The following is a 53,486-nucleotide window of genomic DNA, read 5'->3' as shown; positions in this document are numbered from 1 at the left end:
AGAAAGCTGAATTATTAAGGAAACAGGATTATTACTGATAAAAATTGCTAGGTATACGGTCTCGACAGAATCAATAGATCCTCGTTAATATATTCCGAAATATAATATACATATGAATTATTATGAAAATTATTCTGAGTGGTTTTTTACTGGGTTTATTAAAGTGTTTTTACATTATTAAGGAAAGTTAAAAATGTTAGAAACCGGTAGTCACTATAGGTTTATATTATATACTTGGTATAAGTACATACTTAAATATTATACTAATAAACCACTAATAAGATAACAAACATAGAATATTTTAATAGATAAATCAATCCATTATGTAGGCTATAATGCTATATATATATATGTGGTATATTTATGGCCATTATATAAGCCAAATTACGAATCCAAATAATATTGTTATTTCTTTTATTATAAAAATATTAGGCGGATCATTGAGAATTTGCGATGATACTATTTTTATGGCGTTTATAAACTATAATATCATATAAAAAAATAAAACCATCATGCAGATTTATGTTTAAAAACAATTTTAAATAATATTATTAAAGTTGCATTACTTTTTTATTGGTATGAGTAAAATATGATTTATAATAATATCGTGGTTGTCTGAATATTTTTTTCCAAACTCATCTGGCTAGTTTTATCTAGATTCTTACAGTATTTTTCATATTCGATTATAAAAATATTATTAAATTATTTAAATATTATAATATTCTTCAAACATTTTTAATTATATACTATATCACGCTTTACAAAATCGATATAGCCGATATAGTAGATTATAACACATTATATTAACGTTTAGAATAAATATATGCCATATCACCCTCCAGTTATAAATCTATCATGAAACAAAAGTAAAATTTATGGCGTAAGTAGGTAGATTATAGGTATAACTATAAGGTCTTTACGTTGGTGGCTTCTATAATTTGTATAACCATAATTTGTTTTCATACACATAATTTATGTATAAATGATAATAATATAATATCGTGATTTATTATTGTTTCATCGTATTATACTAATAATCACTAGGCTGTACAACCCTACAATATATTCATTAAAAGATATGATGCATGAGTAATCGATTGTTCAATAGAAAATGAAAAACTATAAAAATAATAATAGAATAAAAAGTTAGAACTTATATTATTTTTCAGAAAAACCTGTGAATTCTTAAAATAAAAATGTATAATATAAATACATATATAATTAACAGAGAAAAAATTAATTTGAGGAGAAACATTCCCTTAGAATCACTCTTAATGATAATTTATTTTTATTATAATATATGCTATTACTTATGTTATAAGATAATGCAACATAAGTAATGATATAATTTTAAATTATAAAATATTGTTGGTATCCAAACGTTACCAAATTAATTTTATTTTAAAGACAAAAATGAATGGGGTATTTATTTATTCAACGTATAAGTAGAATAATATTAAAGACTCAAAAGAAAAGGAAAATATAAAAAATATCAATTTGAGGTCATATCAGGAATTATACTCGTATATATTATACAGTTATACTCTGTATTATACACTTATTAATATGTCACCAAACCAATGGCATATAAAAATTCTTCAAATATATTTCAAAAATATAATATACTGATTTCTTAGCATAATAATTACATAATAGGTACCATAAATAATAATAATAAATTATATAATTGTATATAATTTCGGATGTAGGTACCATGTTTTTGCACATGCAATGTAGTCATCATTAAAAGCAAACAAACAGAAATGTTTACCTGGCAGCATTATAGAACCATCCATTTTTCATTTTAATTAATATTCGTTGACTTTTTCATTATTATTGATTGCAAAACGTATAATTATGCAAAAAATGCCAAGTATGTAAATTCGTTCTATATATTTTATTCTCTAATTTTTATTTTTATGTCTGAATCTTATATTAACGAGTTTAGTATAAAAATAATATAATATAATTTTTTTTTCACTTTTAGAGTAACATTATAAATTAATAATTACTAATTAAATACTTATACCATTTTGAAGGAAATAAAATGGATTAACAACGTCTATGAATTATGATACACGACAATATTTCCCAACCTATGGGTCACGACTTGCGGTGTTCGTAAACTAAAAAAGCAACTATCTTGATTATTTTTTATGTATAAAATAAATTTAAATAAATATATGAAAATAATTTTAGCCGAAAAAAGACAAATGCTTAAGTTATGTTTTATTTGATACCTCTACGTATAATAAATAATGTAAAGTCTAACTAGTATTGTAGAATGAAGGACCCTGGAGTAATAATTACTTTATGTATAGTTGTAGTGCATATACATTTTACAATGGATATCAATATATTATTAGCAACTTTTATATTATTTATCAGGATTATGGAAAATGTGTTGTCTAATCGGAAAAATGTGCTCTTAATACTGTCAATTTGGTATCGGTCGATAGTACAATTGAGCAATGAGCAGTACCTACTACCTAGAGACTATAAAAGTAGGTATAAATGAATAGTGTTTTAATTTACGATTAGAGAGACTCAATTCTAATTTTCTCAATTTTTAATTTAAAAATTATCTTTATATTAAATAGAATTTTATATTTATTATTAATTATTGTATTAGATTAATTCAATGATAAAATTTCTTATAATACAAATTATTATTAATAAGCGGGGGGGAGTGCGTACCCAATAAACATTAAATTTATGGATCGCCATTAGAAGAAGATTAGAAAATACTGATATATTGTATGAGGCGTCCAAATGTCCAATTTCAGTATTTTTTAAATGTTTAAGATGAAAAACGATTTACATAATATTAATTTCATAAATAGTGTCATTGCATAACTCTGAAATAAAAATAAAACTAATAATAATACATTTTAACTAAAAATTTATTTGATTTTACGAAATGTCTACAGTAATAATTTAATGTCTGTGGATAAATATAAATATGACATAAATATAAGTATGCTATACATCACACAGAAACAGTTGTTTATACATCACATATTCGATGACATTACAGTAGGTGGGTATATAAATATGAACTCGCCGCGTTTATACTTAAGAGATGGCTTGAAGTATATGTATACTCAAAATTGCTACAATTCGAAACATCCGTCATGTTGAGTGTGCTCTTTATACTTGTATGATATGCACAACTGGCCTCTCGCAAAAGAAAAGTGTGTTCTACAGACTGATGTGTGTATTCAGTTGAATGCCGTCAGGCAAAACACAGGCAAGGCTCAAAAACCTGCGTATATATGTAATGAATCAGATGAACCTATTTTGCTAAATGTTCAAGGAAACACTTTCCCCAGTACTTTAAAGTGATCTTATGCACGAGTGTCCACACTCTGAAGAAAGTCCATTTCAATTTCTGTTCAACTAAACACCTCGTTATAACTCAAAATATGCACATATACTATGGGCGCCCACAGGGCCTTTACCATAATGTAAAAATCGTACATAAAGGATCTATTGTATATTTTGTTTAAAAGTAATAATTTAATAAAAACTATTATACATTTCTACGGTGATTAGCGATTTAATAATGTAGAAAGTAATTTTTTGGTGCGGGTCTTTATTATATCATACACACTATATTATTACCTAAAAATAGATACTAATCACAATTATTTTCTTATTTTTTTATTTGATACTTTTAATTTATTACTTACAAAAAAACCAATAGTTAAATATTTTTTTACAACATATATTTGTAAACGTATAAAGATTATAATAACTAAATGTCTTGATGATCACAACACTGGAAATCAAACAGAAACTATTGAAACTTTATAGCGATATGTGAAAGTTGAGTATGGTTAAATATTAAAATAGAATAAAAAAAAAATGATTCTACGAGATAAATTTAAAGATTTTTTTTATATGACATCAAAGTTGTTAACAGCAGAACTTTATTAGCTAACTGACTAAGGATATAATATTCTGTAGACAATCTTTTATAGGTAAATACCTATAAAAATTATCGTTTGCGTATCACTATTGTTCATTTTTACCTTTTTTATAAAACAATTGCACATCGTCAATTTTTGGATCAAACATAATTTGCTTAGATTTCGTTTATCCGCATCAATAAATTTCTATAATTTTCAGGGAGACTGTTATTGACTGTATTTTTATACTCATATGAACCAAAACTGAAACACAATTATTGTCAATTGAAATGGAATTAATTAAAATATTTCACTTAATTCATATTGTGTTAATAACATTTTTTAATTTTTTTTCCTTGTAAATTTATTACTGATCTATTTTTGGCGTATTGTAATAAATAATTTTTTTCATATTTTATTAATTTATTTTTTATTTTACGTCCAATTGTCCTAAAATCCAAACGGTTCTTCTAATGTAGTAGAATTTTGAGGAGCAAAACTTTCAATTTGTCTTGTTTGTATTACTATTATTAGTTTAGTATTAGTAGTATTACTACTATTTTAATAGGTACTATTCTTTTCATTTGATTTATTATTGGAGATAGTATATCTGCAACTACGATAACCTCAATTATAATAATAAAGTAGAATAATAGATGTATCATTGGCGTGCAGAAATGTCACTAATGAGGCCCCACTTGAAAATCCTGGAGTAATAGGTTAGTGGTCGGAAATTTTTAGTATAGGATGGTTAGAACTTAACTATATAATTAAAGATATTTCATAGGTAATAACTATAACTATTAACTTAAATAGCTACAAAAGACAAAAAAAGAAACAGAATTACATTTTTTTTTATATATATATAAAATGTAGGTATATTTTCGACTGGGTGGGTGGGTGGGTGGAAAATTAATTTTGTCCCGCACGAAGAAAAAGTTCTGCACGCCACTGGATGTATATTCAATGGTGTACTAGAACATAGAGCATAATATTTTTATCATACTGTGAAATTAGATTAAATTATTATGAACTTACTTTTGATTATATAAATATAATTGATCCAATACGACAGCATGAATAGGTACTCTATTGAGATGTTTTTGCCATTTCCTACAAATCGTCTATATATTTATATACATTTCAATTTAGATACATATGTCAGATGTTTAGTTATAGTTATGCAGTTATACTCAATATGTTTAATCACAGTGACACAGTGTCATCTTGTTATTTGTTTTTTATTTACTTGGGCAATCATTCCAAATTGTATTTATTTATTTCATTCACTCTGTGATAAATTATAAAATAATTATAAACTGTTAAACTCGACGAATAGGCATGTGTTTTTATAAAATATCAATAATATTAAATATATTTTTAAAAATGTAAGGAAGGAGCGATCACCGCGTTGCACCCCATAAATCCAGCACTAGTATACACATTACATATGATACACTATATTTGTAGATACACTTAATCTCCCATCAATAAATCTTGGTAACACTACTGACAATCATAACTTGTTATAACCCACACAGCAAAATTATATTTTCAAAATATTGTGAAAATATTGTTAGTACAAATTTAAATATTTGATTTAGATTGTTACAATATTTTAAAAAATTGTCAAAATATTTTAGAAACATTTTTTGGCAGGTGATTAAACGTTTTCACAATATTATAGCTATATGTTTTCATAATATTGTAGTGATATATTTTCACAATGTTTAATTTATGCATTTTCAAAATATTAAATTTGGTATCAAATATTTCTAAAATCATCTATCTATATATGGTATAAAATAATATTATATTATATATTATATATATTATTAATGATACTCAATACCTATTATAACAGACAAGTACCACAAATATTGTTTAGTCATCCTAAGTATTTAACCAATAAATTATTACAAACGTATTGTATGTATTTTATTTATTTGATATTCTAGTTTAATCAATCAAATAAACTGCAAACAATTTTATTTGGGATATCCCAAACATATCATATGTTACATATGCATGCTATAAAGTATAAACAGAATATAAAATAGGAAAAATTAAGACTCAATTATAATAATAAGGTTAAAAAAAATCATGATGTATTAATAATTATTAAAATATTTATTTATATCATAAATATATATTATTAATTAGTATTATTCATTTTAAGCTTTTTTATTTTTTCTCTTTGACTTGCTTGAGCCATCCAATTTTTCAATGGTTTTTCGATGTCTATGTTATACTTCAGAATACCTTTTAATTGAACGTATTGCTTCTAAACAAATATATAAATTAAAAATTTTAAAAACATATATATCTACACATTTATAGTGAAATTGTAATAATATGTGTAACATTATATTATATAGTAGGTATGTTTGTAAACATACCAATTAACATAACAATTTTTTAAGTTTTTAGGTACATTTTTATTAATTTTAATATTTATTTTAACTTACCAAATATAACAGAGCAACATTGTAATGAAGAAAATTGGTTTTTACCTTTAAAACCAATAAAAGAATACTTCACTAAAAATGAATCGCTGAATAGTATTTGCATTATTTTTCTCATAGTCGCTGCCAAAGTATTGCATGATAACCGAGGCAAAGTTCTGATCTATAAAATAATAAAATATATGCACACGTATAAAGATTGTATATTTATATTTATTTATTTGAATGACATACCGGTATAAGGTATCATTTGTTAATTTATCTTCTGCCTTTTGCAAATCTTTGTCATTATTAATAATATTAATATCTTCTTTGTCTGAATAAATGATATCTGGTTGTCCTGAAAGTTCACCATCAATTTTCTCAAGTAGAGTTTCTAAAACATCCATGCGTGTATGTATATTTTGTACATCATACTTCAGGGTAATCAAACTTCTTCTTATGTTTTTTTTAAAAGCTGAAATAATAATAAAGTAGTTAGGTTAATTGTGATAGGTACAGCCATACAGAAGACCTACAGGTTCCACAATTATAGTTTCATGCCACCGGTAAAAAAAAATGAACCATAAACTGTGGGCATCACCCATTTGCGCCAAAATAAAAAAGGTATGTTTTTTCCAACAGGCCATTTGTGCCAAATTTTCTTTATTGATTAAAATAAAGTAATATATTTTTTTTTTCAAATAATAATAATAATCAATACAATTTTATTTAAATCATAGTCCATTGTATGAATTATTTTTTAAATAATCAATCAAATTAATTATAATAAAATATAAATAAATACATCATACATAGATATCATCTTAATCTTTATTGTACCTACCTAATTAAATTCAACTATTTGTACATATTCATAACGCGTTAATTTTTCGTTTTTATAATTCTCAGTTATTGCTTTTAAAGTTTTTTTTTATCTTGTTTTAACTTGTGTAATCACTCTACGATCGTTCTTTTGACGAATAACGATCCAATAACGGAATATCTACATTGTACAACATAATAAAACTGATATATAACTTGTTTTCAATCTCTCTACACAAACCCAATAATATACAAAGCAAGTTGCGCAATTACGGGGGTGCTAGGGGGTGCTGAAGCACCCCCAGCTTTACTTTAAGCACCCCAAGTTCCACGTTTTTGTAATTTCAAATATCTATAGATAGTTTTAACAATGTAGTTTTATTTTTTAAGATTTTATTATCATTTATTTTTTTTATCTGATCTTGTTACCTACTGATTAATAAAATACATTGACTTATTAACTTAATAATAAGTGAGTAATAAAATGTAAAATATATTATCACCATTATAGCTTTGTAACAAAGCTTTAAAATCTTAAACTTAAACTTATAGAAATAATTTTATTATACGTTACAAACACGACGTCTTTTAAATAAACGAATTAACCAATTCGTTAATGTAAAATGTTTACGCAGGTAAGTTTAGCGCAAATGGGCTATACCCAAAACAAATTAATATTTTTTGGTGCTAATGGGTAACCCCCATAAACTGCAGTAATACAAATTATCGTGTGTATCAATTGTTATTTTACCATTAAAAATTTCAAATGGTTACTGTAATTAAAACTTTTAATGAATTTAATGTTAATACTGCCCAACTAATACAAACAGCATAAGTTGTTATTTTAACTTTGTTAATTTTAATGTGTTATATGCGATAATTATTCTTTGGTTAGGATAATTAAAGAAATAAAATAAAAACATAACATAATAGGTATACAAAAATAATTTATGTGTAAATAAGGGAGAAAGAAAACAACATTTTGGTGATTAAATCATGATTAATACTCAAAAATGTTTATAAAATTATCTCAATGAAAATATAACGAACACACATATTGGTATTTTGAAAAAAAACTATCACTAACTTCCATTTTCTATACATATACGTAAGTATATACAAGATGGACAATGTTCAGCTTAGGTCAGCGCAGTCGCGTTGAGTGTTTTGATGTTAAGTTTAGAAGTAATGATAAATCAAGGCTTACGAAAAATATGATTCTGAACTGAGCTCGGTTAAAACTTCTATACAGAGGTATCAGTAGGTTTCCAGTTTCTTAGAATAAAATTGTTGAGAAAAATGATCTACCTATACAAATTCCTGGTCAAACCAGGTTTCCTATCGATAAACATAACCATTTTTAAAACTGCTGTTTGGCAGGAGCACATGCGTTTTGTCTGAAAAAGTTATTTACAGAATAATATAAAACCAATCGAGGATATGAAAATAAATCTTATAATATATTATACATTTTAATATGTTATAGAAACATATATTAAGTTTCTCGTCCCTTCAAACAGTTCAAACAAATCTATGTATTTCTATTCGTTTATATCTATACCAAAAAAAAAATTATAACATCTAAAAGTTTTTAACCTACCTATAAACATTTTAATAAAATATTAAATAAGTACCTAGGTAATAATAATCAATACAATTTAAGACGATTCTGATAAATTTGCAAGTAAATACTAAATAATGATTAATGAGAAGCAGCAAGCAGGTGTATCAAACATTCTGTCAGAAGCCCTTCACCCAGACAATATAAGACACATGATCACCTTTATTATTAAGACCAATCTTATCAATCTTTATAATCTGTAAGTTGTAACCTATGTAATATCTAAACAATATTGTATCTGTAAAATTCTTTGTTACCAATGACCTTAGACGCCAAAGCTTAATTTAAATAAAAACATTATAATAATAATTTGTGAAGTATGCACACCAACAAATTTAAAAATGCATCAAATGTTATATAATTAATTATCTTTTGGTCAGATTGACAAAATTTAAAAACCTAATTATTAAATATAATCATTATCTAATACAGTAGATTCTCGTTATGTCAAATATTAAGCGGAACAGGAAAAAACTCGAGATATCAAAAATTTCGATATAGGTAATAGGTATAGAGTATTATTAAAATTCTTAAAAAAAATTGAAAAAATTGGTAAATAATTTAAATGTTTAAAATGCATAATTTGAATATTTAAAGTACCTATTAATACTACATACATACCAACAAACTACAATAATAAATAAATACATTTTTTTTTTTAATCTGTCATTACAGTTTGTTTAATATTACTAATGTTTTTGTAAGAATGTAAAAATTAATTGTAAGTACATATTTTAATCTACGCTTATTTTCCATTTCACTATATTATTGTATACAAATAACTACAAATATTTACAGTTGACACCAACGCATGAAATCACAATCACTATACTGAATGTATTGCTTAATTTTTTGTTTTTCCCGTAATAAAATATTATTTGTGTACTCGAGATGATGAAAAACAATGAATTTTATTTCGATATATCGAGAGCAAAACGCTATTAAGTGTAATGGTAGTTTCAAAGGGATTTCAATGTAGTTCGAGATAACGAAAAATTCGAGATATCGACGTTCGACATAATAAGAATCTACTTTATACCTAATACCTATATAAGTAAATAATATCATCATTCTTTATTTTGTTTAAAATAGTCGTTAAGCTACATATTGTGCTATACTGTTAAAAGTTTAAAAATATTACTTTCTGGTTCAATGTTTATACGCGGGTATAATTTGATACTTTATGGTTTTTACCACGGTTATAGCTATGTTGTACAAATTGTTTATACCCTACACCCGTGATAAGATACCTAATTGATAAGAACAAGTATTCGGCTTCGTTAGTCTTAGTTTATTAGTCGATATTTTTTTTGATTATTTTCGTTCAGTATAATAAAATTATTATACAATAAACCTTAAATAATAATAAATCATTTTTCATTTTAATTACTCTTTAAATAATTATTCACATCACAAATATTTGGATTTTATCTTAGACTTATTCCCGATAATCTGTAATATAATCATGTTTGTTTTATTCGAAATATAAGATTGTTCGTTTATAATAACTTATAATGGCTAATCATTATGATGTTCCCAATTGGTGAGGATTGTTTACATACAACTTTTATTTTTAAGAATGCATCAACATTTGATGTTTAATTGTTGTATTACATGGATGAATATAAAATGTAATTTATTTATTCGTTTTAAGGGCCGGTAAACCTCCTGTAGGTTTACACTTGGATGTATTAAAAGGAGACAAATTAATTCAAGTGAGTTTAATTGTGTTTATAAAACTATGCAATTGATTGAAACTTAATTAAAATTTTGACATTCTGTTGTTTAGAAATTGATGTTGGACCAGAAAAAGTGTTATTTATTTGGACGCAATGCACAAATGAGTGACTTTTGTATTGATCATCAATCATGCTCAAGAGTTCATGCTGCATTTGTCTATCACAAACATTTAAATAGAGCGTTTTTAGTTGATCTTGGATCTAGTAAGTTGGAATTACTATGCAGCTGCCATTCAATAAATTATTTATATTTATTATTACACTGCCGTTTTTAGATATAAATTTACTTTACAGTTTACATGCTACAAAAATCAATTAAATAAAGTAACAATTTACCTACAAAATATATTATTTCTATAATTGTTCAGTAGGAATTCTATTTGATTAATTATCAAATTGATATAACACACGTTTTAATTTATTTATTTTAATACCTTTTAAAGATCATTTATTAATTAATTTAAAATTTATCTTGTACACTTATCTGATATATTTCAGGAATTGTGTATGCCCAGTGTCATTCTTCACAATGTAAAAATATTTGAACTAACTAATATAGAGTTTATTGAATGACAGCCAGTTAACATTAATTTTTATCATAATTTATTTAATTATTTATTTTTAATTTAATTTAGCTCATGGTACATACATTGGTAGCATTAGAATTGAAGCCGATAAACCCACTCAATTACCAATAAATAGTCAATTCCATTTTGGTGCGTCTACTCGAACATACATTATACGAGAACGTCCTCAGTCTACATCAGCTTTTGGACCTCGTCCGATTATGGACCAATTAGAGAGAGAATCTGATCATGCATCTAGTTTATTAGGACTACCAGAAACTGATCTTGAGCTTGATGTATGTTTACATAATTTAAATTTAAATTCCAAAAATATCTTAACATTTGTATTACAGAATTTGACTGAATTTAATACTGCACAAAATCGACGTATATCGATGCTTGGTATATCAGATGATGCATTGAAAACAAAACGAAAACGTACAAGAGGAGTCCATTTTAATGAAGATGAGCAGATAATTAATCCCGAAGATATTGATCCATCAGTTGGTCGTTTTAGAAACCTAATAAGGACTACTGTCATACCTAATAAAGTAAAAATGTTATCAAATATTTTAATTTTACCAAACAGATATTTATATTTTTTATATTTTATAGAAATTCAAAGATGGAATGGGTTTTGCTATTGACCAAAATAGTGCTAATGGTCAAAATAAAAACTACATGAAAAATATGATTCCTGGTGCCCATTTACATAATTCACTTTACAGTGATATTCCTGGTTAGAATTAATTAATTCTTTTTTAATTTAATTTTATGATATATATTATAGTTACTTAATTATAATTTGTTTTATATAACCTTACTTACTAGGTCCAGATGGTGACAATAAGCAACATGGATTTTTATCATCCATTGGTAATCGTCTTGGTATGAATTTACCAAACCCTGCGCCAGACGTTGATATTAACCCTAGTATAGAAGAAATAGCAGTTCCCAATCCAGTCGTGTCTGAAAAAGTTGAACCCGCTTCAACAGAACCTAAAAAGAAAAAATATGCAAAAGAAGCATGGCCTGGGAAAAAAAATGCACCAGCATTGCTTGTTTAAAGTATTTATACGTTTTTTTTTTAAACCTCGTCCGTTTTTCAACATACAGTTTGGAAATTAAATACTTTTTAATTATTTACCAATGACTCTTCTTAAAATTTTTACTTCTGTAAAAATAATTTGGATTACTATCTTACTGAATATTAGCTGTTTATAACTGTATAAGTATATGTTTGGAATTAATAAAATGTGTAATGTTGTATAACTATAATGTGAACTTTCTTGTATTATTTATAATTTATAATAATTATAAAATTGTGGTCCATTGTTAGTCTTATTTTCTGTTAATAATTCTATGTACAACAAATTAGTTTTCCAATGAGATTTTAATATACAATAAAAGACCATAAAGTAACTTAATAAATAGGTCAACACTGTAAAAGTTTAATTTTTTTTTATGATATTTTATCCATTAAATCTTTAATACATTACATTAAATATTTAATGGCATAGTATAACAAATAAGAGCTTTTAAATATGATTAATCATACACGCCCGTCTGAGATAAATTCCTATTATAAATCATAAAATTAATTACTTTTTTATTAAAATTGAAATAATCAAATAAATAAATATTATAAAAGGTTTGAATAAATATGTAGCATATTACCAATATAAAAAAAAGAAAAAACCTTACAGCAAATAAGCAACTTTATCAAATAGTACTACTTTTCTCAATATTTTAAATTATAAACTTTAATTTTCATTGAAAACTGTAATTTTGTTTTTATAAAAAGTTATTCATACTACTGGGTCGTTATTTTATACTTTTTGTTAAATGTGTACATAGAGAAGAAAAAATGGAAAATTATTAAAATTGAAATAACTTTCTTATTTATAAGTAAGTCTTATGTTCTATATGTTTATCACAATTTTATAATTTTAATACATGTGTAATGAGTATCAAACATTGTTACAACTGAACGATTACATAAATTAAATTATCCCTAAATATTATTGTAATTAAAATAATTGTGTTCAACTAAACCGTATAATAAATTATGTGTATACTAACTGCCAGCATAATATATGCACTATGCGGGTACCTGTTATTATTGGATTAAAAAAATAAAAACATCAATTTTTAAGATTAAATGTATTTTGTTAAATATACTGAAAGAGTATACAATAATAATCAATAATTATGGTATAAATTATGGAAGACAATAGCAGTCTTAGATAAAACAAAATAATGCTCGTGTTGTATATAATATTTACTTATACTTAAACATAACAAAGATTATAATAAATTAATTGAATATACTTTAAGTAGGTATTTAAAAGTGAATATATTATTATTACAAATTATCATAATATGATGAAACGGTTTCTCGATAAACAAGCTACTAAAAATATTTTAAAGTGTATGTAATTCACATTTTTCTCTTCGATCGTTATTAATAATTATTATAAACATATGAATATAAAACAATTGTTTTAATTGAAACTACCTACTTGTTCTTAAAAAAAAACTTGGTTAGTTTTGTATAATAATAATAGTAATGTTATAACTCGTCAAAATATTGTATAATGTAAGTAAATGCTTACAAATAATACAAGTATATTAACATGGTTATGAATTATGACAATATAATATAATAATAACGTAGGTATAATTATTTTGACTATTACTATAGATGGTTTGTTTTTTTTTTTCTGGAAGACTTGCAATTGACATTATTTAACAATTAAGCGCTAATATAATATAATATAATAGTATATATGTTTCTTATCCTCTGTATAAAGATGTCTGGGATCCAAATGGATTTATATTATTCGGTCAGAACCATTTGAAAACCAAACGTCAACAACATTTAGAATCGTTTTTATAATGGAAGACAATAAATTGCTACAAACGGCACAATTTTAATGTTACAATATCAATGATACATAAACGGTTGTACTTAATTAATATAATAATAATATAAACATTACATTTATTATTAAAACGATAATTTAACATTTTCACCACCAAACCATTCTTGTCATCAAAAAATTTCAATTTCAAGAATAAATTGTTTGGTAATGTGGGCTTACAAGCCCTGGAAGACAAATGTTGTTTATCACAATATCAATTACATATATATATAAATATATATATATATATCGGAAGACACAAACTACAACGGTCTAACCGTCGTTTTCAAAAAATTGCTTTTATACTTTTTACATAATATACCTAATATATTATATAGGTAGTTAAAATCGAATACTAATATTAATTTTAAAAAAAATGTAAAAACCGCATAACTAATTTTATTACTCCCTACCAGTTTACAGTATTAATAATATCGTCTAAACGTATTTGACACTGGATTAATATTTGGTGTATATAATATAACGAGGATAGGCGATCGCTAAAATCTCGGGTGTACACACCTGACGGGTTGGTGACTTTATTAAGTATATAAATAATCGTAGTCTTCAAACCGCAATAACAACAATAATGATAGTAAATAGTTATATATAATAACGATAATCATATAACGTACGGAATGTTTAAACGAGATTTGTTTTCAAAAACGGGTACCGCAAAGTATCGAAATGATAAATTATGAATACGTATTAGATTTACGGTTCGTAAAGGGAAAAGACGAAATACATTTTAATTTTTATATCTAACTAAAATTTAGTTTGTAAGTATAGGGTAACTAGTATTGGGTAGGTAACTACGTGCCTATATATATTGTTTGTAAACATAAGTATAGTGCCTATTGCAGTGACACGATCCGAATCGACCCATTCGTCGTCGGTCGGTCTTCTGCAAAAAACTTCAGGTGCACCTGCAATGATAATAAACAGACCGAGGATCGCAGGCGGGCGCGTTGGACAAGGACAAAATAACGTGTTGCGGGAGAGTTTGAGGACGGGAGTTCGGCGGAGGTGGGTGGCGGGTAAACGGGGACGAGACTGCGGGGTGGCCGCTCAGAACGGCAACCCTATCTGGAACGCTTTGATGATGGCCGTGCCGGAGTCGTAGACGCCGATGACGCCGAACAGGCAGCCGAGGAATATGACGAAACAGTTGAACATGATGGTGCGCCACTCGAGCGAGTCGCCCTTCAGCTTGAGGTGGAAGTAACACGGCCATATGAACGACAGCATGGTGCCGGTGAAGCTGCCGATGAAGCCCATCAGTATGGCGAAGTGCGGTATCGATATGGCCATGAACACGGTGCACAGGATGATGGCCACGCGGAACGCCAGGCCCCAGACCTTGAGCTCGCCGTCCACGTGCCAGATGCTCGGGTACGGCGTGGCGGGCGGCCCGATGAAGAAGGACTTCTCGAGTATGTCGCACGCCGCGTAGTACGGCAGCGGATACGACAGCAGCACCTTGACCACCAGGAACACGTTGACCAGGCCCTTGAACGCGGGCGAGTGCAAGTTGTTGGTGATCACCTGCTGCGTGTCGTTCTGGAACGTCAGGAAGCACACGTAACCGAACAGCGACTTGAACAGGCCGGCCGCGATGTGGCTCCACTCCAGCATCCAGTCGAACTTTGACCGGTCGGACAGGTTGCCCTCGAGCGTGGGCAAGAATATCTGCGACGTGTAACTGAACACGATCATGCCCAGCGATATGGGGAAGTTCTCCACGTCGATCGTCCACTTCACCTTGCTCCAGCCCCAGTCGGGCAGCTCCAGCACGCAGTAGCCCAGTATGATGATGTTGATGAGTATGTGCGACATGGTGCACCAGAAGCTGAGCAGCGACACGTGGTGCAGGTGCTTGAGGAACCCGAGCGGTATGAGCAGCACGCCCGTGATCATCATCCAGCTGCGCGTGTCGATCACGCCGTCCGGGAACGTGCCCTCCATCAGGTCGCCGCACGCCACCACGTACAGTATGCACGTCATCAGCAGCTCGATCATCTGGGCCACGTTCACGGCCCGGGCGCCCCACACCGGACCGAAACACTCTCGGGCGATCGACACGTACGAGTCGCGGACGCGGACGCGCTGGCCCGTGTTCAGGTCGAGCTCGTAAAGGCACTCCACCAGTATCTTGCCCGTGTAACAGCATATGTACGCGATGCCCACCATGGCCACGATCGCCCAGTAACCGCCGCGCAGCACGGCGAACGGCAACGACACCACGAACATTCCCTGCGCGGGTCAACGTCAATATTATTAAGTATATATTCTATATTATACTATATTATATGCTAGCTACTAGGTGGGTCCGTCACCGGACTATAATATAGTCAGTCGGTCGATTACCGCAAGCAGTGCATAATATATAATAATATATAATGTGGGTACATGAAAATTTATTATTTATTGCCAGGTTAGGTTAGGTTAGCTCAAAAATTGTAGGAGTTGGGTACGTGCTTTTCTGTATAATGTGCGCGGCTTACGGCATAGCAGACCGCGTAAGCTAGAAATCCGTTTTATGTATACGAGTACGACTACGAGTTTAAAAGTTAAAAATCCCCATTGCTTCGTTGTTATGCGAAAATTACGTGTTTGATTTTTTCAAAAAATAAAAATTATATTTTCATTTTTATGACTCGCTTATTACTTTTTACGCTATACAACTTAATAAATATATTGAAAGTAATTTTTATCCATACTATTTTGGTAAGTACCTACTGATAATATTTTTTTGGTTTAATAATTAACGTTGTCAAACGCAACCCGTGTCCCATAGGTAGTTTTTATCTACAGTGTAGATTCTACACATCAAATCTTTCGTTAATAAAAAGATAAAAAGTCGACAATGTTAATGTACAGATTTTTAGGTCCTACAACTTCCGAGCCCTAATTATTATAGGTAATTAGGTTATTTATTATTATATTTTTATTTTTATATTATAATTGTTATTAAATAAATATAATATATGGAAATATTATAGGTAGAATTACACATAATATATATTATGATGAAGACTTTTTATCGCCCTGCAATATAGTCAAATGCGTTTTAGCGATTCAACTTACAGCGATTTGGTTACGCACGATATGCGTATTTACATTAATTTTTCCACCATTGTACTAATTAAATCCCTCTTTTCGACCTCTTCCCAAATTGCCAATTTGTATATTTACGTTATTAAATTGCGTGTTTTTAATTTATAAGTAGGTAGGTTGTAGGTATACTGGATAAAAACCGTGTGTTCGACATCTTTTTATAGCAAACCTCTTTTATTCATTCTTTTTATATTTTTCTTACTCGGCTTCAGCAACACAAAATATGTTGCAGGACTTGTCATTTTTCATTTTTACGCCTCGTATATTTTTTTCTAATCTGAGTTAAGTTACTAAATAGATATAAATATATATTATATATTATATAAAAAGTTGCATAACGTTACAACTTACAATATAGAAACACTCGAGTACTCGGAGTACTATTGTCTATTAGTTATTACCATATCCTGTAACATTTTGATACATTTTTATAAATTGTATAAATCTAAATTTGTGTTTTGACGTTGCATTAAATTATAGAATAACAACTTTATCTTCTAATTATAAAGTTTATACACAATACGCGCCGCACTAATATTTTCAAAACTGATCATCGACCCACCAAGTGTCCCAAAACAAAATTAGATTTTCCACACCGTTATCGTACAAAGTTTTACGCCAAAAGACAAAAGTTTTAGAAGATTTATTTGATTTTTACACTTTACATTGTTGTTTGTCGTGTCACACATTTAGCAAACAGCAGTTTCGAAATATCATTTATAACTTACCTACTTACACCATTTGAATATTTATTTGATAAACAAATATATATTTACAAGAATTTGTAACCAGTGTGATTTAATTGTGCTGTTTTAATAAAAGAATAATTAAAAATTTAATTATATATTACATAAATACATAATAATTACGTGCTATTTAACTCAAAAGTAAAAAAAAAAATAGTGCGGTTAAAAAATATACTGTGATTGTAACTTTTTTGAAAAATAGTGCATACTATAATAGTATAATGATAAAATAAGTGTTGACTATATTATTACTCAGTGCATGTGAATGTTAATTATTATCCGAACTCACTTACAATTACTGTTCGTAAAATTTGATCACGGTGTAGCTCGTCAATTCACCTAAAATAATGTTTTCGAAGATCTTAACCATTTATGTTGTTTATAATAATATGTTATAATATATAGCTTCTAAGAGAAAAGCGAGAAATTGAAATAATTAATAATTACATACTAATCACTTGATATTATATATAAAATATACTAAAATAAAAAATTTGAAAACAGCTTAATATTTATAAGGGATATATAATGAATACAAATATATTTTTATTTGTATCGCTTGCACGTATATAAAAAAAGAATATATTATGAAATTGTATATATTTACTATACACTATTTAAATGTAAAAGCTTCTTTATGTTTAGGTCTTTAATATTCAAATATACACCTTACAACATTACATTTTAAATAAACCTTCTTTTCCGTTTTTGGGAAATAACCTAATATTAGTAGTACTTTTATCCAGTTATTTTACTCTACACACTACCATTTTTTTAAAAAAAACATATCTAGACAAACATATATATTTTAAGGGTTGTAAGTTGTAACTAGTAAACATACATTTTTTTAGTCTATTTGTTATTTGCGCACAAAAATAAGGACTGCTTCTACCTTACTGTTGGAACTCAGTGCCAATAGTCTGTCATTTCAAAATTCCATATTTAAATACATTTTTCGTATAGTGCCTAATAAGAATATATTAAATTAACGCATTGACTTAAATTATATTTTATCGTCAATCAACAGGAGACGAAAAAGAATTATTTTTGATAAATACTGATAGGATTTCAAGTTTAATTTATATTTTACAATCTACAGATATAGCGTGTTGACTAATTTTTGAGCCATTTTACTGTCCCAAAGAATGATTGACGAGAAAATAACACATCATTTCGTTATAATAAGCATCATATTTCGAGGTATATAGTAAGTTATTATACTACCTAGTATAATTATACTGATTTGGCCCGTATGATTTTGATTTTTATTTTCTACAAGAAAAACGATTTCAAGATATAATGATATAGAAGAGGTAAAAGTGAATTTATGACATGAGAACTTGGAGCCGTAACTTGGAAATGAAATCTTGTGCTCGGTATTGGAGGGCCGTTGGAGACTAAAATTAAAATTAATATAAACATTCGTATATATTATATATATATAACAGGTAAATGGTCTGTACAGCTAGTATTCTACGAGGTGAAAGGTATGGTGCTTGGTAATATTATATCGTGTGTTCAAACGCCGCTTAAAAACCATCTCGAAGACTCGGAGACGACTCAGTGCAGACGGCATAAATAAAATTACTCGGAGACACCTCTAGCAACCCCTATTTTGCGTCTCGCCCCGTCTATATTATGCACAAATAATTATAATATGATCCTAAACAATAATTATTCACCAATCGTTATCATCATAGACGTCATGATCGTCGTATTTATATACCTGTATGGCGTTGGTTACGTTCCACGCTGCTTGCCATTCATCGATCTTGTGTCGGCCCCGGCCAAACTCTCCGCCACCCGACGAGTCCTCGTCGAAGCTGCCGTCGTCCATGCTAAACGCTTGCGGCGTCCTCTTGACGACACCTTCGCCATCCACGCCGCCGTCGCATTTCTCCACGCCACCGTACGACGACAGTTCCGAGTTGCACGTGGTCCGGAACGGGTTCGTGTCCGGTTTGCTGCCACCCTGCAACCGGTTCCGCTCGGCGTCCCCGCCGTCCGCCGCCCCGGTTCCGGCAGACGTCGTGGCCCCCGCCGCCCGGTCGCCGCGGCGTTTCATGATAGCTTCCACACATGGGCTGTCCTCGGGCACGTACGCCTTGACGGCGGCCCACACCACGTTCATGGCGGCCCCAAACGGTGGCACGTAAAACCGACCGAAATTGGCCATCGAAAGCCGCTGCAGCTGCGGTGGCGGCCCACCTACCTAGCTATACGCGACGACTGCAACCGCTGCAGCGATAATATCTGCTGCACTTGCGCGCGCTGTTACCACGGGCCCTAATAATTATATTATTATGATAAAGGTACGGTAATACGCGTGTGTATTACAACGCCTGTCGGAAAAACGAGTCGAGAGCGAAAGAGAGAAACGAAAGAAAATCTGATTTTATAAACGAAAATTATTGGTAAATTAAATGTGCAGCTAGGTAGGCTCTATATTATAGTTATTATTATAAAGACGTTATTACTACAGTCAACGCCACTGCCGGTGCCACCGTTTCCAATGCCGATGTAATAGTGGTCGCCGCCACCGCTGTCGCCACTGTACGCATATTTTTCCTGATCGGCCGGTAAAACGTGATGACCGTGGCTGCAATGCTCGTGGGTTGAAAAACAAAAACCGAAAAATCAAAACGAATACGAAAGCGGTGTAGGATATAACTTAACGGGGGGAAAAAAAAAATACACGCGAGCCGTGTGTACTCGCGGCGCAGAGCGGAAACGATTGGAAAACCAAGCACGGGTTGGCCGCGGGAAGGGGTTGGTGGCCCGGCGGCGGCGCGGATCGATGAAAAGCGGGCGACCGATCTCTTCGCGCCATCTCCGACCCACCACCACCCATCGGGGCACAACGCATTCTGGTGACAAAATGCACTGTATATCAGTAGAGGTGGGTCCGAGCCCGGATCGGTCTGATCTATATAATATTGTTGTTAGATAGGTACCCATCACGCGGAAAACGCGTATCATGTATTGGCATTTGGCGGTATACATGCACACTATTATATACAATATTATTACACCATGATTCCGATTAGTAAAATTAAGCTTAATATACTATATTAATTCTAAATATGAAATTATTAAGTTATTCGAACATTTCTACTCTAGAAAAAATTCAATAATTATTAAATAAAAATTATTTTAAAATTAATTCCAAATAAACGTGTATTAATATAATATAATTATGCACCGACATTTTTCATATAGAACCTTTACGAATTTCCTATAAATTTGAAAATATATCTATAATAGAGTGGCCTGAAATAACATACACTTTATTGTTATTATTATGTATCAAAATTGAAAAAAAATTCTCATACTTATAAATAGCTTAAAGGCAATTCAGAAATGTTGAACATTTTATCATATAATTAAAATGATAATATAAACATTTGGTGAGAATTACAAGTATCTATTGCAGTTACTTTATTTTAAAATACGAATAATTTTTTAAGAATAAATAATTATTTTACGGGTGAATATCGAACATCGTAAATGTTTGAATTTAAATACTCATAAAAAATTAATTTGGCTTCCCGGTATAATTTTTTTTATATATAGGTTGAAAAACTATTAAAGAACCTTGATTACATTTTTAAATCTTAGCACTCAAGTAAAAATTGTAAAATTGTATGAATTTCTATAAATTTATAAATTATAAAAACATATTTTTATTTTTATAGTTTTTTACCTACAAAATAATTTCTTATTTTTCACGATTTTTATGAATTTTGTCATAATTCTAACTTTAAACACTTAAAAAATATTCGTGACAATAAATTTTCGTTATTTCTAATTAAGAAATAAAATAATCATGAGAAGCTTCGTATTCAATTTTCAAGAATTTCTACCCAGCAAATAATTTTTAATCGATATTTATATGAAATAAAAAACTAAAAAAAATTTGAAAATTTCTATACCACTATAAATAGTCAAAATATTTCGTATATTTAATTGTACCTATATAAATATTTTATGAAAATGTCAAATATCTGCGGTTGTTCGTTTATGAGTTATTTCAGACACAAAATCGATCTTATCGAAAATTGTATTTACGTAAAAATGTCCAGTTTTCCTTAATTTTTTATTAGCTTTTCCCAATTATAAAAATAAGTACTGTGAATTTCCTCTCTAAAGTACAAACTAGATCCAATTTGATATCCAAGACGACCAAAACCACTCTAATTTTTCAAAATCGAAACATTTTATTGACAACTTATCGTATACTCGTCCACAACAGAAAAAAAGACATCAATTAATACATCATTATTGTAAAATCAATAGATTCATTGTTCCACTCAGAATCTAATATAAAATAGGTAATAAAACCAAAATTATCTAGTAAATAATAATTTATTAATAGAAATATTTATAGGTACAACCTATTAGGTATATTAATTAATATTATATATTAGGATATCCGATATTCAATGTTTCTATATACTTAACTACTTAAGTACGTACCTATATATAAGTATACCTACACAAGACTAAATCCTGCATAGTTTGTATTACATAGCCATCTTGTTTACTTGACTGTCTTGACTCATAAGTCATAATTCATGTAGTCGTATGGTAAAAACGTATTCCATGCTTTAACAAGTTTAACATCATATCTTTAAATAAGTATAGGTATAGGTACTTAATCAATGGCCATACTCCAAACTTATAATAGTTGACTTACTTTAATTTCCTCTCTTAATCAACTATTTCTTTATTTGTTTAATATTCTATTTTACGTAGGTGAACGAAACAATAATCAAATTAATATTTTATTAATTCTATGCCTAATATAGGTACCTATCTAAATTGTACCTAATGTATGTTAATTTGTGGCAGGGAGTAAAAAAATTATAGTTAATAATATTGTACAAGACTTGTTTAAATATTCAACAATTTGTGTATAACCACAAAATAAATAAAATAATAAATTATATGTACCTATAGGCATTTAAATGCATTCTGTTTATATGAATACTTATGTGATACTTAATAAGTTGATAATTATAGATTAGCTATTAATTTATTGTGTGTTACATATTTAAAATATATAGGTAATAACAAAATACCTATAGAATATTTTATTAAAATTACATTTTTTATTTATAGTAATTATAACTAAAGGAATATTATGGTTATACATTACGAAAGGGGACGGAATACATTTTGAGTGAAAATAACCCGGCAAAATTTTTTGAGAAAGTGTAAGAGGAAAAGACAAATTTACCTATCTAGTAATAGAATGTAGGAAAATCGATTGAAAAGTATATAAGTATCAGTATGTATGTTGAAAATAATTTAATAATATTGAGGTTTGATACCAAAGAATAGAGTTATGAACAACTAAGTAACTGAACCAACAAGACACAATCAATAGAGAATAGTAATTATTAATTAGATATTTAAATAAGAAAAACTACAGTCTTTATGAGAATCAGAACTTCTAGAGAAAAACACATTTGTATAAAATATTTACTTATCCGTATTCTGTATTTACCATAAAAAAATTCCTAATCTAGTTCCGTCACATTGGTAAATAGTAAATGGCAATTATAAAGGTAACATATTATATTTCACCATATTAATTATTATTATATACTTATATTATACTTAAACATTTCATAATTGTAAGATATATAAAGGTTAAGTACATAAATTATATTATAAGGTAATATGTACTTATAATATGATGCTGTCGGTAACTGGTTGGGGGGGGGGATTAACAATATACACAGATGTCTGAAATTACAACGGAAAATTATGAACAATTAAAATATTTATTTGCATATAATATTTAATTATTTCTATTAAAATAATTTTTATTTATGAAATATACGGCAATTTTTATTTCTTTAATTATATTCTATAGTTGTAATGTAGTATCATAATTTATATTAATTATAATAAGTTGCATAATTTACCAAATTGAATTTAAAGGTCTTATTTAAAACACATAGGTGTGTGTAATAGAGATGTACTGTTCCTCCATTCTAATGGAAATAATTAGTAGAGCCAGTAGTGGCAGGGTGTCATTTGCGAGGGATCAAGATGTCCTTACTTTTAAAATAGTTCCAATTGGCCTGCACCCTTATGAAATTATGCACGATTATTAATATGATTTAAATTAAATTGTATTTTAAATTTTTTGATTTTTATATTGACATTTATCAATATCGGTATACTGTCAATCATAATTACAACTTTAAATTACACATATACATTATACATTTTTATTGTATTTTAATTTTTAAATTGATTTTTAATATTTATGTTAATACATTGATTCGATCCATGATGTATGGAATTAATTGGAAGCAGAATAATGTACCTACAAATATGTAGTACATCTATTTTTATTTTTTATATGGCCTGGTGAAGTATCAAAATGGTCTGCTTGATACTTTACATACAAAAAAAAAACCGGAAATTACGCCGCTGAGAAGAGGTATTCTCAAAATGTATATGAAATTAGAAGTACAGACAATAATCTGTGGTAGAGGTGCCTCATCCTCTTCCAAATCAAACCACATCAGTTACCAGTTAATAAGATTTAATAAGTCAAGACATTGCTTCATTATTATATTATAATATAATGATTTTGAAGAATATTATCTTTTTTTTTTTAAATAAAAATATAAAAATAAGTCAAATTAAAATCATTAACATAGAAAACATTTAATTAAAATCAATAAATTAATAATAAATAACAGATTTTATCTTAAAACAAATAATATTACACTTAATAGTTAATTAATAATATCGGTGACACTGTTTTTATATTTTGAAATAATATGATACTTGAGTAATCTCTGTTTATTAGATGCAGAATTTTGAAACTGGTATAAACAACATATATTGGATAATAAACTTTCATTTAATGCCAAATCTGGAAATCTCTGTATAGCGTCTTCCAACAGTGTTATTGCATTATTTAGTTGGCCTTCAAAAAATAAACATGTAGCCATGTTATTTAAAGCCTGTAACATATTATGCATAAGGTTATTTTATATTTTCACTAAAATAAGCAATTATTTACTACCATGACTTTATTTGAGTCCATTAAGTATGCATTTTCAAAATGTTTGTATGCTTCTTTGTAATTATTTTGAGCGATAGCCAATAAAGCAGCATCTATTAATTCACGGTAATCAGCTTTATTTTCAACCATTGTTCCTCTATACATAATTTTTGTTATTAAGTAAAAAAAATGTAAATACAATTTAGTCAATTTAACCATACAAAGATACTCACTGTAATTGAGGTTTCAGTCGAGATGATTTAAGAAAGTATCCATGAGCTTTAAGATCACCAACTTGTAAATAAATACGACCCATTGCAGATAAGAGTGACCGAGAATGTTCAATTGTGTATTTCAATCGTGGAGTTTCGATGAGATCTTTTAATAATTTTATTGCAAGCTTAAAATCCTAAAAAATTAAAAATTAGTTTTTTTTTCAATACTAAATTTAATTTGTTCTACCTTTTGGTTTATAGCACAGTTAATAATTGAATGTATAACTCTAGCTTCTCTTGAATACCAAAGTAATTTTGAAGTGTTTCGGTCTTGAATTGTCAATTCTACATTTCTACCATCTTCAGTTAGGCCGTTATCTAAATTTGATATGATCTAAATAAAAAATGTTAAAAAAGTAGTAAATAATTAACATCAAATATTATAATTTAAAGTAAATATTACTATTCAAATACATACTTTTTTAACACCAATGAGTACTTCGAATAGTTTGTTATAAACATTGGTTGATGAAATCACATACTGAGGTAGCTCAGCAAGTAAAAGTCTAAAACTGAATGGCACAAGAGTCCCGTATTTGTTACCATATAGATCCTTATACCATTGCATGTAGAGATCTGGACGATCTAAATCATCCCAGGCTAATGCTTCTTTGCTAATAATTTTCCATGCACAAATTTTCACTAGCAATGCAAATCTTGTGAACCACAGCTAAAATATTACTGCTATTATCAACACTATACAATGTATACAATTTAAAGAATTTACATTACCTGAAGTGAATTTTTTGTATGTTTACTTGGATAGCCCATTTGCCCAGGACCTTGACCATACATTCCCAACAATCGAGTTGTCAAGTTTAGTGCTTCAGAGAAGTTGTTGTCTTCAATCAACAGTTTCAAACCTCGTTCATCTTGTGTGACTTCTTCAATAGTTTTACTTTTAAACGCTGCTGCCTCAGTTTCGCCAAGATATGAAACTAGATTTTCATATAATTTAATTGTCTAAATAAAATTTGGAAAGAAGTTATTATCAGAATTAGTATATTAAATTTAATTATTAATTTTATATATACATACAAAATTAACATTTTCAACACCAGGCATAGTTAACATATCTCTGGGTAATGTGTGATTCATTTGTGAAGCCTTTTCAAGTGTATTTTTTGTTTTAACAGATGGTATCCAAGCAAATCGTCGTCTTTCATCTTCGGCTGGAATTGAAGATAATTCATACTCATGATTGAATATATCCATAAGTTCAACACTGTCACTTCCAGTATTTAAGAATGTTGCTATAAAATATAAATTTTAAGATAATTATTATATTGGCCTTAACATGAAGACCAACGTCAGTTATATATATTAGATAAGTCTTGCGATAAAATAAAACTGAATACCTAATCTATACTTTGTCCAGTGAGAGAACATATCTAACCTTGACAAAAATTAGTTCTACTCAGAATACAACACCTGTCATTGAGATCAGTTACACTGTAGCAGGATATAGCATGGGTATGTGTGTAGAATCACTGGCTGGTCAAAGTATAGTAAACTACTATTTGAAAGTTATTTACACATCAATGAGAATGATTCTTATATTTTAGAATACATAAGCAAACGCTATGGTAATATTTTATTGCAAGTCATTTACAATTATTCAATTATAATAAAAACTAATACTAACGTTCTTGGACATCAAATGCTGGATTATTATTATGATTATCCTCTGGAGGTTTTATGATGTCAAATATATCGGTTTTTTTGGTTTCAATTTGTTGGAATATACGACAAACTGCTGGTTCTTCTCGTTTGCTGTCGGCTGTAGCATGAGAAGATATATTATCAAACAAGTTAGATGATGGCGATGGGTCTTTGAAGTATTCATTAATTGCTGGTCGTAATTCCGGTGTTTTCCGATCCATATTGCTACTAGACTCCAGTAACTGTACGAAAATAGTAAAAACTAAAAAAATCTCGTGAATATCAACTTTTGAACATTGTATTATTGTAATTTCTTAATTTTTGGTAAATAAAATTTAAATAAACCCTAAACCAAGATCAACCAAGCACAATTTTAAATTGTAAACTAATCCAAGTAATTCTTATCAGGAATCAAAATTAATTTATCATTCCATAATATGCGCCAAGTCAATAGTGTTATGTAACTTCTAATATCTAATTTCTAAATAAACAGCTGACAAAATCCCGTTACTTTTATTTTTAATGTATTAATCGTACAAATGTACAATATACATACAATTATTTTTTATCAATCAAGTGGTTCATTTTTTTTTTTTTGGTTACTTTTTAATTTTTTCTCAGAATGTAGCATTTCTGTTTTTTTGTGTATGTGGACAAAAATGTGAGCGCTCGATTAAAGTACAAAAGATTACTTTTACATTCTTTTATTCTAAATTACCTTTTCCAAACTACGTTACCTATTAAGTCTTCAATTATCACATTAACTTAATAAGTTATATCGTCGTATTTAAAATTTTCAAATTCATATTCTTTCAACGTGTCTCGCTGCAACCATAATCTGAGCTATATAGTACATAGATTATTGTAATAAATAATTCTTCTCAGAGTTTGACAGCGTTTCTTTTCTACGATCCAAATTATTAGTGTAATGACGTCTAATGTCAAAACAGAAAATAATACTGAACTGGGCATGATGCCGTCGCAATTATTGAACGTTGTAATTAACGATTCTAATGGTAGTAAAAAAAACCAAACCATGGCTACAATTTCATCAATGTCAAAATCAATGAAACGAGCATTGGAGTCTGAAACCACAATAATTCCTATATATACAAATTCAAATTTCAAGTAAGTAAAGTGATTACATCATCATATGATACATGTTCACTGTAATTTATGTTTAATGTTCAATTATCAGTGAATTGTGTTTATTTGGGTTTCAGGCAAACCAAGTTAGAAAATGGACATTTCAGACGCAAGGATATATCCACAGTAAATGATTTTCCCATTAAACTGCCCGCTACACTATTAGCTGAGTGTACCATTGAAATTTCAAATAAACCAAGTAACAATTCTATGTAAGTAAAGCTTTTAAAATATTTTAATATTTAAATTTTATAAAATAGTTTAAGAGTTAACCATTTAGAATAATGGTTTTAGTTATTTTCTGAAATGTCATAAGTTAAAATTCCCTATTTACAAATCCAAAAATAGCACAACCAAAAATAATACTTGTGTGGGATATGATTTTATCAGTTCATTGGAGGAAATATACCTATTCTTTATCATGAAAAAATTGACTGTAGTGATGATGAACTAAACAAATATCATACCCATTTGATAAATATATATTTTAAAATTAACATGGAGAAGTTCCAATTTTGTGTTGTTAGCTTGAACAAAAAAGTAAATTTTTGATTTTTACAATATTTTAATTGTTAAGTGAGTTATGAGCATTTTTAAGCATTAATATTTTATATACTTATTACAAGGTTGAAAATTAAAATATAAAAAATCAATGAGAGAACAGAAAGAATATCTTTATTATTAAGTTTGATAGTAGACAATGTTTTCTAATATTTAAGCTTAACAACATTAACATTTGTTAAATGCAAATAATTATTCATACTGTACGTTTGTAAAACAAAGTCAATATATTGATTGTCACATCCAATTGTCTCAAATTTTCTAAAAATTAAATTGTTGTGTTTTATCTTGAAACATAAAGTTTTGTTATGAAGAATACTAATCTTAATGTGTTATACTATGAAATTATTATGTCATCTATTTGTTATACAATATTAAAATACTATTCATTATTCATTTTAAAATTTAATTATTAATGCTTACTATAATATATACATACATAATATATCATATATACATATATATATTATCATAGATATTAAATATTTACAACTATATAGATTAGATTATTAGAATATAAACTTTTTAATTTAGAGTACCTGAGCTTTTTTAAATATTCTTTAATTATGCTCGTTTTTATTTTATTTTTTACAGACATCACAATGAAAAGAGTTTAACTATTAGAAACCGTAACTTAACAAATTATCAAAACAAATTTGCAGTTGAAAAACAGGTAAAATATTGTATAATACTAGGAAGTGGAGACGTGCCTTTTCAACCCCTTGTACAAATATTAAATTATTATAGTTGATGATTGTATGTTTTAAAAATGTATGAAATTGTTATTTACACTAAAATAATAGAATAAATTTGTAAAAATTGTATAAAGTTTTATTTATATAAGTTTTAATCAATAATGTTTAGTGTAATATCAGATTTGTATTTTGTATTTTATTTTGTGATGCAGTTAAAAGCTACAGAAAATGAAGTATCCGAAGTAGATATTCGCGACATGATGACAAGCGTTGAAGCTGTTTACTCCGATGATGAAGACATTCCAAAACCTGTAAAACCCTGGAATTTAGAAACAAAACAACCAGAAATTCTTTTTCCATTTTCATGTGAATATTGTCCAAATAAATTCAGCAACCGTGGTGCTCTCTGGCAACATACTGTTGCCTTTCATACTATTGAAAAAACATGTGAATGTAATTTATGTGGACGTAAATTTTATCGTAACTGCAGTCTTGCATTACATATGAAAAGCCACTCAGACGAATACAACTGCGCTTGTTCCATTTGTGGTCGCGAATTCAATCGATTTACATTATTGCAGAGACATGCTAAGCTACATTCAGAGGTGGCTCAATACAAGTGTACAGCTTGTAACAAGTCATTTGATGATCTGAACACATTGCAATTGCATGCAGCTGAACATAAAGACAAATTGGCATGTGAACAGTGTGAAGCTGTGTTCACCACTAAAGAATCATTGGATATACACATGGAGGCTATGCATGGTGACCATCAAGAAGATGTCATACAAGTCAGGATGAATGGAGGTGAAAAATCATACGCATGTCGTTTTTGTGGTAAAACTTATGGGGCCAAAGCAATAGTTAAGAAACATGAACTAATCCACACTGGTGAACGACTGAAATGCGAAGAATGTGGTATTGAGTTTACACAGAAATCATCACTAATGCGACATACAAAACGCATACATCCAACTGCCAACACATAGAATAAATAAATAAATAAAATAAGTACCTTCAATTTCAATCTTAATAACATAAAAATATTTTTATATTTAATATAAAAATATATTTTTAAGTATATAATTTATATATTACATAGAAGTAAGAAAAAATTTATATTTAAACATTATTTTATAGTACAGTTATATTCATAATTTTGCAGTTCGACCAAATTATTTTTATTAGTCAAATATAAAACCAGAATTTTTACATAAAGAACTGAATTATACTTACTGAACGTAAGCTTCTAGTTTTTTTTGACTAGGAATTATATTTATATTAAATGAATGACTGCATTAAAAGTATCCTTTATATTATAAATATAATATTTAGTTATAATACTCGCGTTTACACTAATTAAAATTACTTAAGTGATTTTCTATAAGACTTGATTAAACTGCCTGTCCATGACTATTGTTACATTTTGAGGTTAAGTATAAACAAATTTTTATATTATATATATTTTAAGTGGCCACTCTTGATTATCCAGGGTAATCCATTGCTGTGATATGTAAATACAGGTGCTGGGATTGGGTAATATAAAAAAATATGTGATATATACCCAAGTCCGAAATATACATTTACTACAATTTACAACTTATGATTTTTCTTCTGTGATAATTCTAGAAACTGAGCTTTTATTTGTTTGTTTATTTAGTATTAGAAATATAAAATAAGTTTAAATCAGTTATAAGATTCTAGTGTTAGTCCTAAAGTCTGTTAAAAAGTGCAATTTATTTAAATCATTTATATTTTATTATAATGTTTATTTAGATTTATGTAATTACTAATTTTAATTGTTTAATTTTATAGGATGACTTATTTAATTCTTATATTAATTAATACTAGGTTCACATATATTTTTAATTGATTATCACAATCCTAATTTGATTATTTATATTAATAGTTGTTCTATAATTATTATAACAGTAATTATTATTTTATTACAATATATTATAATCCTTGTTAGTTGTAACTATTAAATCCTTAACTAAATTTTGTCGACATCACTGTACGTTTTAAAATCAATTCTAAATGATATTTTATTTATTGTTTAAAATAATTAATAATAATATAGTATAAATAGAGAAATTTCCACGACAGTAATTATACATATATAATAAAATAAGTAGGTAATAGTGGTAATACTAGTGTTAGCAATTACATATTAGTCAAAAATCTTTTTTCCGCCTCAAAAAACTTGCCTTGTTAACAATTTGTATATTAATAGTTGACTCTTCTCATACACATTTTACTAATTTTGTAAATGTAATATATAAATTAAATTGGCCAATCTATGTGTAATTCATTTTTATACAGTATGTTATTTTATGACTATATATATATATTAAAATTGTTAAATTTGTAGTTTACAATATTGATAATAATATGAACTTTATTTTATGTTTAGAAACTGTTATATTCCTGTGTGTGCAAAAGATTTTTATCAAATATTTATGTTTAATTATAACATAAGTATATTTTTAAGTGTGCAATGTATTTTATTTTTAAAAAAAAATTATGAAAGTACATAAGAGAACAAAAATGACTGAATAGGAATAATGTAAACTTTTTAACTAACCATGAACTGTTATCTATCGTAAAACAAATTATCAAAATGTTATATGTTTAATGGCTTCATTTGAACTACTAAACAATATAATAGTATAACAAGTAAATAACCTTTGACGGAGAATAAAATTTATTATTTGTAATAGTCTCTTTTTAATGTTTCAAAACATTTAATGAGTAGAAAATTGTATATTAAAAAGATTAAACTGTGATTAATTCAATACTTAATATTTTATTAAAAGTTTGTTATTATTACAATAAGAAGACAAATTATTTTTCACTATATAAGTATATATATTTATATATAAATTATGTTAAAAGTTTTCTGATCTTTATTGTTATTATGTTTGCTTAAAATAAAATTATAACTTTTCAGTTAATTTAAAATATGTTATTTGTTAAGTTAAACCTACTTATATTTATGTGGTTTGTGAATCGAGAGTTAATTTTGAATTCCAATGTAATAACATAATCATGTAAAATTTAATTTGGAAGACGAAACATGCAATTAAATATTAACAAATAATTGGCTAACATGATGCAATATTGGAACTTATCATTTATGAACAAATCACGAAAAACACGATTAATTTTTAATCTTTTTCTTTAATACTTGTTACTTTGTTCTTACCAACTCACAAGTCATAAGTCTTAAACTCCTAACGACCATCTATATATGCGTCATACAAATTATTAATTATAACAAGCCACAAGTAGTTGTTCTACTTGTTCTCATCATGTAATCTGAGTGCCAACATAACAATACAATATTGTTACATAACGATATTATTATCATTTGTCATCGATTCGTAGTAGAAGTAGATAACTGCTCGGCATTAGATCTCGGTTCTCACGTGGAACGGGTTTAGTTACGACTAAACTACTAATTACTACATAATTATTTACAAAATAATAATTAGTAGCAGTGTTTCTTCTCATTGAACTAAATATTATATAATGATATTATCCGAATTCGTGTTTGATGTAAAATGAAATTAATTTTCCTTCCAAATTCAAATATTATCTGTTATCAGTTGAAAACTGATTTGAATTTCCCGTTCACCAATATCATTTGTTATTTTGAATTTTGTGTAATTGTGTATTTTAAGTTCAAACTTATAGATCTATAGTTGAAGAATAGTTTTTGTAAGACTAATGACATGACAATCTTACTCATAAATATTACTCGTGATAATTTTGCCCAAATCACTATACATTTTAATGAGTGCAACTTAAATTTATTTTAACTTTATAAAAAGTTATAAGTTTAAAAAATGTGAAATTATGAGTAAACAAAAGATATAAAAACACTGAACTATATTGAATGTTATAAAAAGAGCTAACACACATTTGCAGTCTGCATAGTAAGTTAATTTCCCTGAAAAACTAGAACTTCACACTTCCAGTCCTGATATACTTATCCTTTCTTTATCCAAATATTTTAAACATAGACAATGAATTTTAACAATCTTAAGTTATTTAGTTTCCCATCTCGGATATAGAAACCTATTCCTTATGGATTAATATGAGTGGAAACTATTGATATGTTTATATTTTGTGTGTTCTAAATACATTTCTAAAAGATAATTTTTAAATATGAGATAAAAAAAAGTTTTGGAATTAAATGTAGTTCCTAATAAGCTTAATTATAAAACAATTAAGGTACCTAAACATTAATCTTAAGAATTAAATTATGTCTTTTTGTAATATTATATTACGGTTTCAAATGATATTTTTTTTGTTCTATGATTTCATTTGAAGGTATTTCTTATGAATTATAAATTTATAATAATTATAGCAAATTGGTCACAAATATACATTATTAAAAAAATACTTAATGTGTCTATATTTTTTACTCTATTAAGAATAAACATATTTGGATTAACTTTTTTACTATCTAAAATGTCTCTTTAATTTACAATAATATTTTCAATTCTCTGTCAACTAATAAATTAAAAGTTTGATTTTGTGTTTTAAGAATATGAAGCTTTTAAAATTAGTTGTATTTTTTGTATACTATTCTACAACTATATGAAAATAATAGTCAGTGGATCTTACTATTTTTGTATTCAATTTTAATAGAAAATGCATTATTATTTATTAATCAATAATATTTATACAAATAAAATTTCTATTTTTTTTTTTTGCAGATTCCATTATGAATAACATTAAAAACTTTATCGAATCGTCTCAAGTACCAATTGTTTTTAATAATATGTTAGATGATTGGGATCCATTTAAATGGAATTTAGATAAATGGAACAGTATATTTGAACATCAGTCATTAGACTGTAGAAAAGGAAAAATTACGTGTACTAAAGTAAATTAAACTATTTATAAGAATTTTGACATAAATTAAAGGTTTAAATTTATTTATTGGCAGGAACCTTTATGGGAAAATAAGTGTTTGCACGAAAATCATTCATTTAGCGAAATTATTAAGATGTCAAATGATATCGAGAACAGTGGACAATGGTTATATTTTGATTATAAGTACATTGGAGAAAAAGTTGATGAAAAGATATTCAAAGTTAGTTTTTTAATTTCTCAAAAAATTTTGTTAAATGTGTTTATTTTATTTTAGTCAATATCATGGAAGAAGTTTGGTTATGAAAATTTAGGTCCAAAAGATTCGACTTTATGGATTGGAAGTATTGGTGCTCACACACCATGTCATCAAGACTTATATGGTATTAATTTGGTGGCTCAAGTTCACGGAAAGTTAGTGGATTAATACAATATAACATAAGATAAAGATAAGATAATATGAGTTAATGTTTTAATATTTGTAAATTAAAAAAAAAAATTACATAAATATAACAATAAATATTAAGTTATTATTTGTTAGTACTATCATAATAGTAAATGTAATTTTTTAAAGTAAAATGTTATTTAATTTACATGTAAATTATTTCTATTTTTTATTACAAAATATTGAATAGTTTAAATTGTATGTTAGAGTCAACATCAAATAAACTGGCAGTTGGTGGTTCTGCCACCAATCAATACAAACACAATATTTATGTGGAAGTGTTCACATTCAAGAAAGCATTTTTTTTTATAATCCAACAAAATTAAAGTTTAATGACAAGCATGAAATGGCGACAGCGTCGTTTACATTATGACAGTCTTTATATTGCTTCCATATAATTTCCATTCTCACAAACAATTATTGTTTCCTGGTATAGAACACTCCACACTGAGCAAAACCAGTTTGTTTGACATCAACTATAAAACGTCTGTTAAGTATAAAATTTGACTATAGCATTTAAAATGTTATTATTTGGTAGAAAACGTTGGATTTTAATGCCACCTGAAATGGGAAAATATCTGAAGCCATCTAGAATTCCTTATGAAGAATCAAGTTGTTATAGCAAAATTAACTTTTCATGTCCAGACAATATTCAAGGTAAATTAATTATTTGGCACACTAAAAAACAATGTGTGTTCTGTATAATATTGTATGTTACAGATATTGACGATGCTTGTAGATGTGTGACAGTGGTTTTATCACCAGGCGATGTACTAATTGTTCCACATAAATGGTGGCATTATGTTGAAAACTTAACTACTGCTGTTAGTATTAATACTTGGATACAGATTCCTAAATATGACAATATGGCTCGATTAAGTGAGTCCTTGGTTCGTTTTATGGTGAGCAGTATATGTTCTGGTGTATCTAAAAATATTCAATCAAGATTACTAAATCCAAATGAAGTAATTGATAAATATTATAATTACAATTAAAATAATTATAAATTATAATGTATATAATTTTTAATTAAAAATTGTTAACTTTTTAGGCATTTTCATCATCCATGACTGCAGAGTCAATTAATTTTATTGATCAAAGCATTAAAATAGTAATATAAAAAATGCTCTTCAAAGTTTTATTTATTTATTCATTTATTTATTTGTGTTATTTTATAGATAAAAACTGAAGAAGATACTACAGATTCAGAAGAACCAGATTCAACTTCGCTCATAAAATATCAGTATAAAACCTATGAACCTGATCAATGTTTATCTAAAGTGGAGTTTGATACAAAATATCACAGACATAACCATACTATAAGTTCTTTAAAACCAGATTTAAATACTGATATTAGTTATAGATTATTAGATTCTTTATGCAGTGATACTGTAATAAATCAAATTGTTAATAGTTTAATAAAAGAAGATTAAAAATGTCTGTCTACTGCAATAATTTGTAAAATTATAAAAAAATAAATAAATATTTTTAAACAACATTTTTTGTTATTATTATTATTATTATTATTATTGCCTTGATACATAATATAATGGTGTTTATGAGTAATTAATTTGTGTTATATTATGCTTGAGTTGATCAAATATATTTACACAATTAGTTTAAAAAAAAGTATAATATTCATAGCAAATTTAATAGATACAACACATTATTTTGTGTATGATTAATTTTTTTCAGAATAGTTGAAGCTTAAAAAATGTTTTTTGATTAATATGTATTACCTATTAGTTACTACAATACGATATTTGGGGGAATGACACTTATTACCCCCCCCCCCCCCTTTAAACTACATGCTTGATACAACATACCAAGTAAATACTAATTTTAAAAATTATCGTTAAACGATAGCCGTTTTGAGTAGTTTCGACCACATAGACCTCATAAACTAAGTATAAAGTAGTTAATTTTGTCAAAGTGGTAGTATTAAACTAAAGACTATAAAGAGTAGGTACCTACTGCTTGAAATAAAGAATATTTATTTCGTCATGTTATATAAGTAATTATGATATGTAAGTGCGAGTTATTATAAAATGTATATTTAGACTAATAGCATTATAACTTATAAGTTACAAACAAATAAGACCTATTCACTATATTCACTATAACGGATTTAACCGATTCAGGACAATTATTGACCCTCCGTATGCGAACAATTAATTATAATTTTATACACAGATAATTTGTCCCCATCCAATTTGTTTTCATAATATTATTTTTATTACTCTAATCTTGATGTGCCAATTTGATTTTTACGTATTCTACCCAAAGATTACGATGCTAATGAAAACTACATTAAAAAAAAAAATGCATTCTTATCACCGATAAAAATATGAAACAGTAAAAATAGAAAGAAATACATTCGGACAACAAGAACATGACGATTGAAAAAATTAATTAAGTACCTATGACTTGTGTCATCATATTTTGAAAAAGTGTATAAATTAAGACCAATACATCGCTTTGTGAGTTAGATAACACGATAAAAAATAAAATTTATTTTATATACTTTCAATGAAACTTCTTCTTGTAGGTTTGCGATTGATTTATATTCATAACTTTTAACGTAGGTGCTATGAATTATTTAATAACTATAAAATGTTCTAGTGGATCTTGAAATTAGACCAGTTTTTCTACCCATGTGTTACTCGTTGTTGGCATCGTCGATCCGGTCGATGTTTGCCGGTAGTCTTGTTGTCCCATTCGGCGGCACTGTCCCGATGGTAAGTTGTAACTTGTAAGTATCTAAGACGTAACAACATCGACTATCGTTATCTCATTACGTACTTACCTAAACAGATTCTATTGCATGTTTTAATATTAATGTACGAACAGTTTAAAATAACTGTTGATAATAATTATAATAGCTTGTCATCAATAATTTTTTGCTGTAAGTTTCCTAATATTACATATCCCGAAAAGGAGAATTAAAATATCTACGTTCGCCATAAAATTAATTATTAACCATGAATATTTAGCATATTAAGTTCATAGGACATAATATAGTATAATAGACTATACAGTAATAGAGAATAAATAAAAACATTAAAACTTAATATAAAAGATTCAATGTATTCATTCATATACCATACGTATATCCGTATATTATGCAGCATTAATATTTAATAATTTTGTACCTACTTGTAAGCTATAATAACCTTAGTTGTTGTTAAAGTCTAAGAATAATAAAAAAACCATGTTATAATTTTCAAGAATGTCTTAAACTTTTTATATTGCCTACTTATTATAAATTAATCAATTAATGAGGTGTACAGTTATGCATATTATAACATATAATATCAAAAATTATTGTGTTTACAAATTACAATCACAATTTTTGAAATCTTATGAAAAATTGTTTAAACATTTAATCGTTATTTTAACCAGACATTAATTTTAATATTTTATCCATTTTGACACCGTATTGCAACCCGGCCAGTCGAGTGATCGTGCACAGGGCGGGGTGGTCGTGTCTCACAGAGTCCGTCGGAAAAAGCTCGTTGGTGCACAAATCGTGACCGGCGAAACACTTGTTGATTCTGTGGTAGTCGGTCGTATGGAGTTTACGACACGTCATCTCTCCAATTATATTTATTTTCCTCTGATCTGTGTAAACTATTATATACGTATCCGTAATTTGCAAATAGTTTTTCAAAACAAGCTACGGACTGTTATATTTACCTGATTGGCTGATATTATTGTAAATAGGACATAAAATAATAATAATATATCTACCGTGATCTAAATTTAACTTTGTTGACGCTTTTGGGACCATATTTTGTAATAAACTCCCGTTTTATTTTATTTTTTACTAAAATGGATTACTAATAACAATTTAGTATTTATACCTACAAAAATTTTAATGTTCGATCGGCGAATGACCCATTTGTGGTTCCTATTTGTTTATTATATTTTAGTGTAAATGAAAACATTTTAACAGTTCGTTTTAGGCTAGTTTGATGAATCTATTTTAAATAAATTTAAAACACCAAAGAGAGCATATGACTTTATATAATATACATGATTTAATAAACATAATCCAGTTATAATAACTAGTTCAAAGTTGAATTAAAATAACATACATTTATGATTTATCCTTTATATAATAATCAAATTTTTTGTTTTAATAATATTTAATGAATAAACAAAAATAAAATATATTATACGTACACAGGAAATTATTTATATTTTGTATTTATTTTTACTGGTTTAATTTATTCAATTATAGGCAAACTATGTACCATAATTATTAAAAAGCTTATAACTTCAACAGTCTAAATATGTAATCAAAAATGTTGAGTCGAGCCATAAAAATAAATTTACATGGGAAAATAAACAACATGTGACTATGTGAGTATGACGCAGTAGGTATATTCAAAATCGAAATTATAACGGAAAATGGAAATATGCATTTTTTATTATTTTTATTATAAACAATTGAATACTAAGCTAATTATAATTAGATATAATCTGTACAGAATAATTTTGTCAAAAATAAGTTAGCATTGAGTTAGTTGTTGTCTTAACTTTACTTTTGTACTTCTAATGCATAATGTGTTCCAGGGTTTTATAGGTTTCCTAACGTATCAACAAAAAAAAAAAATTAATTGTTGTAAATACCGTAGGTATATTGTCAAAAACGTTTCTAAAAGCTTATATTTTTTGAACATAATATGTTATATTAGCTTAAACCAACTATAATTGTTGTGTAATACTTAAATGTGACAACGTATACTTGTACACTCGACCACTCCGCGGGCTTGAGTAGTTGGTATTCTATTAATCTTTTATTATTTTAGTTAGTTAATTTTGTTTTATTTTATATATCTAATATCTATTACCGTTACAAAATTTAAATAATTTATTGTACGTAATATTCACCGACAATTGTCAGATATAAAAATAAATAACTTTCTACGTCCATGTATTAATAATATTGGGTCACGTTTTTGGAAAATACACGTTCACTTTGCGGTCAGTGTAGAAGACATTATAATATCGTATGTCTGTATAAAAACTTTCAAGTATAAAGTAATACAATTTACACATTTTTGTTGAAATATACATGTGTTAAAAGTTTGACATATTTAATATACCTATATACTTACCGTTGATCATTAAACCCTCTTCATAAAGTTCGTCCAATATCAAACATTTTAATAATTTACTATTAACTAATTTTATGATCCTTAGGATGTTTTTTTATGGGTTGGTCCTAAGTGAATGATAAATTAAATTATGGATACTGTACTGAATAATGAATACATTTATTATAATTTATAATATTTAATTATATTATTTATGTTTATATTTTTAAACGGAAACTAAGCATCTTATGCTTGTTATAAACATTAAAAAAGTATAAATGCGCCTAATACGTTCCCTTAAAAATAATAATAAATCACATGTACTTTTATACTTGTCTTCTGAGTTACTAAAATCATTCGTGTACTAGGTAAATCAACACTTAATGTTTTAACGATTTTCATTAAAATAATATGATGATAACAGTTTTAAAACTTTTTTTTATTCTACTTAGTCGATGAAATGATTTTTATTATTATTACCTATTCATAACGATATACATAATACGAGTACATATATTATAATTATATGTATTTATGTATAATTAGTAAAATATTTTACTATATTTTTATAAATATATTGAATGGTTATGGATATATTATATCCATTCAAATTGATATTTCTAAACATAAAACCATATTATTTGACTAGGTTTCTTATGTGTATAATTAATACTTATTAGCAATAACAACAACTCGTTTTTAAGTTATTATTGTTATTAGTGAATAGGCATTAAAGAGGCAAACATGATAAATTACAGGTAATATGGTAATAAGTAAAAACCTTAGAAATAAATGCTATATTTACTCATGATTAAAATCAAATATTTAATAAACATTATAGTTGGTTTATTGATAATTTCAACAAAAATTATTTATTTGATTAATAATAATTCAACTATATTTTGATTATAAATCTAGGGAGAGCTTAAAATTGTAATGCGAATCATATTCCCTTTAAACTTTATATTTGATTTAATATTTTTAATAAAATAATGTAGGTATATAAGTTGTATTATCTGACTTATTTACTTAAATAATTTACTATAAGGAAATTATAATAATTATTATAATTATAATAAAAGAAATTTCACAGAGCTGATGAATATCTTAACATTTGTCACTGGTGGCAAAAGATCGACGTTTTCTTCTTAAACCCGCGGGAAAAGGTTTCATTTCCATTCTTTCCTGAAATTTGAAACACGACTACTGTAAATGTAATTACTTATTGATATTTATGAAAACAAACTAATAGATAACTTTCTGTACTTTCATTACATTTATAATTACATACACATTGAATGCTAACCCAATACCTTTCGTAGACCGAGTCATTTCATTTCATATTTCAATTGATATCGTTAATATCATTAGTACGGCGCCTACAAACTCCAGACGTTTATTTATAAGTATTTAACATTAATTGTTCAATATAAATAAGCGATTTCATGAGATTTTCCCTTTTAGAGTTCGAAATAAAAGAAAACGTATTTTTAAGATTCATAGTTGATACCTCTATTTTTTTAGTTGCAGTACCTACCTAGTCCTTACAAATACTTATACATAATAAATTATTTAATGGGTTATACTATACAGAATGTAACTAATGTAACTATGTAACAGAAAGAACTGACATATGTAATTAACTAATCACGAAAAATAACTTTTATTATCTTTCCTATGTATAACAACATTTATCTCGTTAGCTTATTGTAAATTTGTATTTTGTAATAATACCATGTCCACGTGTATTGAAACTATTAAAGTAAATAAATAAAAAAAACTTTTATAACTGCAATGGCTTTTTGCATAATTACATAGGTATATGAATATGATGTACGAAAACAACAGCTTGTGGAAAGACGGAACAGCGAGGCTGTGGCCAAGTCATGGAGTCCACAGAACTTTCATGCTTTTACCTAAATTTGTTATATTTTAGTTAAATTTAAATAAACGAACTATTTAAATTATAAATTGACTTGACAATCATTTAAAATCCACGACTTGGAGAGAAGTAGGCACGTTACACCAAACTACTCCATTATACTCACCTCTAGTTATTAAAGGTATCGTAAGTAGAGATAATATATTTTAGAATGAAATAATACAATAATTAACGATAATATAATGTTGTTGCGGTAAAGGGCTATAAAATATAGATCGTTATACATTGTACGCATTGATACTATAATATATGGGCGAGAAATAATTATTCGTATTCATTCGTGCGATTAAGTTTTGAAATCCCGAAACGCTGGCATTTAATACTTTGCTTGTCCGTCATCTATTTACATTTAGTCGACATCTCAAAGAAGGTCGCAGGTGTACGTTGATACTATGTACAATATCCGTACCCGGTGAGTTTGTTTTGTAAATAACTTATTCCCTGGGGATTTACGGGTCGATTTCGATAAAAAAAAATCTGATAGCATTATTTGACAACTTTTTACAGGATGTGTCGAGAATAGAATTTTATACATAGTTTAAAATTTCGTATTAAACATGTATAAGTACAAACTATACGTATTATTATATTATATTATACTCCTACATTTACTCTGCGTATAATATACAAGTTGATTCTTAAAACACAACAGTTTTATTGAAAAGCATTAACATTTTTGGAAATATTGTTCTAAATTAATTTTAAGGAATCATCATAGAACAATATTTTTGAAAAGAAAATTATACTTTATTATAAGCATTTAAAGTGTTTAAAGTGGAGTATATACAAGAACCATATTTTACGAAGTTCCCTGTGAAGCCACTGTCTTACGAAATTAATTAACTGTTTACTCGTTAGAAATTTGATCTTAAACATTAAAATTTCCAGAAAAATTGTCTACCTCGGAATATGAAAATAGAAATTTTACGCAGTCAATCAAAATATTAAAAATTCAAAAAAATATTAATTGTTGAAAATAGTAACACATTTTTTCCAAAAATATAATTGCTCAATGTTATATAAAAAATAATATTTCTAAAAATGTGATTACAATGATTACATTGTGAAATTTTTAAAGTTTATTATTAAAATAAATATCTTGTATCATTGACGATTTTTACTTTAATTCATTGCTTCTTGCAACACCAAAAAAAAAAAAATTGGTATTTAATAAGTTATGTAAGACGGGGTTTAATATTAAAAAATGTACCTAAATTGTTGATTTATATATTGTTTACATTAATTATTAAGTTATTATTTAAAACATCGACTGAATATGATTTCTCTTATACATTTAATTGAAGACTGTATACGAAAACAAAACAAAACAAAATAAATATTTGTATCCTCTAATAAACTACACGTTTAACAGCAATACCTAAAGAGTAATACTAAATTATTTATCGTCTATATTAATAAATTATATATTATATAACTTATTAATACATATTTATAATAAATAATTATAATTATATCCATTATAAGCCACTTATATAAATTAATTCATTATTGATAAAATTTTTGAGTTATTAAATATTTATAAGATATTTAATATTAAAACTTACACAGAAGTTTTTGGTTGGTAGAAAATTTAATTAAATTAAAATAATTAATAAAGAATAATCAGTTCAATAATAGTTGTTTTAGGCTTCTATCAAATTTCCTGCAGAACATAACTTTACTTTACTTTAAACACTATAAAAATATTAGTTTATGATCGATGTTAAAATTAGTTATATAATATATTTATTTATTTAATTATTATGAACTATTTAGTGTTTACTGTTCAACGAACACTTTGATATACCACATTATACTTATTACGCATTTAATGCGCAATATTACTTAATAATTTGTGATCCTATTCATATTAATTTTCATAACTCTCCTAAGGACCCACCCCCTAGCAAAATGTTTATATGTATAGCAGCTGCCAAACATATAAGCATGAGCTTCGGCGCCACTGGTATTTTGTATATTTTATAAACTGTTAACATTTATCAACTTTATGTAAGTAAAACAAATTTGACTAATAATGAAAATATTGAATGAATTCATCATTTTTTTTTTAATTTTAATGGAAATACTATTATAGGTGTCCATACATATTTTATATTTTTAAATATATGAAACTAAAAAAACAACATTTTTTTTTTCGTTATCAGACAGTTTCTCTTATGACAAATCTTTAGTATGTCTTCACAATTTCATCAATTTACTTAAAAATGTAACCAATGTAATTTTTTTTTTACAATACTCAAGTTCCTCTCACTTATAAATTCATTGTTCATCTCCTCTACTCATTATGCTTATAATTGTATTAATAAAAATTCTAAATAAAAAAAAATAACTGTTGTTATAGAATATATAACGAGATAATGTCGTTATAATATAGCGACATCGTGTGTCATATATGAGATTTTGAAAATTGCTACTGAGTAAAAACTATCAAGATGAACTCTCTACAACCCTTAATGTTAATAAAATAAAACCTAGAAAACCATAAGCATATATAATATAGATGGCTAAACACTTTGTTGAGTTTGATGCTCGTACTATACTATTTGAAATAAAATATGCACTGTATTTTTAAAGTAATTTCTAAAAACTACTGTCTGACCATATTGCTATAGAAAAGATTAAACTTGTGAGTTCCACTTACTGCTTTATTTTGTCTTTGTTGACGTAGTAATTCAAGTCGAGCTTCTTGAATCGCTTCCCAAAGCTTAGCCTCAGACATTATCTGCCTGCTAATCTCTTCAACAGCCGGTTCTGAACGAAGTTCAACTAAGGTGGCCATTGATTCATCCGATCTCTTACGACCACAACCTATAGTTAATTAATTTAAAAGCAATATTTATAAAACAAAAATACATATTAATCGTAAATATACATTAAACAAAAAGATTCAAATCGAATTTGATACGAATATTAATATACTTTCAAAAAGTTGCTCAATTATTATATGTATTTTTTTTAAACTAGCTATATTATGCATATTTTATATATTGTTTTTTTTAAGTTTTAGTTACTTTTATATGCACTTTTACTATGTGAAAATATGGATATATATTATACATACATACAACGCCTATTTAATGAAACTTCATTGTAAAATAAATAAATAATATATAATTATTAACTGCAATAATATAATGTATGAAAAAATAAAACTTTTACAAAATGTGAAAATTGTATTTGTTTGATTCAACTACATTGTAGTGTATACTTTTATATTTAAAAAAATAAATGACACGGTGTAACATTGTTATTAGACAGAAAATAGCTTTTAATTGCTTTGAATACACAAGAAAAGGGTACCGAAATAAATAAATTTATATAATTTTATGTATAAAATAATTTAAAGAACAGTAGGTACTAGACGTGAACAATTGATAATTTAAACAATCACCTAGGACCCAGCTGTTTTCACAATAAAAAAAACTGTGACGAAAAGGAATTCAAAAATATGTTTGGAAAATGTAAAGTATAGATTAACATTAAACGAAATCACCTTGTTTTATGAACAGCGATTATTAAATATAATTAAAATAGGAAAAATTCATAAATATCTAACCAATATTATCATTATATTAATCTATACTGTTTTGAATTTACGAAGCTTGATAATACCTAACTATTTAGTATTTACTGATATCGTACTAATATGTGTACACAATGCGTATAGATAGCAAATACCTCTTACCTATTGTTTTTTATATACATTTTTTTCTGCGATGATGAAGGTAAAGAAAATTAATACAAAATCAGAATATAAATATCTATTTAATTTTGACTGTTAAATATGTAGTTGATTCATATTTATTAATATAATATGACCAATGCAGTGATTTGTAATACTATATTTAAAATTAAAAGATTTTTTTAAATCAGTGGCGTCATTTTTACGATGCAACTAAGGTATGCAATAGCATAGTGCATACCATAGATGCTCCAAATATTTTACAGATTTGTTATTGAAAGTATTATAGACACTCATTGACAAATGGTGATTTTATTAAGTCTTTATTTGAACATCTTAAATAACTACTGCAATATTATTTGTCTTAAATCATCATATAAATTTCCATTTCTCTCATCATTTTTGATTGAAAAATGTATCAATAATATTTTCACATTATTCCATTTTTTTCAATTCGTAATAATAATAATAAAACAATTAAATCGATATTAGAATTCCATAATATTTAATAATAATTTTCTAAATTGAAAGTAATTATTCTATGAGCAGCACTAATATTATGGTAGGTGTTTCGTATATTTTTTTGTATTCCAAGCATGAAGTAATTCTGAAATGACATCCCCGTTATGTATAGATTTTATAGTGGTTAAATCAAAATAAACGATGCAATATTGATCGTATCGTGGTCGATATACATAATACTATGGAAAAAATACTATAGAGTAGGCATCTAGAAAAAAGTCCTTAAAATGTTTCACGTCTAAGTCTAAGTATATACCTTTATAAATTACAAGTATGATTAGCTTTTATATAAAGTCAAATAATTATGAAAACGCGAAAATGTAAACGTTAAACGATAAACGTTCATTGTAAAACAAATTAATTCAAATATTAGATTTTTTTAATTTTTTTAAATGGCCAAATGATACAAAGATATATTGTACACATATTTATTAAATTTATATTTGAATTAATTATAATTCTAGTTCTTAAACTTTTTTCTTCTCGTACCACCTTGAGATTTTTACATACAAGTTGTTGAAAAACGTGGCTAATTTTTATGATAAGAACATACATATGGTATAGATATATAGTGACTTATTACTTTTAATATAAACTGCTAAATGTTACCGTTGCAATATTAATTAAATTTAATATTGTATAAATCATATAAACTTCATAAAGCAATCTATTTTGCTTTACAAAATAATCATATTCAACATTTCAACTTAAGTTTTCCATTGAACATATGTTTTATTGGACATCTAACTATGTCATTATAATTTATAGGTACCTAATATTATAGTATTGTTAGTATTATAATTTTATATCATGTTTTAGTGGGTATAATAAAGGCCTTAAGTGTAACTAAAGCAAATATAGAAGATACATCATTTTTTAAAGAACTGTTTGCTTAATGTTATTAAAAATTTCAATTAACATCAATAATATTATGGAATAATTAATATTTTCCTCACCTGTAAATGCGTTGCAAAAAGGTTTTTTTCTTCTGATTGGTTCAGCTACCGGATTATCGTTGTCGAAATACTGTTCAAACAAATCTCAATTTAATGAACTATGATGGACATCGTTTATTTAACCTACTTTTAAATTGTACACAAAATATTTTTTTGATTATTTTAAATTAAAACATATAATACCTAAACTTGTAAATCTTTGTACTAAATATAAGGCCAACAAGTGATTTTTAAAATTATGATTTAAATTAGGTACTTATTAAAGACATTTAATATCAAATGATTCACAATCACAACCCTTATTTTAAATCATCATAATTATAATTGCAGACATATTCAGCTTATGTTGATATAATAACTGTTGATTTATCAATTATATTCTTAATAAATGCAATGGTCTATTTAAAATTCATCAAACATATCCAAATGATCAATTTACGAGTTTAGGACAGCATATTATTATATTATGTGTTTATGTTTTTTTCGAGTGTCCGACATAATGTTATGACACCTCACAATACTTGAAAACGTTATGATAAAAATAATATAATTGAGTGCCACAGACGTTTTACTCGATACGTATAATTTATCTATAGCATATATTTTTCATAAATTATTTTCCTTTATAGCAGACGCATTGGTGTTTACTCAGATAGACCGTGTATAGGTAACACGAAGACAACCGAAAAACCCACGACCGTACGTTATATATTGTATAATATTCGTGCACTATACATAGTTATTGATCATTAAACGATTAGATTTGATAAAAAATAAAACATATAAAATGTATCTATGCTCGTTACTAAGGACTAACTTGTCAGATAACGCGACGCAACACGAGATGTATGATTATGATTTATTGCACTATACTTGATAGGTACGCATTTATATGTTTCTAAATGATAATTAAAAAAATATACCTAATACCTATACAAATATTTTTTTTTAATTTTGTGATTTATATCGGTCGAATGATATTGTATTAAGACAATTTCGGTACAATTCATTTGCGACCATCCCTTATACGTTTTACGTGTATGAACAAATACACAGCTATTTATAAATAAAATATGAATTATAATATTCTGTACTTTTTTAGTGTGATATATAAATACTATAAAAATGTTACAAATGTTAAAAATTTATTTAAAAAAAAACATAATAGTTAGGTACTGATCGAGAATCAGTAGTGTATAATATACAATTTTAATATTATAATATATTAGTTTATAAAATTATATAATATAGTAAAAATAGTATAATAGTTTACCCTTTTTTGCATAATGACGTCATCGGCAAACACAGTTTGGACTAGAGATACTAGTATACTCATCCAGACGAGGGTCAATATTGATGGATTCATGGCTGTCGATGAATGGCCTTGTGCAAACATAATTTTACAAGTTCACAAACATGTATGTTAATAATTTGTTTATCAAGAATAATCATCTTGAAAAAAGTAGATAACAATAATATCACCATTACAAACCAATGTGGATTATACGCATACATAAAGGTGATTCTTTTAAAGGTAAATACTTATTTTCTTGAAAACGATTAACATTTTTTAAATATATAAAATTTTAATTTTATTAATTCATTACAAAACAACGTTGAAAAAAATTTTACTATTTTTATCGTTGTCGTTTAAAACTTATAAAATTGATCAATAACAAATAGTAAAAAATATAATATTTCGTAAATGCATAATGAATTTTAAAAAAAATTCCGAACACATTATGCATATGTACTTTTTGAGATAACGAGTGATCTAATTAAATATATTAAATACATAATCGGATTGAAAGCTATATTTATTAACTAAGGTAATATAATTTTAGAGTAACTACCTAACAGTACTGTCCAGAAAGTAGTAACTATCACAGTCAATCTTTAGAAGTAAGTAATATAATATTATATAAACATATATTAGAAAAACATTGGCAGATTTTCTAGGACGGTGAATATACCCATCACCACTTAGGACGATGCTAATCGCGGTCGGTAATTCGTATGACAAATTCAAATGAATATATGTGTTTTTAAATGTATGTTAATTTATTTTCACAATAAATGTAATATGCAAAAACCTAAAAATACAAATTAAATCCAATCATAAAATTTGAGCATTATAATTTAATGAGGCCTTACATTTTATATTCCATAATAATAGTAAGTAGTCTAAAGGTCTAAAGAACTTGTTACTAAATAATTGGACTGATTATGTCAGTTTTCCGTGGCTAATTTTTAGTTCCAGTCTATCCGTGATAAATATATATACTCGTATACATAGAGATAAAGTAAAATGTAGATACTTTCAAATATTTTTATATGATGGGTTATTATATTATTATTATTATGAGTCTTTCAAATTGTACGACTCGTGTATAATGTACATTTTATTACTGACATATTATATGTTTTATCTATTTTATATATATAGGTATTATATACCTATATTATGATTGTACTGTTATAATGGGTATTTTTTTCAACATAAAACACTCATTGTCTAATACATTTGATATATTTTAATGGTCTTATTTATTATAAGTTTTCAGAATCTTAAAATGTGCAACATAAAAATGATTATTTTTTCTTGTGATATATAATACACTAAATACTTAAAATGCATTACATAAGTATCTATTGTAAGACTAAATCTACATTTTTAAGCCAATTTTTCTATATAAAATTTGAATACTAAATTATTAAATTGTTCGTACAATTTTTATAAAAATATTTATCATTGAAAAACTAGTTAGAAGGTTATTACTCATTGGAATTTAAATCCCTAGTAAAAATTTAAATTGTAATAAAATGTTAGCTTGTTAGTCTGATTTCTTTAACTCTATATACATTTTTAATATTCATCATTATCCCAATCATAATATTTAATGATTTATTTTTTTGAGATTGCATATTTAACATGATAATTTAAAAAATATATATTCTTTGTTACTTAGTTGTTTTAATCGGACAAAAAATTAGTAATCAAGTTTTTAATTTTAAAAGTTTACGTTAATTTAATTTTAAAACAAAATAATTAGTGAGATACGCAAACGTTTATAAAATGTAAAAACTATATAATATTATGTATTTGATTGATTTAGTATTTCTTTTATGAGAAGATTCTATAATAATAGTTTTATTCGGGCCTTACATTTCAAAAAACATCCTTTAAATTATAAATTTACAATTAAATTATAAACGATAAGACATAAAATGGTAAAATCGTTAATTAAAAAATGACAAATACATTAATTTATTTAATGACATTTAAAAATGACAAATATTTATTAATTAATATAAGGTAATAAATCGAATAGAATATCTATATTAAATTCTTATCTAATCGGATTAGTGTTTTTAAAATAATGTTTAATCGAACAACTACAATTATTAATATGAATAAAATATTTTGCATTTCATTGTATACAGTTTCTTGAATCTTCCTATGAATCTGTGTGCATTTAAAGTGAATAATTTATTATTTCATACAAATTACAAGTCATAACATTCTTACAAATTACTATGTTTTAAGTCCTTTTTATAAATTACTTGGCAAGTTTAATTTATTCTATAAATTATTTCTATTTTTAAAGATTTTTATACAGTTGATTTTTAGCAACTCGAAGTTGAAGGGAAAAAAAATTAAAAACGATTAAATGATAATATGTCGTTTGAAGGAAGATTTTTCATATTTGAGACATTGAGAATTTTGAGGCACCAAGGTTTGAGTTACCAAGAATTGACTGTATTACCTTAAATTATACTAAAAAACTGTTTTAAAAAACTTGATTCCTAGAAAAAGTTACTGTTGTTATAATATTTGTGTTAAAAGAAATTATTTAAAAAATTACTCAATTATAATAAAAAAAATATGTAAAACATCACACTATAGTGGCGTGCCCCGAAATAAGTCTTATCCACGTTCTAAATAGTGTTGGTTTTTGTTGTAATAAAATATATTATTGGTAAAAACATTGAAAACTTATTACTGGTTCATAATTATTCTTAATAAGCTTTCCATTTATATTATTTTATACATCATATCACAGCTAGGATAGTTCACAAAACGATTAAAGTATGTAGGTACCTACGGTAGTTGTACTGGCATTAAAATAGGTAAGCCTACAATTTTTAATTTTCAGATGAATAATTTTCACAAATATAGTCCCGCAAAAATGAATCTGTCATTTCGATGTTAAAAGTACTAAAGTATAAATATTATTATTCAAAACTAAATCCATAAAGTTTAGTAACTAAATGAAAATGCCATTTTTCACGAGCTTTTTATAATTTATAAAAGTTTATAAAAGAACTAGTACAATTTTTAACGGTTTTAATAAGAATGTATAAAAAAAATAATTATTTTTCACTGGCCTATATAATATCGCTATATGATAATTTAAATAATTCATATTGTTCATGCCTCATTTTTGTGTAACTTCTTCAAATTACATAGTAATAATGTAAATTTTTGATTCTTAGCGAAAAGAGTGCCGATATTTAGTTTTAAAATAAATATTTTTTTTAAGTTTATCAGTGAATCAAGGAGTTCCTTAGAATAACCGGTCTTTTTTGCACATATTTGATGTTATACGTTATCGATTTAAAATTCTTAATATTACAATAATAAAAAAAAATATAGACTTGTTCCAATAGATACGAGATACATGTTCGATTATGTAAAAATAGCCAACAAAACTCATTGAAGCAAACGGATTTTCTGTTTAATTTTAATATTCGAAATAAATGAAATATATTTATAATATGACGTTATATTATATGTGTTTCTGTGGTAAATGTTTAAATAATATATTTATTAAATTCTATATTTATACTACCTACCTACTCTCATACAATAATTTCCATTTTTACATTAATTTACAAATTCTAATGGCGGCCTATACAAATATTGGAAATATTATTAACTTAACTAAATCTTAATTATCGAAATAATATAACCAAAATACCAAAAAACTAATATACCTACGTAAATTAAATTAAACCAAACATTTTTTTACAATGAATTGTTTAACATACTACATATATTTCATATATTATTACTGATTTCACTTTCCAAACCTATGCTAGTATGCTACTATAATATATGTAGTTATTTGCTGTATTGTCTTTCCCTCCCCTTTAAATTATTATTTTTTTTTAATTATCTTATGTAAATTTTTTCCAGCGTGAACGCTATGAACTTAATTATTAATCAGTTAATCATTTCCATGTCTACGAACATCAGCGTTTAGGCACAACTACTAATTTTTTTTTAAAAAAAAAACAAAAAATTTTCTTTAGTTTTATGAAAAAAATTATATTTATTTATTTATTATTATAAAATATCATATTGTATTTACCTTGTAATGTATTTTAATTTAATTTGTTGATCTGTAATACCTGGTGAAAGCAAATAATATTAAATAAATGAAATGTTTTTAAAAATGTATGCAATTATTTGTTTCTATATAATAATTTGTATAATTATTTTTTAATGTGCATATTTAATTTCTTAAAAGAAAAAAAATCAAATGTCCAAATAACAATTGTACTTTACACTCAAAATTAATAATAATTAGTTTTTGCATTCGTGCATTTATAATTTTCGAATGCGTATTAATTATTAAAATCGATCATTATTATTTTAACACAACAATACATAAGTATGATGGCTTACCTGTCGCAAGTCAGATGCACATTGATCAGAAACACAAAAACAAACAATCACTGTGAGCGTGTGTAAATGTCCGTTTTTATAGGCGAAGGTTTTCGTAACGTCCGCAACGAGCGCTTATCACAATTTTCGGTGTACACGTATACTGTATACTGCATATAAGATGCACGAAAATAAATGTTCACAAAACCACCCCTAAAATGTGATTTACCAAGTATGTTCATTGTTTACCCAGTTGCCACCTATGTATTCTTTTAATTATTTGAAGGACTATATTTTCATATAATTATATTTTTTATTATACTTATTCAAGTCATTCAAGGAGTGTTATACTGTGGCATTTCTTTTTAAATACATTGTTAAGATATATCAAAATCAAAATTTGAACGAATAGTTTCGGAGTCATTAAACCAAATATCTTAAGAATATCAGATAATCTTTTGAATTTATTATGTACGTGGTTTCTTGATATATGAAAATGAAATATAATTTGAAAATAGGACACTATTTAAATGCAGTATGAAAAATCTAAGTAGATAACTAAAATTATGGTCTCCTTGAAAGGAAGAAGGTGAGCATGGTTGTTAGATCACCATGTTTAGTGTATTTATCTTATATAATATATAATAAATATATATATATATTTATAGTGTAAGTCTTGCAAGAATTACTAGTAAATAGTAATAGACTAACAAGATTGCACTATGTATGTATTCTTTCAGATTTCTTTTTACAGTTTAAAACAATAATAACAATAATGATAAAAAATAATATCCACGCACCTATACAGAACGTCCATGTAAAATATATGTATTTACAGTTTATGTAGGTTTATAGATATATCGTATATACCTAGACATTATATTGTTTATACGCGCGCAAGTATCGTTCAATAAGCGCACATCAATTCACCTGTCTGATACTTTCAAAATCCGAATGAATTATCGAGAAAACAATTTCGAAATACCGCCACTTTTTATTGAA

General features: G+C 26.6%; 7 protein-coding genes across 9 annotated transcripts; 3 read left to right on the top strand and 4 right to left on the bottom strand.

Moving 5' to 3' along the window:
• Positions 1-6,087: 6,087 nt before the first annotated feature.
• Positions 6,088-6,963, bottom strand: LOC132930008 (uncharacterized; the record flags this gene model as incomplete). Its single annotated transcript, XM_060995667.1, is given in 5 exon segments — positions 6,088-6,160; positions 6,162-6,195; positions 6,380-6,539; positions 6,607-6,833; positions 6,960-6,963. Coding segments are annotated over 5 exon segments (498 nt in total), but the record flags the coding sequence as incomplete, so codon positions are not given.
• Positions 6,964-10,081: 3,118 nt separating this feature from the next.
• On the top strand, positions 10,082-12,384 carry LOC132928604 (nuclear inhibitor of protein phosphatase 1). Its single transcript, XM_060993397.1, has 7 exons — positions 10,082-10,344; positions 10,456-10,516; positions 10,591-10,744; positions 11,176-11,402; positions 11,460-11,657; positions 11,722-11,845; positions 11,938-12,384. Exons 1-7 carry the CDS (start codon positions 10,316-10,318, stop codon positions 12,171-12,173), a joined length of 1,029 nt encoding a protein of 342 aa, XP_060849380.1. The 5' UTR covers positions 10,082-10,315; the 3' UTR covers positions 12,174-12,384.
• Positions 12,385-13,254: 870 nt separating this feature from the next.
• On the bottom strand, positions 13,255-20,665 carry LOC132928603 (vesicular inhibitory amino acid transporter). Its single transcript, XM_060993396.1, has 2 exons — positions 19,620-20,665; positions 13,255-16,283 (listed from the first exon to the last, which is right to left on the bottom strand). Exons 1-2 carry the CDS (start codon positions 20,067-20,069, stop codon positions 15,099-15,101), a joined length of 1,635 nt encoding a protein of 544 aa, XP_060849379.1. The 5' UTR covers positions 20,070-20,665; the 3' UTR covers positions 13,255-15,098.
• A 3,890-nt stretch (positions 20,666-24,555) lies between these two features.
• Positions 24,556-27,238, bottom strand: LOC132929137 (trafficking protein particle complex subunit 12). The gene is made up of 8 exons (XM_060994257.1): positions 26,844-27,238; positions 26,237-26,451; positions 25,931-26,161; positions 25,617-25,868; positions 25,386-25,532; positions 25,157-25,332; positions 24,945-25,080; positions 24,556-24,882 (listed from the first exon to the last, which is right to left on the bottom strand). Exons 1-8 carry the CDS (start codon positions 27,079-27,081, stop codon positions 24,652-24,654), a joined length of 1,626 nt encoding a protein of 541 aa, XP_060850240.1. The 5' UTR covers positions 27,082-27,238; the 3' UTR covers positions 24,556-24,651.
• Positions 27,239-27,360: 122 nt separating this feature from the next.
• LOC132929138 (zinc finger protein 468-like) lies at positions 27,361-31,979 on the top strand. Its single transcript, XM_060994258.1, has 4 exons — positions 27,361-27,988; positions 28,084-28,218; positions 29,162-29,240; positions 29,475-31,979. Exons 1-4 carry the CDS (start codon positions 27,789-27,791, stop codon positions 30,249-30,251), a joined length of 1,191 nt encoding a protein of 396 aa, XP_060850241.1. The 5' UTR covers positions 27,361-27,788; the 3' UTR covers positions 30,252-31,979.
• Positions 31,980-32,364: 385 nt separating this feature from the next.
• On the top strand, positions 32,365-36,086 carry LOC132929139 (HSPB1-associated protein 1). Its single transcript, XM_060994259.1, has 8 exons — positions 32,365-33,200; positions 33,987-34,156; positions 34,220-34,366; positions 34,421-34,557; positions 35,127-35,245; positions 35,309-35,553; positions 35,640-35,699; positions 35,767-36,086. The coding sequence occupies exons 2-8, from the start codon at positions 33,995-33,997 to the stop codon at positions 36,019-36,021; spliced, it is 1,125 nt and encodes a 374-aa protein (XP_060850242.1). The 5' UTR covers positions 32,365-33,200; positions 33,987-33,994; the 3' UTR covers positions 36,022-36,086.
• Positions 36,087-40,636: 4,550 nt separating this feature from the next.
• Positions 40,637-52,578, bottom strand: LOC132930910 (cardioactive peptide). 3 transcript variants are annotated; one of them, XM_060997021.1, is made up of 6 exons: positions 52,506-52,578; positions 52,189-52,228; positions 48,087-48,196; positions 46,814-46,883; positions 44,295-44,461; positions 40,637-40,875 (listed from the first exon to the last, which is right to left on the bottom strand). In XM_060997021.1, exons 3-6 carry the CDS (start codon positions 48,177-48,179, stop codon positions 40,798-40,800), a joined length of 408 nt encoding a protein of 135 aa, XP_060853004.1. In that variant the 5' UTR covers positions 48,180-48,196; positions 52,189-52,228; positions 52,506-52,578; the 3' UTR covers positions 40,637-40,797. The 3 variants fall into 3 exon arrangements, with proteins under 3 accessions (XP_060853004.1, XP_060853006.1, XP_060853003.1); XM_060997023.1 differs by lacking the exon at positions 52,189-52,228 and having other exon boundaries at positions 52,506-52,566; XM_060997020.1 differs by lacking the exons at positions 52,189-52,228; positions 52,506-52,578 and having other exon boundaries at positions 48,087-48,224.
• Between the last annotated feature and the right edge of the window lie 908 nt (positions 52,579-53,486).

The sequence above is a fragment of the Rhopalosiphum padi genome, chromosome 4 (genome assembly GCF_020882245.1).
Source record: "Rhopalosiphum padi isolate XX-2018 chromosome 4, ASM2088224v1, whole genome shotgun sequence".
NCBI lineage: Eukaryota > Metazoa > Arthropoda > Insecta > Hemiptera > Aphididae > Rhopalosiphum > Rhopalosiphum padi.
The sequence above is the reverse complement of the archived record's forward strand: the minus strand, read 5'-3'. Positions and strand labels throughout refer to the sequence as shown.

Coding starts and splice junctions, on each gene's coding strand:
- LOC132928604 (XM_060993397.1), top strand. CDS start 10,316: ATGGCTAATCATTATGATGTTCCCAATTG. Junction 11,403..11,459: donor AAACTGATCTTGAGCTTGAT/GTATGTTTACAT, acceptor TTTGTATTACAG/AATTTGACTGAATTTAATAC. Junction 11,658..11,721: donor CTACTGTCATACCTAATAAA/GTAAAAATGTTA, acceptor TATATTTTATAG/AAATTCAAAGATGGAATGGG.
- LOC132928603 (XM_060993396.1), bottom strand. CDS start 20,069: ATGGCCAATTTCGGTCGGTTTTACGTGCCACCGTTTGGGGCCGCCATG. Junction 16,284..19,619: donor ACGTAACCAACGCCATACAG/GTATATAAATAC, acceptor TGACCCGCGCAG/GGAATGTTCGTGGTGTCGTT.
- LOC132929137 (XM_060994257.1), bottom strand. CDS start 27,081: ATGGATCGGAAAACACCGGAATTACGACCAGCAATTAATGAATACTTC. Junction 25,081..25,156: donor CGACTGAAACCTCAATTACA/GTGAGTATCTTT, acceptor AATTATGTATAG/AGGAACAATGGTTGAAAATA. Junction 24,883..24,944: donor TGGACTCAAATAAAGTCATG/GTAGTAAATAAT, acceptor AATATGTTACAG/GCTTTAAATAACATGGCTAC.
- LOC132929138 (XM_060994258.1), top strand. CDS start 27,789: ATGACGTCTAATGTCAAAACAGAAAATAATACTGAACTGGGCATGATG. Junction 27,989..28,083: donor TATACAAATTCAAATTTCAA/GTAAGTAAAGTG, acceptor TTTGGGTTTCAG/GCAAACCAAGTTAGAAAATG. Junction 29,241..29,474: donor AATTTGCAGTTGAAAAACAG/GTAAAATATTGT, acceptor TTTGTGATGCAG/TTAAAAGCTACAGAAAATGA.
- LOC132929139 (XM_060994259.1), top strand. CDS start 33,995: ATGAATAACATTAAAAACTTTATCGAATCGTCTCAAGTACCAATTGTT. Junction 34,558..35,126: donor GTGGCTCAAGTTCACGGAAA/GTTAGTGGATTA, acceptor ATTATTTGGTAG/AAAACGTTGGATTTTAATGC. Junction 35,700..35,766: donor TTGATCAAAGCATTAAAATA/GTAATATAAAAA, acceptor GTTATTTTATAG/ATAAAAACTGAAGAAGATAC.
- LOC132930910 (XM_060997020.1), bottom strand. CDS start 48,209: ATGTTTGCACAAGGCCATTCATCGACAGCCATGAATCCATCAATATTG. Junction 44,462..46,813: donor TTTTTGCAACGCATTTACAG/GTGAGGAAAATA, acceptor AATTAACTATAG/GTTGTGGTCGTAAGAGATCG. Junction 40,876..44,294: donor AACAAAGACAAAATAAAGCA/GTAAGTGGAACT, acceptor TTCAAATTTCAG/GAAAGAATGGAAATGAAACC.